We start from the raw sequence: 72,089 nt of genomic DNA, 5'->3' as shown, positions 1-72,089 counted from the left end.
GAGTCTCTTTATTAAAATTAAAATTTTGTCTTGACGGTATTATACGGGCACATATACGGTCCGTAGAAGTGACTGTATAATGCTTCCAGTGGAGACCCTTTCTGTGGACAGGTTATACGGTCCCTTCTACGGACCGTATAAATTATACCGGCCGTGTAATTTGGCCGTATAACTCCCAATTTTCTGAAGTTGCTCTCATCATTTCGTTTGATCTCCAATCCCTATGGAACCTTCTTAACACTTGTTTAATACTTCATTAACAATCTAAGGGGCGTTATAACTCTTCTTTAAGACATCATTAAGTCAACATTAACTCGGTACGTTGCAAATCCTTTCCGAAACACAATGTATACTTTGCCTTTCTTAACGAACTTTCTTTTCTTGCTTCAAACGTCTTTGGAATCTCAATTAGAACCATTGAATACTACTTTTTGCTTGTGGAAACATCATATACTTCTCACCCTGCATTAGTCTATTCACTGTGCAATGACATGAAATTTTTCTGAGGTGTAACAATAGTAGCAAGCTAATGATAGTTTATGGATAAATAACAGTAAAGGAAACTTAAGAAACCAAGTTGTGAACTTTGAGAACTGGTTCGATTTTGGTGATTGCTTTCCTTAACCGAGCCAACTTTTTAAGAAAATTCCAATGCCTCCTTATCAGATTACAAATACCAAGAATAATGAAAAGTTAACCTAAAAAAGAAAGGGGTACACCCCTATTTATAGCTAAAAATAGATGGGCCTTAGTACAACCTAAAAAGGCCTTTCTATAAAAACCCTAAAATGGATAAGGCAGCGTCCGTACTGTCTGACACCCGTACGGTTGTCAATGCAAATGGGGGAACGGTTTGATGATGCATGGACTGTTCCACAATGGATTCTCTGAGCCTATATTGAGTGTGTTCGCTTCAGGCTCGGGTTTTCTGTGCCCAAAAAGATACCCTCGGTTTCAACGCTGAGTTGAATGAAATAATGACCCCTTCGGTCCTCGTTCCCTCGGATGGCCAACAACCTCAGTCTTCTTCGATCTCATATCGGGCAGCTGTGACTTTTACTTCGGTTCTTACCAAATATGAATTGCTTCGATTTTTACCGTATACATATAGTCCCCACACTTCTCGGATCGAAATTTCACCGAAGTAACGGGAAGTGGAATGATTGCCGCGGTGACTTCTCCAGTAAGCTTTACTTTGAAAACAGGCGTGAAATAAAATGTCCTTTCATGTCACGTTCCTCTGACTTTGGACATGTCTCTCCTTTCAGTTGGATGGCTTCGGCAACCGCTCTAGGTTCACGTCCCTTCATGTCATGTCTCTCTTACTTCGGACATGTGTCCCCTCTTTGTTGGATGACTTTGGTAACTGCCTCAAAATTTTCTCTATATAAAGAGTCACTTTGATTTAAATTTTTATTTTTCACCATTCACTCTTCATCTTTTGATTATCTTGTTACCCTCATTTTGTTCTTGCTCCCTTTTGAATTTTTGTACCGAAAAGTTGTTGAGAAAATCCATTCGTGGTCCCAAGATTTTCCGTTTTTTGGAAATCCTTCTTAACTTCATTTGTTCACCTCCAAATCTCCATATCTTAATATTTTTGGCTTTCAAATCTTCATCCCTAGATCTTCAAATCGTCATATCCTTATACCTCGATCTTCATACCTTGATCATTCAAACTCGAGAAATGGCAACGAATACCGAATCTACTTCCCAAGAGGTTCCTTCAGCTCCTTCTTCGGTTGCCAAGCCTGTCGCCAGCATCGGAGATCAAGCACCAACTAGCCTTTTCGAACCTACGGCCAAAGACTTCCTTCAAGACACAATTTCAATCACGAGTTTGCCGTGAAAACAGCTGTAAAGAAATCGGATCGGGGTTATTACGTGAGAAGCTACCTATCCTCGATCAAAGAGAAGCACCTTCCCCGAGTCCGGACTGAATGTGGCTGGGATAACCTGTTATGTCCCGTGTTTCGTATAAGTGGAAATCGAGAAATAATTACGACTTGTGTGTTATAAGGAAATATTTATGATTTTGGTGAATATGACTATGTTGGTTATGGAATCATTAATGTCAAGACCTCGGGGAAGGCCGAGGGTAAATTTGGAATTTCGAAAATTAGTTTCGGGAATTACAAAACGGGACTTTTAATGGATTGGGCCAAGAATTGGACAACAAAAAAATTGAGGCCCAAATTTTGTGGGGTGGCCGGCCACTTGGTTGGCCCAAACCCATTTTTAAATGTCATGTGCTATGCACATGACACTTAGTAATGGATATATATCAATGTGCTTTGGTAATTATCAAGAAAATAAATCACATTTCAACTTTGAGCACAAACAAGGCTCTCGGCCGAATGGGAATAAGAGAAAGAAAACAATTTGGCAAGCTTGATTCTAGCCTTAAAAATCTTAGTTTCTACATAATTGTGAAGTGCTCAAGACGCTCTCCGTTGTAGTACAATTAGTTTGACGAAAGGGCGACGTTTGCGGCAAATCGGGATTTCAAGAAAAAGGTGAGATTTCTATGCTTTTATGTTATGGAATGGACATATATGTGTTAGTAATTGGAGTAACGTGAGGATTATGGAATTGTGTTGTGGGTGAAGTAGCCGTGCATGTGTGAAAAGTTGTGTGTGGCCCTGTTCAATATAAGGTGGGGAAAGAGTCGTCTAAAGTTTATTTAAATTGGTTAGTTGTATTGTAGTGATCCCTTGTGATGCAAATGAATGTTTGATGAATTGATTTGGTGTTAGAAAATGATTTCGGATATTATCGGAAAGCGTATACCTTCGGTATCATTGTATATTTAGGGTGCTAGAGACTTTAAATATGAATTTCTAATGATGTTAACGAATTCGGAATGAAACGACGCAAGTTAGAATGTTCGTCGTGACTTTTGATGTTTTGAATGAAATATGGAAAATAATGAATCTCGGGAACTTTCGTATATGGTTTGGAGTATATTTGGGATGTGATTGAAAGGATCTTGAATGAGTAAATGAATATAAGGATGTGGATATAGATTTGGAATTTTGGAAGTATGAATGAAAGTTGCCAACTTAAGTAATAAAGTTGAACTTTGAACCTAGAGTGGTTTGGTCATTGTTTGTGTTGTTTGTTGATGTGTGGGATGTTGTTATTGATATATTTTGAGCCGAGCTAAGTCTCGGGGATGTTAGATTTATAGGGGAAATGCTGCCGAAATTTCGGTAGGCAAAAATGGAGTTAAAGGCATTTTTAAGCCTAAGAATCTCAATTGGTAACTTTGACCATTTGCAGATTTTAGACGAAACGGGACTGGACTTTTGGGAGAGCATGCGACGTCTGAAAGGTATGTAAAGTCCCCTACTCCTTCATTTGGCATGTCTTAGTATCCTAGGCGAATATTGGAACTTCCGGAGCATTCCTGCTCCTCGAAACCCGATCCATAGAAAAGTTACTATTCATTCAATTCAATTGAAGCCTAAGGGCTCTATTTTGGCTAGAATGCCACCATTCGTTCGAAACCTATTGAAATGTGGTCGGGGAACTTAGAAATGATTATGTATGACCCTTTGGCCTATAAATGTTCGAAAAATATGTTCGCCGCCTCAATTTGCCTCGAGGTGGGCCCGTTAACCCCGAGACGCCCTATTTGACTTATTGGGCTGTCCTTTTGAATAAAGTTTGAAATGATGCTTTCGATTTTGGAACTTCCTCCTACGGGATATATTTTGAATATTACGATGCGCTAAGTTACGTTTTGAGCCATATGCACTATTTTGGAAACGTTTTGTGAAAGGAAACCTTATATCGACTAAGTATTCGATTATTTTGTACTAAAGAACGATTTGTGAAACTATTATGTTTTGAAAGACTATTTTGAAGTATGATTTGCATTTGTTTGCTCACGACTCCGCTCGTGCCTTATTATGATTTCGTTCACCGGTTCCCGGGCCGGTTTTGATTCGTGCGCCTTATGACAAATTCGGCCGTATGCTGTGTTACGGTTCCCGAGGCTTCGCCATAGGGCCGGGTTCCGTTGGAGTTATGCTGTGATATGGCTCGTGATGCGATATGCTCACCTATGATTATGTTTGTGTTCGGGGATGTACGGAGATTTGAAACCTTCTGGTGTTATGCCGTGTGTGGCGCCAGCGTCGGAGTGGCGACCACGTTCTTGAGCTTTGCATGATTTTCGCCTGCATTAGGTATATGTATATGACTTGATACGGATTTTGACACTCCGGTTTGTTCTCTACTTTGTCTTTTGATTTGCTTTCAGTTTGGTCCATATATCTGTACTCCGTGCTTTACATACTCAGTATATATTTCGTACTGACCCCCTCTCTTCGGGGGGCTGCGTTTCATGCCCGCAGGTACAGAAGCTCGTTTGGGAGATCCTCCGGTTTAGGCTACTCATTCTGCTGTGTTAAAGAGCTCCCCTTGATCTGGAGCCTAACTTTTGGTACATACCCCCTGTTGTGTGTGCATTCTGTACATTTGACTATTTGGGTACGGCGGGGCCCTGTCTCGCCATCTGTCGTTGTTTTGAGTTCGTAGAGGCCTGTAGTCATATATGTGGGGCGAGGGTCCTATGTATGTTTGTTCGATTTTGTTTTCTGGTCTTAAAGCGGTCCGTTTGTTATGATGGCCCTAAATGGCCCTTATGCTTATTTTTGCACTTTTGACCGGCGATGGCTACTCCGCCGCTCAGTTTGTATTTGATATGACACTCTGATTTGTGCGACCGCTTAAGACATATCTTGATATAACCTGTGTTTGATATGATTTTGTAAAATTCTGAAATAAGTTTGGATGTGCTATCGAATATGCGATTTGGTCTGGGTACCCAGGTAGGGTGCCAGTCGCGGCCCACGGGGCTGGGTCGTGACAAAAGTGGTATCAGAGCAGTTTGTCCTCGGAATGTCTACAGGCCGTGTCTCGTAGAGTCTTGTTTATCGATGTGTTGTGCACCACATCTATAAACAGGAAGCTACAGGGCATTTAGGATGTTACTCTTCTTTGGAATCTTAGATTGTGCGATAGAGCCAGCTGTAGGAAGTGAATTCCCCTTTTTTCTCTAACCCTTGATTGCAGCTGGAGAGTGGTGTCGATGTATGACAATGACTGCTGATATTGGAAGCTATACAAAATCTGGTAAGAAATGTTACGAAAGACGTATGCTGGGTAAGGTATTCTGAAGTACGATTAAAACATAAAGTCGAGCAGCGAAAAGAGAAATAAATATGAAAAGTGTAGCTGGCGCAGTCGAGTTGGGCATGTGAGGTAAGCCTCGGCATATTTATATTTTTGTTTGAAATTGTTAGCCCGTGTGGCTATGAGGTGATATGATGTGATATGTATGTATGTATATGTGGTGGCCCTGTGAGGCCCGGTTGGTATTTCCTGTGTACAGGTTTTGGGATAGTAAGAAATATAGAGGAACCTCTGCCCAAATTTTTCTAGAAATACGAAAAGGGAAATGGGATATAAATTCTTAACCTTTCTTGAAGATCGATACCATTATGATAAACCTATTATGGTGGATTAAAAGATACCCTTCGTGTTATTTGTAAGGAGCATTACCTTTAGCGGGAAAATTTTATCTCAAGTAAATATATACGAGTAGTAGATTCGCAATTCATTTGGAGAGACCAGAAATATGTTTTAACCCCATTTTGTTTTAGCACAACCCATGTGAAGGGCAAAAAGTCTGACGATCAAGGTTTCTCAAACTGGGAGAATACAAAACGTATGATAAGCAGTTGAGAATTTAGCGGTTCGCTCTCGGCATAAGTATACAGATATGTATAACCGTGGGGATAATTATGTGAATTAGGCATTTGATGATTTCGCGAAGTTCGTCGGACTCTAGTCTTCTTGTGCTGATGGTTGGAAGATACCTTACAGTAACATTCTGTCAGTTTCCCTCGACTATTTGGAGACGGAATTTGTAGAATACGAATTTAGACTTGTGGGCTGTCTGAAAGTACATATGTATGCATGGAGGTATATGTTGAGAATTTATAAGTGACGACACGGTAAGCACCAAATCAGAAAAAAAAATAATAGAATTCTCGTAGGCCGGGGTGGGACCCGCTACGGGGACGTTTTGAAAAGTTGTTAAGACCCCGAATTGTCTTAAATTACGTGACAAAGGTCGTGAGTGGCGATCGACGAAAGTATATTAGCCCTAACGCGTCAAGATGCGTGAAAGTTTCAGGGTTAAGCGTGCTCAAGCCAGAGCAATTCTGGGATGGGTGACCCCCTGGGAAGTGATGTAACATTTTTGCACAAGTGTAAGCATGCTAGTTATAAACGAAAGTTTGGGGTAATTTAAAGGAAAAGAGAACGTGTGGAGTAATTAGTGCCCTTGCAGGAGTCGCGCAGAACGAGGCGGACTAAATGGGCAAAAAGAAAAGGTACAACACCGCTTGGGAAATTGAGCGAATTCGAATAACAGTCAGAGACGTTCGTCAGTAAAGTATGAGTAAATATATCCATATGTGTGTATGTGTATGTGTATGTGTACATGTGTGGGTGTAGGATTTTCGTTTGGTGCCCATGTGGGACGACGATCCGAATGTTGTCAAGGGATAGAAAAAATCCCCAAATTACATTATAACTTAGTTTGGAATGATGATGTCTGAAAGAGAAAATGAGTATGGAGGGTAGAAAAGGTGAAAGATAAGCAGTGTGAATAAGTAGTATCTCTGAAAGGGTCGATACGCGACATGCAAACCAATTCGTGTGACAGCTTGGTTAATAAGTTTTCAAATAAAGGGAAATTTTTCATGAATCACTGGAGCCTTAATAAGAGTGATCTGATTCTAATCCGGATTCTATCTTCTATACCTCTGCACTCCCGATTTTGATAAGGCTCTGTCTATTACGCCTCCATGCTTCTGGCCTCGATTGTGTTCCCATTTGATAAACCTGGGTACATCTGGTTCTGAATCTGTTTTTGGTTGAAATACCTCTGTATGATTAGCTCTGATTGTGAATCTGTCTAACACATCTCTGGGTATCTGACTTTGGACACGATTATGATTCTATTAGTACATCTCGGTCTGTCTGATAAGATTATGGCTCTGCCCGCTATCCTTCTGTCTGTCCGACTAAGTTACGTTGCTGCCTGTCATACTTCTGGTAATCTGATCCGGACCACGACTCAGTCTGTTCCACTCTGTACTTCTATCTCTGACTATGATGGTATAAGTTACATCTGTGCCCCGGCTCTATGCCATGATCTGATACGATATGTTTGTGTGTGGAGTGACCACTGTACTGGGGCTGTGCTCGAGGTGGCACAATCTTTGTAGACATCATATGATTCACGGGTGACAACATCTGATCTGATACGCTACAGCGTTCTGATTTGGGCTTATGACTCTTTATGACTCTGAAATATGATTCTGTCTATCCGTCGGGAATCTGATTCTGTCTGTTCGCCTACAATATGATATTGTCTGCCCGTCTGGAGTATGATTTTGTCTGTCCGTCTGGGTTCGATTTTGTTCGATATGATTCCGTACGTCTGACCTCGATTATGAATCTGTCTGGTATATCTCCGGTGTGTTTGTAAGTGGATTTGTTTTGCGTTCTTAAGCGGCCCGTATGCTACTATGGCCAAGATGGCCCATGAGTACGTGTGTGTGCATTTGGGCGATGTATATACCGCCACCTTTAGGATTTTGATATGACTGTTCTGCACGGGCGACCGCTTAAGATACGTGTTCGATAAGTGTTTGTGTGACGTCTGTTGTTAATTTTCAGCTCGAGCAACGTATGTTGAGTCTGAATGAGTCCGAATACGATGATCTGGTTGTGAGTTCGTTTGGGGTGACAGAATATTTCCGTGTGTTTGATTCTGATTACGAATTCGTCTGATACGCCTTGGTACGTCTGACTCCGACCTCAGATTTGTCTGACATACTTCTGTACCTCTGATTTTGACTATGAGCCGTCTGCCATAGTCTAGTATGTCTGCCTCCGATTACGAGTTCGTTCGATATGCTGCTAGGCGTCCGGTCCTAGTTCTGAATCCGTTGATGTGAAGTGTTTGGTATGATTCCGAATTCGTTGATGTGAACTGTCTGGTATGAAGTGATTCTGAATCCGTTGGTGTGGAGTGTCTGGTATGAATTGAGATTTCGATGATGTGATAGGGAAATCTGCAAGTAAGATCGAGCATCAGAAGCCCGATGGATTACTTCAGGAGATGGATTCCAGCCTGGGAATGGGAGATGATCAGTATGGACTTCGGTGTGGGGTTGCCGCGTACTCTACGCAGGTATGACTCTATTTGGGTTATTGTGGACAGGCTGACGAAATCAGCCTATTTCTTTCCGGTCCGGACTACTTATTCGGCTGAGGACTACGCCAGATTATATATCAGAGAGATAGTCAGACTTCACGGAGTCCCTGTATCTATTATTACTGACCGAGGTGCCAAGTTTACAGCAAATTTCTGGAGGTCATTTCAGGAGGGATTAGGGACTCAGGTGAGCCTTAGTACAGCTTTTCATCCTCAGGCCGATGGGCAGGCCGAGCGCGCTATTCAGACGCTCGAGGATATGTTGCGGGCCTGCGTTATTGATTTCAGGGGCAGCTAGGATGATCATTTGCCGCTTATAGAGTTTGCCTATAATAACAGTTATCACTCCAACATTCAGATGGCCCCGTACGAGGCCCTTTATGGCAGGAGATGCAGATCTCCTATTGGCTGGTTTGACGTGGGCGAGACTAAGTTGATTGGGCCAGAGGTGATCCAGGAAGCTGTAGATAAGGTGAAGCTTATTCGGGAGCGACTATTGGCTGCTCAGAGTCGACAGAAAGCTTATGCTGATAGACGACGTCGACCGTTGGAGTTCCAGATTGGCGACTGGGTATTCCTGAAGGTGTCGCCCATGAAGGGCGTTATGAGTTTGGCAAGAAGGGTAAGTTGAGTTCGCGGTACATCGGGCTATACCAGGTTGTTCGGAGGGTAGGCGCAGTCGCCTACGAGCTAGACTTGCCATCCGATTTGGAGTCCATGCACCCGGTGTTTCATGTGTCTATGCTGCGGAAGTGTATTGGTGACCCTTCCGGGATATTCCCCGTAGATGATCTTCAGGTAATGGAGCAGTTTTCTTTTGACGAGCAACCTGTATCTATTCTGGACCGACAGGTAAGGAGATTGCGCACTAAGGAAGTGCCTTCTGTCAAAGTTCTGTGGCGCAACAGTAACCGGGAAGAGATGACTTGGGAGGCGGAGGATGAGATGAAGAAGAGATTCCCCCATTTATTCCCTACGCCTCTTGTAATCTAAACTTTTGAATTTGTTGTATTAATGAACGGATGGACCATGTGTGCTATGAATAAAAATGGTTTTCCCGTTACGTTTGTGAACCTTCATAAGATTTATTTAACATTCGGGGACGAATGTTCTTAAGGGGGGGAGAATGTTATGTCCCGTGTTTCGTATAAGTGGAAATCAAGAAATAATTACGACTTGTGTGTTATAAGGAAATATTTATGATTTTGGTGAATATGACTATGTTGGTTATGGAATCATTAATGTCAAGACCTCGGGGAAGGCCGAGGGTAAATTTGGAATTTCGAAAATTAGTTTCGGGAATTACAAAACGGGACTTTTAATGGATTGGGCCAAGAATTGGACAACAAAAAAATTGAGGCCCAAATTTTGTGGGGTGGCCGGCCACTTGGTTGGCCCAAACCCATTTTTAAATGTCATGTGCTATGCACATGACACTTAGTAATGGATATATATCAATGTGCTTTGGTAATTATCAAGAAAATAAATCACATTTCAACTTTGAGCACAAACAAGGCTCTCGGCCGAATGGGAATAAGAGAAAGAAAACAATTTGGCAAGCTTGATTCTAGCCTTAAAAATCTTAGTTTCTACATAATTGTGAAGTGCTCAAGACGCTCTCCGTTGTAGTACAATTAGTTTGACGAAAGGGCGACGTTTGCGGTAAATCGGGATTTCAAGAAAAAGGTGAGATTTCTATGCTTTTATGTTATGGAATGGACATATATGTGTTAGTAATTGGAGTAACGTGAGGATTATGGAATTGTGTTGTGGGTGAAGTAGCCGTGCATGTGTGAAAAGTTGTGTGTGGCCCTGTTCAATATAAGGTGGGGAAAGAGTCGTCTAAAGTTTATTTAAATTGGTTAGTTGTATTGTAGTGATCCCTTGTGATGCAAATGAATGTTTGATGAATTGATTTGGTGTTAGAAAATGATTTCGGATATTATCGGAAAGCGTATACCTTCGGTATCATTGTATATTTAGGGTGCTAGAGACTTTAAATATGAATTTCTAATGATGTTAACGAATTCGGAATGAAACGACGCAAGTTAGAATGTTCGTCGTGACTTTTGATGTTTTGAATGAAATATGGAAAATAATGAATCTCGGGAACTTTCGTATATGGTTTGGAGTATATTTGGGATGTGATTGAAAGGATCTTCAATGAGTAAATGAATATAAGGATGTGGATATAGATTTGGAATTTTGGAAGTATGAATGAAAGTTGCCAACTTAAGTAATAAAGTTGAACTTTGAACCTAGAGTGGTTTGGTCATTGTTTGTGTTGTTTGTTGATGTGTGGGCTATTGTTATTGATATAATTTGAGCCGAGCTAAGTCTCGGGGATGTTAGATTTATAGGGGAAATGCTGCCGAAATTTCGGTAGGCAAAAATGGAGTTAAAGGCATTTTTAAGCCTAAGAATCTCAATTGGTAACTTTGACCATTTGCAGATTTTAGACGAAACGGGACTGGACTTTTGGGAGAGCATGCGACGTCTGAAAGGTATGTAAAGTCCCCTACTCCTTCATTTGGCATGTCTTAGTATCCTAGGCGAATATTGGAACTTCCGGAGCATTCCTGCTCCTCGAAACCCGATCCACAGAAAAGTTACTATTCATTCAATTCAATTAAAGCCTAAGGGCTCTATTTTGGCTAGAATGCCACCATTCATTCGAAACCTATTGAAATGTGGTCGGGGAACTTAGAAATGATTATGTATGACCCTTTGGCCTATAAATGTTCGAAAAATATGTTCGCCGCCTCAATTTGCCTCGAGGTGGGCCCGTTAACCCCGAGACGCCCTATTTGACTTATTGGGCTGTCCTTTTGAATAAAGTTTGAAATGATGCTTTCGATTTTGGAACTTCCTCCTACGGGATATATTTTGAATATTACGATGCGCTAAGTTACGTTTTGAGCCATATGCACTATTTTGGAAACGTTTTGTGAAAGGAAACCTTATATCGACTAAGTATTCGATTATTTTGTACTAAAGAACGATTTGTGAAACTATTATGTTTTGAAAGACTATTTTGAAGTATGATTTGCATTTGTTTGCTCACGACTCCGCTCGTGCCTTATTATGATTTCGTTCATCGGTTCCCGGGCCGGTTTTGATTCGTGCGCCTTATGACAAATTCGGCCGTATGCTATGTTACGGTTCCCGAGGCTTCGCCATAGGGCCGGGTTCCGTTGGAGTTATGCTGTGATATGGCTCGTGATGTGATACGCTCACCTATGATTATGTTTGTGTTCGGGGATGTACGGAGATTTGAAACCTTCTGGTGTTATGCTGTGTGTGGCGCCAGCGTCGGAGTGGCGACCACGTTCTTGAGCTTTGCATGATTTTCGCCTGCATTAGGTATATGTATATGACTTGATACGGATTTTGACACTCCGGTTTGTTCTCTACTTTGTCTTTTGATTTGCTTTCAGTTTGGTCCATATATCTGTACTCCGTGCTTTACATACTCAGTACATATTTCGTACTGACCCCCTCTCTTCGGGGGGCTGCGTTTCATGCCCGAAGGTACAGAAGCTCGTTTGGGAGATCCTCCGGTTTAGGCTACTCATTCTGCTGTGTTAAAGAGCTCCCCTTGATCTGGAGCCTAACTTTTGGTACATACCCCCTGTTGTGTGTGCATTCTGTACATTTGACTATTTGGGTACGGCGGGGCCCTGTCTCGCCATCTGTCGTTGTTTTGAGTTCGTAGAGGCCTGTAGTCATATATGTGGGGCGAGGGTCCTATGTATGTTTGTTCGATTTTGTTTTCTGGTCTTAAAGCGGTCCGTTTGTTATGATGGCCCTAAATGGCCCTTATGCTTATATTTGCACTTTTGACCGGCGATGGCTACTCCGCCGCTCAGTTTGTATTTGATATGACACTCTGATTTGTGCGACCGCTTAAGACATATCTTGGTATAACCTGTGTTTGATATGATTTTGTAAAATTCTGAAATAAGTTTGGATGTGCTATCGAATATGCGATTTGGTCTGGGTACCCAGGTAGGGTGCCAGTCGCGGCCCACGGGGCTGGGTCATGACATAACCCCCGCATAGAGATTTTGGTTCCTGGTGATGATTAGTTAATCACCGACTTTAAGGAGGGGTTTTCAGATGTTTACACATACCGCTTCACCTTAAAGCTTAACCCTCCAATAGATCTGGTTATCTTTAAAATTTGGCGGATATATAAAATATGCCTTGCTCAAATAGTGTTACATCCCGTGTTTTCATGCAATGGAAAGCGTGCGAGTTAAATGAAATTAGTAACAAAAACGAGGTTATCCCCCAAGCTTATAGGTGGTTAGAGTAATGGTACAGATGTGTTGTAAATATTATAAGTTAAAAAAATCGAAGAAAATAAGCTTCGTCGAGGTTTGAAATTTATTTGAATGAAATACGGTCCAAGCTATAATACCCCGTATTTTTGGAATAGGAAATTGAACCGTCTAGCATGAGCAAATTTACCCAAGCTTGGAGAATTTAGTCATATTGAAGCATGAAAATCAAGAACTTGGTGTATATGAGGAATGAAGTCCAAAAATAATTTAGGCCTTAACAAGTGTGACGACGGTGATTGAGAATAATATTTGGTGTACGTATAAAGAGGCTATGGACTAAAATTCTACCACATGATTATGATAATGAGTATATGTAGTGTGTTAAAAGTGATCCATGTTTAAGTGAATTGAGACCAAGAAATTAATTTTGTGTGTAACTTGTTAAATGTTGGATTATAACGGAAGATAGGGAATTAATTAAGTGGGTAGTGGTTATTCGGACAAATGCCCACACGTGTCCATAGTATGAGATAAATTTGATGAAATATACATTTTATCAAAATCATCACCTTTATGTAATTTAACAATATTAACGTTTTACATATATATATGGCTAACCTTAATATGTATATGTGTTGTAATTAGGCTTATGTGGCACAAGAATAGTACTCCCACCTTGAGATGTTGCCAAGTAGGAGTATAGCATTCATTGCTCAACTACATGTGTTAGGATGACTGAGTTGAAGGGGCAAAACATGCCAGCACTCTTTTCTTCATCTTAAATCTCATATCACCTTTGGGAAATTATATTGGAAGCAGCTAAGGTTACAACAACTACGCCTTACATGAAAAGCATCAGTTTTGGAGACATTTTTGAGAGATAATTATGTTCAACAAACCTCCACTTGAGGGAAATTATTCCTTTTCACTTTGGGATGAAGCAGCAACACATTCTCAACTTATAAGGTTCGTCAAGGAAGCAAATCAAATATTGGGAATCACGTGATGCTATTGAGATTCTAGTTCTTCTTGTTGTTGTGGATTTGTAGGCTACTCTAGGTCGTGTCGGGTGCTATATTATGTGGTTTAAGGTACGATTATACTCCTCCTTTATGTATTTTATCTTGTAGAAGTTGTAGCTAGCTTGTACGGTTGGAAACCCGTGAAATATGAGTCAAAAATCATAGTCGTGTTGTTGTTGCGTGTCGAACTGTTGGAGGATGCTCTTGTAGTATTTTATGGCTGGTAATTGATGACAGAACTTGAGTATGTTGTTGTTGATGATGATGTTGGGTATATTGTGGGCTATTTTGGAGTTGGATTGGAGTAAGAATTATAGGTGAAGTGTTGCCTGAATTTAGTTAAGTTTCATTCGTACATGAATTTTATAGTATGAGATGTATATGGTCTAATTGTAACCTATATTATCATGGTTGTAGACTTGCAAGCTCAGGAAGTAAACGTCGAACATTTAGACAGACTTCGAGGTATGCTAAGGCTATCCCTTCCTTCTTTTTGGCATGAATTACATAACATGAGCGGACGATGAACGTACATAATTCCAATGAATTCTAGTTCTCAGTGGTACTTGACTTGATAGGTTTCTTTGATTCTCAAGTGTTGGTTCATTCCAATTATTCTATTGAGTCTCAGATCACTACAAAAAAAATAGCGTTTAGTGACGGACGTATTCCGTCGCGAATCAGCATATATCTGTTGCTAAACATGTGTTGCAACGGATTAGCGACGGAATGTCGTCTGTTACGATTTTGCGCGTTGCTAACCCATTAGCGACGGAAAAATGAAATCCGTAGAAAACTTAGCGACAGAGTAGCGACGTATGAGATCCGTTCCACATTATAGCAACGAAATATTTTGTTGCTATTGTTATGAATTCCGTGACTAATTTCATATTTCATTTCGTCGTTTTAGTAAATTAGTGACGAAAACCATTGTCGCTAATCCGTCGCAAAATATTTGAATTATTTGTGTCTGCATTTAGCGACAATACAATGTTTGCCGCAGTCTGTAGCCTACTGTTTTCCCTCTAGCAACGACCAAAATCCGTCGCAAATCTGTCACAAATATTTTTCTTCCGATTATTTTTAAATACACCTGTTGAAACATACTAAATACAAATTAATAAATACCCTTAAAAATAACTGACATTCACATAAAATAATATTTATAAAAAATATTCAAAATAGATAGCGGAATCCTAATCGTTAAGTCCAAAACACCGACAACACCAAGCTATCAACTACCAAAAGAACCCACACATCCATCAAGTATTGTTAGTGCATAATTTTGTTCTTTACAGCAAAAAGCAGATAACATAAAAAACTAATGCATGGGTGAAGGACTACGATCATCATCAGAAACTAAATGATCAACATCATCAACGTTAGCAATAGAAGGAGGAGGCACTATGGGTGTCACAACTGATGGTTTGTCGATAGGAGTATTTGGATGATGTGATGGTGAAGAAATCACTCCGCGTGCCTTCTCAATAAATAAAGGAAGCAAGCGATCAGTAAGTGTAGGAATCAATCGCATCACTAACTCCTCCATATTTTTTGTCGGTGCTGATTAAGAAGTTGAAGGTGTTGCTGATGCTGAAGCATTAAAGCCAGAATTGACGCAAAGATTCGGCCCATAATAACTTTGTGCTTGAGATCCAAGACCATATATTCTTCTCTTCCTTGTTCCCCCAGCAGCTTCGTAATATGCTTCACATTGATCAATATCAGACTGAGACTGTGATTTTTCCCGTAATATTTCTTGATATCTTTCCTGTAATAAGTAGTGAAATTAAAACATCAAGAATACTAACCATTCAATTTTACCAAATAAAAAGAGAAATGAATTCCAAAGATAAGGGAGCAGATATTTATCCATTTTTCGTTGGAATTGAAGTCTCATGATGACCAACAAAAAAGAGTTTCATACAACTTGGATATAAATGATCATATACACTGTCTCATAGTCAAGTAACATAACATGAAAACAAAGACAATTAGAGTTCCTAAACAACAAATAGAAGGACAATTTCAGGCTATTTCCTACTGATTTAAGTCATTACTGATACTACTTTTCAGTTCTTCCTGTCTAGTAGACTGTTTATATCAAGCAAAAGTAAATTGACCAACATCAATAGGATATGCAGCTTAGGAGTTGGTTGTTGCTGTAGTGACGGTAGGAGAACAGCAGTGTTATGTGCAGCAGTTGGAAAGCAATAGTAGGGCTCAAAGGATTCAATTTCAGCATTATTACATAAGGAGTAACAGCTATGGGAGTTTGAATAGGGCAACTAGCAGCTGGTTCCACTGCATCACAGGAACAGGCTAGTGTTGTCACTTTGCGGACTTGGTTTGGTTGATGTTGGTGTACAAGCTATAGAGACTAACAAGCACAAGGTTGCATAAATGCAACACTTGTCGTTGCTGCTGTGAGTCAGGAGGGGAACACAAGGATTAAAAAAAAAAAAGACTGTGCAGACAAGGCTGGAGGTGTTTGCTGATCTGCAGGTTCACAAAGTTACAGATGATTTCACATGTTGCTACTTGAAGCAGCTGGAGGGAATTAGTGTATCATTTGTGCAGATCAGATGAAGCATGGGCAGTACAGCTTAGGCAAAACACTGTTGTTTACAGCAGCTAGGTAAAAGCAGTGCAATGCATAGATTATACTATCACAAAGATAATCAGTTGTGTCAATGATCAAACTATAAAGTGAAGTGCAATTGGTATTGCTAAGGATTTCCTTGCAATAAGTTGCTAGAGTGTTATCTCAAGCTGAGGGCATAGTACCAGAAAATACTATCTCAATATTTGCAGCCGGGCTATTTACTAAAGTCATCATATAAGGCTTAAGTTTTTCATTAGTTTAATTCTGAAATTATAAAATTTTGAACTTACATGGACAGCTCGGGCACACTCATCAACAAAAGATTCTCCATCATGATCATGTGTATGGACGTGCAAATGTACCTCGCCTGGTGTTGGATCTCGACCCTTTCCAACAGTCTATGCAAAAGTTACTCATTTCAAAAAATTACACCAAGAACAATAGCAGTATAACCAACAATAGACAAACCTAAATAATTCAAGAAAGACAACAACATAGTAATCAAGAAAATAGCAATATATATACCTAGGTAAACCAGAATCAAGAACTGCAAAAAACAACTTGAAAAACCAATTTTCAAGTAGTATTTTTGAAGTAGTAAATATAAAAAATTTAAGAGGGTATGAAAAAATATTTACTTACAAGTCTCTTGCGATGCTCCCCAATGCAGATAGAGCCACCTGGGTGAGTCCCGGCAGCAACTTCTTTCCCTCCACAATGATTCTTTGCATTTATTTCTGACTTTTCAACACACTTAGGATCCGCCCAAAGTTGCAACCAACGTTCCCACACATTATCAGACACATAATCCGGCTCAATCCTTTTTTGTTTAATTTTGCTAATGAAATTCCTATACTTTGTTGCTGCGTTAGTATTCCAATGTTTTCTGATTACACTCTCAGGAATCGAAGAGTCCCAACGGTATGTCTTCTGAAAACAGTTTGTAAACTAATATTATTAGTATCCTAACTATAAAAGCTAATACACTTATAAAACGAATTATGATGAAAGTTATACCTTGAACTCCCCAAAATAAAAATCTCTAGTATCTTCTGAGACACCTTTCCAATTGATTCCATTGGGATCAAGTTGATTTTTGAAAGATGCGGATATGGTATTGGAGCATTCTTTTGAAAGTTCCAACCTGCATAAATTTGAAAATGTTATTTCAAGGCCTACCACAAATTATATATATAAAAAAAAATACAAGCATGGACTAACCCTGCAGGAGTAAGAGTAACAAGTGTAAGTGTCCACTGCCTACGACGACTACTGGACTCTTCTTCGCTGATAGTGTTGCTCTGGTTTGATGTACCCTCGTCTATTGGGCTGCTCAGATCAGGTGTAATGGGAGATAATTCAGGGATGGTTGGGTTACTACCGTGATCTGACGCTTGAACCGATGGCGTACCTAAAGTTTGAACATGGTTTATAGGATCTGGCCCACCTATGGAACTCGTACCACCTTGTTGAGGACTAACTGTGGTGGGAATACGAATGGTAGGCATGTTTGCATGACGAGAAAAATCACCCCTAAGTGAGGACTTTCCTACACGACCTTCGCTACCTCGGCCTTTTCCTCGAGCGATATCTACAAAAAAATGTGGACGTGAGGAAATTAAAGCAACCATCAGTAAAAAAAGTAACCAGTAAAATGCAAGTAGGCTGCTAGTAAAGAGGTTTTTAATAGACATTATGTGGCTAGTCTCACGACCCAGCCCCGTGGACCATGACTAGTGCCCGAGCTAGACACCCATATGTACCTGTTAAACATAGTCGGACTGATACTATAGGTCCTCAATCAATCACAACGAAATAACATACGCAAGTCGACGAGGCTGCCACTATATATATATCATTATGCTACGCAAGCCGACAAGGCTGCCACTACATATCATTATATTACGCAAGCCGACAAGGCTGCCACTACGAAACGATAACATATGCAAGCCGGAAAGGCTACTACAATAACAGAACTTCAACAATAACTACATAGACACAGCTGATCATAATCTGTACACAACCCACACACATTTCTACAGACCGCTAAGAGTACTAATAGTGAAATATGACGGGACAGGGACCCGCCGTACCCCTGGATAAGCATATACATATACATTAGAAGATCTGTACCAAAAGTCTAGACTCCGGAACAACGGAGCTCTCCAAGACAGCTGAGTAGAAGTCCTATGCTAAAGGATCACCAAACCGACTATCTGTACCTGCGGGCATGAAACGCAGCCCCCCGAAGAAAGGGGGTCAGTACGGAATATGTACTGAGTATATAAAGCATGAAATACAGTAAAAAGGATCATAACTGAAATAGGGAGTACAGAAGACAAGTACAATGTTCAGAATACCAAAACACTTGCCCTTTTGAAACATAAATCATGCATGTCAATATCATATATCATACCCGGCCCATTATGGGACTCGGTGAACATAGTCGCCACACCATCCTTGGCGCCATAACACAGCATAACTCCATAAACACATCATAACGCCATAACACATCATAACTCCATAAACACATCGTAACGCCATAACACAATATAACTCCATCATATATATATATATATATATATATATATATATATATATATATATATCATATTCCGGCCCTGTAGTGAGGGACTCGGTGAACAATGCAGTGAGACTGTGCACGATAACATACCCGGCCTGGGACTCGGTGAAAGACATATTGAGGCATGCACGAGCAGAGTAGTGAGCAACCATATGCAATTTAAATCATTATCAAGACTCAACAGAATAAGAAGAAGAGATTAACACCGAAGAAAGGGGGTCAGTACGGAATATGTACTGAGTATATAAAGCATGAAATACAGTAAAAAGAATCATAACTGAAATAGGGAGTACAGAAGACAAGTACAATGTTCAGAATACCAAAACACTTGCCCTTTTGAAACATAAATCATGCATGTCAATATCATATATCATACCCGGCCCATTATGGGACTCGGTGAACATGGTCGCCACACCATCCTTGATGCCATAACACAGCATAACTCCATAAACACATCATAACGCCATAACACAACATAACTCCATAAACACATCGTAACGCCATAACACAGCATAACTCCATAAACACATCATAACGCCATAACACAACATAACTCCATCATATATATATATATATATATATATATATATATATATATATATCATATTCTGGCCCTCTAGTGAGGGACTCGGTGAACAATGCAGTGAGACTGTGTACGATAACATACCCGGCCCGAGACTCGGTGAAAGACATATTGAGGCATGCACGAGCAGAGTAGTGAGCAACCATATGCAATTTAAATCATTATCAAGACTCAACAGAATAAGAAGAAGAGATTAACACCTGAGTAGCAATAGCGACAATCATATCAAGTATCCCTCGAATGTCATTATAGATCATATCAAAAGAGCCTTAGGAATCATAGACATGTATCAAGATAATATGAAATGGCTTATAGAAGTCAAGGACATTAGTTATGGTAGAGTCTCTAAGAATAGGAGCTTATATATATCGACTACTATCCAACGTATAGAAAACTTTGGGAAGCTCAATCATTTCAAGAGTTATAACATCAAGAAGTGAATAGGAATCATGAATCACACTCGAAACTTATGAATGGAATTACCCCAAAGCTCATATCATTCGTCACTTATATCTAAGACATGCCAAAATAAAGAAGGGAAAACTTTACATACCTGTTAACGATTAATCGTAATCTCGTTCGTTTCGTCGCCCCTTAGCCTATTTAATATAAAAGTAACACTATCGTTAGTAACTATACTTTCTTGTTCGTAAATCTGTAGCCCATCACTTATAGAACTCATTCTTTAACTTATGCTTTTTCGATTAGGGCTTTTCATTAGTTAAGGACTTAACAGAAATCGGGCAGCATTTCCCCTATATATTCGCCTAACCCGAATTTCCAATTATCCTCCTGTCATCACAGAAATACCAATAATAACAGCAATAGAGATATACATACAAAATTCTTACAATTCAGCCCACAAACAATTCTAACAATCTAACAACCCTTCTGAATCCTTTTCAACCCACAATTTCATATAACAACGATTTCGTGCATTTTCTTACTTCCAATTTCGTCCAATCCAATTTTTATAATTCCATTTCCACACTATTAACACAATTATACCACAAAATAAGAAAATCTTACCTAAATTTTCTCGGAGTAATTTCTACACTCAATTGCTCTAATTTTACAATTTCTTCTTCCTCAATTCAATATCCAATGTTGCTATCACCTCCTTGAACTTGTAATTCACTTGGAACTTGATCAAATATGCAACAAATCCTTTTTTTCCTCAATCACCATGGCTGGCTGAGAGCAGCCATGGAAATGTTCTTTCCTTTTTTTTTTTCTTGAACTAGTTTTTTTATAAAATGAATATGAATTGCTAATTTGGTCCTTGACATCACTATATACATAGTGTCCCTCCCTTGGACACGTGCTACCCCCCTATGACTCACCAATTATTTTCTTGAATTGTTATTTTCCTTTTGTTTTTATATATTCGGGTGGGGCCCACTATAGTAATTAGGTTAATTAATTTTAATTAATCCCAAATCCCTACTTAATAATCTAATCATAATTAATTAGTTCCTAATCTCCAATAATATTTCTAAACTAAATAAAATTTATAAACAATTTGTGTACTAATTAAAATTGAAAATTAAAAGTTCCTATTTCATGTCCGAAAATAATCCCGTCTTTAACTTGAGTCGATTTTCTTGCGAATAATTCGACGTATAAAAATACGGGGTATAATATCCTTCCCCCCTTTAGAACATTCGTCCTCGAATGTTAAACTGGTCCTGAACTCCCAATACTTTCTCAGGTGTTCTCTTATTTAATTATGCCCTTCACATACCTCTTCCATTTGTCGATTCACTATAATTCACTATAACGCATTCCAGATCTCTACATAGTCATTCCTGTAATATTTCCTCTTTCTGTTGCTTCTCGAGGTAATAATTCCACGTCATTGTCTTTACTCTCTTATTTATTTCGCAGTCGGTTGTCAGTTGTGTACCGGGCTCTTCTGCTGAAATGTTATTGTCACTAATTGATTCGGACTTGTACTCATGGTGCACGTAGTCATAACTCAACTCCTTCTTCTCCTATAGTTACTCCCTTAAGATATCGTTCCCTTCATCTTACCTCTTAATCTTTAAACAAGATTTTTATGACGCGCAGACGTCCCTCGTCGGTTCATTAGACTTTACAATTCTTGGAGTATTTCATACTTCTGGTAACTTGTAGACCCTTGACAGACTCTACGAATAAAATGTCAATTCCCAGGGTGTGACATTATTTTACTCCAATAACCTTGCTTTGCTCTGCTGTTACAGTCCGTATTCTGGAATCTTCAGCATCATGTGTCACTTTTTGACTTTCGTTTAAAGGTTTTTAACTATCACTTGCTTTTAGTTCTTGATCTCGATCTTTAGGGTTGGCTATCAAATAGCACTAGAGTTCCTTCATATTATAACTTCACTGTCATCCCGTAACTCGCTTGTTCTGATTGTCTCGGTTAAATCATTTCGTAATTTCCCTTAACCTAACTGGCAATACTTTAAGCATATTATCTCGTGTCGTTTCTTTATTTTTGACTCAAACTCTTCTATTGCCCCTTTACTCAAATTTGCTCTTAGTTCTCCTATCACACATCGGAATATGCGTAAGTGCTCAAGTTAGCCCGGGAAATACCTTAGCGTCGTTTCACTAGTTTTTATGCTTTACCTTGCATTCTTCTCTCGTACATTTCAATGGTGTCGGGGCTCGACTATGGCCATGTCCTATTGTCCTCAGTACAAATTTTATCCCGGTAATTTGGCTCAAACCATTTTTCATCTTTCCTTAATGTGTCCAGAATGTCACACCCACATTGTTGTTACTGAATCCTTACTCTTGTTATCTAGTACACACTTGGTGTCATTCTTAGCATACAAATATTCGTAGACTGCATAACTATTCTTGTACAACTTGTATGAAGTATATCCAATCTTAGTCATAGTTTTCCCCTCTCCTGGTTCATTCTGTTTTGCATATCTTATTTGTACTAAAACTCACTTGCGGTCTATCTTGTCATGCTCCTTCCCCTTTCTTTATTCACCATTTGATTTTCTCATACCCTACTATAGGAGATTTCCTGTCCTTCCTCCTTTGCCACTTTAAACTTACAAAGCAACCCCATTGCCAACGCCTTAACCTCTAATCCAGTATAGCGTTGCTATCCTTTGTAATATCTCTTAAGCTACTCGTTACCATTTTCTTGTCATATTCTTTCTTTTTATACGCATTAACTTTCTAATGTCATATTATACAGAATCTTTACAAATAATCCTTAGTCTTGTCTCAAATACCATCCTGTCTTCTATCCATTCATTGCTGGCTATCAAAGCTTATTAACTTGTTTTAGCAGGGGATCTCAATTGAAATTTAAGCATCTATATCAAATATATCTCAGTGTCAATTGTTTCCATTTATACTTACTTTGCTTTCACCCGCTTCCCCCCTTTGGGGTTGTACTTATACCATATCCATGTCTTTTCTTTATCATTTATAACTTTGATTCCCCACGTACGAAACCTTTAACCAAATCACGAAGCGACGAGAACTCTCGATATATAGTACAAAATCTTATCTGATGGTTGGTACTCGAGTAATATAATAAATGTAATGATTTATCCAAAGCCACATTCCATTTATTCCGATCAGTAATTAGCTAGTTCTTATAGTCGTTTCAAATTCTCAATTAGGTAGCACTTATATTCTAATGATAAATGTCCCAAGCTTTCCTATAACACTATCTTTATCCCAACATCAGTTGCTTCTAATAAATCCACAATACATCAGTTGTTTCGCAAATCCGCAATCCCTGTCTTTTAAGGATTTCACTATTTTCGAGGTGAAGTCACATACACACAGTATTACTTTATGCCTCACGCTCTTTCACCCTTGTTGTATACCCAACACTAACTTCTAACTTACTCAAAATCATATCAAATTCGTTTTAATAGTGTTCTTGTCTTATCACCTTCTCGTCGTACTACACCTTAAGTTTGTAGCTATATATTTCCCTTTTATCCTATACTCATACTCAATTAATTACGTCTGTCTTGAGTGCTTCCTTTAGTATTCCTTTCATTTCTCCAGTCTATGTCCATCTTTTATTTTGTGCACGAGGAATCTCATGCTACTCCCGTATCCTCCGGAAAACACTACTTCTACATAACCCCTTTCTCATTTTCAAAGTATGTTCTGTTCATCCCCATTTGTTCTTATCATACCAATCATTTCTGGCATTCATTCTATCCCGTTGCTCATCTTCCTTTATTCCGGTCTTTCACAATTCTGTCGCCTATATTACTCATTTTCTTAGCTATACACGTCATAACACATTGCTCCACTGCAATCCCACTCGCTTTCTTCTTATCTTATTCCTTCTATTAACTCCTTCTCTCCCTATGCTCTCTTTCACTTTCGTTACCACTCGATCTCTATTCTGAACTTTCCTTATAGGACTTTGTAAATCCTTTTTTTTTTGTTCTATATTTGCTTTTCCGTTTCACGCTGATCACATCATATCCTTTAGTTATTTCCTTGCTAGGATTTACTCATTTCTATAACAATCCTTATGGTATTCACATTACATCCTGTTCGTAATCCATCCTATAACGTAACACTTCCTAACCTTATTCACGATTCTTACTATGTTTTAATTGCACTCTGTGGAGTAGGCGTATTTAACCCTTCACCCTTTTTGATCAATCTTATCTTTAACATCTCACAAGATGTCTTATTAATACTTTCGTAATTTGTCATAATTCTTCCTCCTCCGTACTTTTATCTCAATCATACTATTACTCCTTTTAACTGTAAACTCGTCGTGATTTATCCCTGCTTATTAGTTCAGTCGATACCTCAATGTAACCCTCTGTTAAGATTTTCCACCTTTTCTAAACCATCTCTTAGTGTCGCTAGCCCTTCCAAATTATCCTAGCCTTTCATCAACAACACGTGAAACACATGATCCTAGACAGCCCACAAGTTTGAGTTTTTCTTCCCACAAATTCCATCTCCAATTAGCTGATTAAAACTAATAAAAATGTCACCATGAAGCATTCTCCAACCAACACCAGAAGAAAAACTAGAATCCGACAAGCACCACAGGACTTCTAGTGCCTGATTCACATGGTTTACCTCTAGGTTTATTCTTGAGTCGTGAACGAATTATTTAGTTCATAACCTACTTGTTGTATGCTCTGTATTCTTCCAATGAAGTGAAACTTAATTGCTGGACGTTTTTGCCCTTTAATATGAGCTTTTCTGAGGTAAAAATGTGGCTGGAAAGTACTCTGGTCCGTTCAAATGAATTCCAAACTTTGCTGCTCATATATGCTTCTTCGAAATAAAATTTCCCAAGTAAGAATGGTGCCTCTTATGGATGGCATGGAGGGTATCTCTTAAAGCTTTAATCCAACATAATAAATTTACCCTACGATTTTCAAGACATATTATGAACCTATATCTCATTCCTTTTTTTTCTAGGAAACTTTTGGCAGGGTCTCCTCTGTACTTCTTACTATCCCAAAACCTGCACGCAGGAAATGCCAACAATGCCTCACAGGGCCAACATATATACGTATATATCATATCATATCATAGCCACACAGGGCTCCCAATATCAACAACAGTATGAAAATGATGGACTTACCTCGTATGTCCAACTCAAACTGCACCTGTTACACTTTCCTGTTTACTTTCCCTTTCAATCTTCAACTTTACATTTCAATCGTACTTCAAATACCTTACCCGACATACATCTTTCGTACCATTGCTTACCTGCATACTCTGTAACTTCCAATATCATAAGTCACTTTCTTCTGTCGATGCCATTCTTCTGCTAAAAACAAGGGTTAGTATAAGGAATCTCATTTCCTATAGCTTGGCTCTATCGCACGATCTTAGATATGAAAGAAAGGTAACATCCTAAATGTCCTGTAGCTTCCTGTTTATAAATGTGGTGCACAACACACCGATAAACAAGACTCTACTAGACACGGTCTGTAGACACTCCGAGGATGAACTGCCCTGATACCACTTTTGTCACGACCCAGCCCCGTGGGCCATGACTAGTGCCCGAGCTGGACACCCATATGTACCTGTTAAACATAGTCGGACTGATACTATAGGTCCTCAATCAATCATAACGAAATAACATATGCAAGCCGACGAGGCTGCCACTATATATATTTATATATATCATTATGCTACGCAAGCCGACAAGGCTGCCACTACGAACCGATAACATATGCAAGCCGGCAAGGCTGCTACAACAACAGAACTTCCACAATACCTATATAGACACAGCTGATCATAATCTGTACACAACCCACACACATGTCTACAGACCTCTAACAGTACCAATAGTGAAATATGACGGGATAGGGCCCCGCCATACCCCTGGATAAGCATATACATATACATTAGCAGATCTGTATCAAAAGTCTAGACTCCGAAAAAACGGAGTTCTCCAAGACAGCTGAGTAGAAGTCCTATGCTGAAGGTTCACCAAACCGACTATCTGTACCTGCAGGCATGAAACGCAGCCCCCCAAAGAAAGGGGGTCAGTACGGAATATGTACTTAGTATATAAAGCATGAAATACAGTAAAAAGGATCATAACTGAAATAGGGAGTACAGAAGACAAGTACAATGTTCAGAATACCAAAACACTTGCCCTTTTGAAACATAAATCATGCATGTCAATATCATATATCATACCCGGCCCATTATAGAACTTGGTGAACATGGTCGCCACACCATCCTTGGCGCCATAACACAGCATAACTCCATAAACACATCATAACGCCATAACACAGCATAACTCCATAAACACATCATAACGCCATAACACAATATAACTCCATCATATATATATATATATCATTTTCCGGCCCTGTAGTGAGGGACTCGGTGAACAATGCAGTGAGACTGTGCACGATAACATACCCAGCCTGGGACTCGGTGAAAGACATATTGAGGCATGCACGAGCAGAGTAGTGAGCAACCATATGCAATTTAAATCATTATCAAGACTCAACAGAATAAGAAGAAGAGATTAACACCTGAGTAGCAATAGCGACAATCATATCAAGTATCCCTCGAATATCATTATAGATCATATCAAAAGAGCCTTAGGAATCATAGACATGTATCAAGATAATATGAAATGGCTTATAGAAGTCAAGGACATTAGTTATGGTAGAGTCTCTAAGAATAGGAGCTTATATATATCGACTACTATCCAACGTATAGAAAACTTTGAGAGGGAAGCTCAATCATTTCAAGAGTTATAACATCAAGAAGTGAATAGGAATCATGAATCACACTCGAAACTTATGAATGGAATTACCCCAAAGCTCATATCATTCGTCACTTATATCTAAGACATGCCAAAATAAAGAAGGGAAAGCTTTACGTACCTGTTAACGATTAATCGTAATCTCGTTCGCTTCGTCGCCCCTTTAGCCTATTTAATATAAAAGTAACACTATCGTTAGTAACTATACTTTCTTGTTCGTAAATCTGTAGCCCATGGCTTATAGAACTCATGCTTTAACTTATGCTTTCTCGATTAGGGCTTTTCATTAGTTAAGGACTTAACGGAAATCGGGCAGCATTTCCCCTATATATTCGCCTAACCCGAATTTTCAATTATCCTCCTGTCATCACAGAAATATCAATAATAACAGCAATAGAGATATACATACAAAATTCTTACAATTCAGCCCACAAACAATTCTAACAATCTAACAACCCTTCTGAATCCTTTTCAACCCACAATTTCATATAACAACGATTTCGTGCATTTTCTTACTTCCAATTTCGTCCAATACAATTTTTATAATTCCATTTCAACACTATTAAAACAATTATACCACAAAATAAGAAAATCTTACCTAAATTTTCTCGGAGGAATTTCTACACTCAATTGCTCCAATTTTACAATTTCTTCTTCCTCAATTTAATATCCAATGTTGCTATCACCTCCTTGAACTTGTAATTCACTTGGAACTTGATCAAATATGCAACAAATCCTTTTTTTCCTCAATCACCATGGCTGGCCGAGAGCAGCCATGGAAATGTTCTTTCCTTTCTTTTTCTTGAACTAGTTTTTTTGCAAAATGAATATGAATTGCTAATTTGGTCCTTGACATCACTATATATATAGTGTCCCTCCCTTGGACACGTGCTACCCCCCTATGACTCACTAATTATTTTCTTGAATTGTTATTTTCCTTTTTTTATATATATTCGGGTGGGGCCCACTATAGTAATTAGGTTAATTAATCCCTAATCCCTACTTAATAATCTAATCATAATTAGTTAGTTCCTAATCTCCAATAATATTTCTACACTAAATAAAATTTATAAACAATTTGTGTACTAATTAAAATTGAAAATTAAAAGTTCCTATTTCATGTCCGAAAATAATCCCGTCTTTAACTTGAGTCGATTTGCTTGCGAATAATTCGACGTATAAAAATACGGGGTATAACAGCTAGTAAGTAGTAGGGATTATGGGAAAGAAAAAAAGCTCTATAGAAAACCATAATGCTATGCCAAATGCAGCATTTGTTGCTGCTGGTGTGCACCAGGAGGGGAACACACACATAGAAAAAAAAAAGCCTAAGCCCAAGGAGTGTTTTCAGGAAACTTTACACAAAGCATGCACTGTTCTTGGGCAGAAGAACCTTATGCAGAGGGTTCATGTGCTGGTTGTTGTGATGACACTAGGGCCTGGTAGGTAATATGTTTTACTGATCCACTCCATGTTGGAAATAATTTAATACATATTTAGTGGATGAGGACAACTAGTGAAATGGAGGTGCTGAGATCAGAACTGGTGGTGTAATAGTACTGGTATGCTGGTGTGAAGAAGAGGAATATGGGAAGGGAGTTGGTAATTGCTAACTGCTGGAGGAGGACATAATGATAAACTGACACTACAGGCTAGAAATACTAGAAAACAGCACAAATTCACAGTGTCTTGTATTGTATAGTTGCAAAATGACCAGGGGTAATTTTGGAAACTTTGGTAGAATGGTTGATGCTGGTTGCTGTGTTGATAACTCCAAATGGTGATGAGAGTAATGTCAAGTGCATCAGTGTAGCAACACCAGGTGTTGTTGATTGTTGCAGCATGAGATCCCTGATGCTATCAAGAGGATAATGCCTTGTTGCCATCATGCTCAAATCCTTTGGGAAGAGAGGATGATGATAGTTTTTTGCTAACCATGTGTTCCTTTTTGCAGGTATTGGAAAATATGGTGCAACAAGACTCAAATATTTGTTCTAATGGCTACTCATGGATTCATATGCATTAAGATGGGAACAGATACAGTAATCCATGGGCAGATACACAAAGAAAGAATTCACAGGACCTATTACAAGCTCAGAGGCTTCAGATGTACAGTTCTGTTGAAGAACTACTGTCCTGGTGTCACGACCCAGCTAGGGGCCGCGACGGGTACCCGGGGCTAACCACCGAGCACCACTCGTCCTACTACTCACCTTACTCATTTACTGCTCTTTTATCAATTTATATTCAAATCGTAGGAAAAGTCATCCTTCATTCAAGAACATAAAAATACTTTTATATGCATAAGCCTCTCGGCTATCAAAATAATATATACATACATAGAAATAAATCGTGAAAACATCTAACCCACACTGCGCATCTACGAGCCTCTACTAGAGTGCTATACATAAGGATAGGACAAGACCCCGTCATGCCCAAGAATACATATACATGAATATACACAAAAGGATCATCATAAGCACCTCCGAACAAAGGAGTGCTTTCAATCAGCTGACAGATACTGCTGGTCTGGATCGAGTTCTCCTCCCTGTCTACCTGTGGGCATGATCACAACATCCAAAGAAAATGGACGTCATTACGAATATTGTACTGAGTATGAGAGGCATAAAAAAGGAAATAAGGCAATGATGTACAAGAAGTATCAATATGGAATAACTGTATCTGACTATCAAGTGTAAAAGAAATAATGCATGCTGGCTTACTCATAGTCATCATCAGGGTATGTGTGCATAAATATATAAGCTGCCCGCCCATATAGGTACGGTGTAATAATGTATAAGCTTCCCCTCCATATTGGATTGGTATGATAATAATAACATTAGCCTGCGTCCAGGCCTCCCGCGTCCGGGATATCATCTCATGCCGCCCACTAGTGGTGTCTGCCCATGCCATTTGGCCATGGTGTATCGTATAGCAGCCCGCCTTGGCGGTGACTGCCCGGCCAACTAGGCGCGGTGTTACATCATCATCATACATGCTCATCATAATATGCTTATCGTAACATACTTATCATAATACATACATAAGGCTTATGAACAACTTTACTTTATCGGGTTGACGTATGGTCGTGATCCCCCGATTTCATTATGGAGCAATTATTGACATTCTGCCTCACCTTGTAGGACCTAACATATAAGGTGAGTGTGAGTAATAAATAACATCATGCTATTTTAGGATCATCATATCATATCTCTTATCTTATAGTACCATTCATAGATATAGGCTTTTAGCTTTCCGGAATATAGGAACTCATGAAGAGGAAGAAAAATTATGCTATGAGATTCATGCCATTAGAAAGAAAGTACTAGCCTCACATACCTTTGACGTTTAACTAAGCTATCGCTTGCTTTCTCCCCTTCGATATCACGTTTCAACCTTCAAAAGAGAGTTCGCACTATCTTTAGTTAATTCGGCTATAAGAACGCGTTACTAATTCTAGGGAAAATTTGGGCAGTACTTCCTTTGTTTATACTACTTTTCCCATTTGCTATATCAACTCCCACACACTCACAACAACATTCACAACATCGCAATCAATAATCATCATTTATATACATTGACCACAATCCACCGTTTTTCTCCAATTTCTCCACATTTATGGGTTTTAGCTCATCATCACATTTTCTCATGCATCACACCTATTCCATGGTCTACACGTCATTTATAGCACATTTATACTCCCAACTCGTCAACATTCATAATTCAATCCAACTATCATTCAACTATGGCACTATTTACATTTTATGACCCATTTACTACACTCTTCTATAATCCAAGTATTTCAACGTATAAATACTTCAATCATCATGAGGAAGTCATAAAACTTACCTTAGATGTGGTAGGAACGAGCCTTGAGTAGCAATACTCTTCTATACCAAAAACCCTACTTCACTTCTTTTACAATTTCTTCGTGTAGATGAACTTTGATGAGTTTCACAGTCTTGATTTCATGGATCTAGTGTTGTTGATCATGATTTTTCCTTTTCTTCTCTTGTGGATGAATATTGGAGAGTATTCTAGATGTTTCTTGAAGTGTGGAGTGAAAATTAAATGAATGGAATGAAAAAGGGTCCCTTATACTTAACTTAAAATCTGATTTTTATGAATAGTAGTCGAAGTGCACAGTGGCCGTAAACCCAGTTTACAGTCCGTATTCTAGTTTACGGTCCATCTTGCACGACCGTATTTAAGCATAATAGAACTAGAAAGGTTTGCTGGAGGTCATGGTGGTTTACGGTCACAGTTTACGGGTCGTATTTTGATTTACGGTCCGTATTCTGAGTCGTATTTAACCATTTAGACGTTTGGCAGAAAGTTGAAGTTTTGGAATGTTGAAAGACGATAGCATTTTATGGTCCGTAAACCACTTTACGGGCCGTATTCTATTTTTACGACCAACTGGGCCGAAGTGCAAATCTGAAACTTTCGCATTTTCAAAACTCATAAGTAGTCATCCCCTTCTTAGTAAAACATCGTACACTCATACTCTTCGTTGGTCTATTCATTGTACGTTCACAGAGAAATTTCTGAGGTGTAACATTCTTCCCCCTTTTTGGAACATTCGTCCTCGAATGTTAAGTCAGCGAGGATTCTTGGAAAATTTTGCCAGAGTTTCGTTTATAATATGGCACTACTATCCTGTCACAACAACCCATAATATCATTGCCTCACAGGGCTACATCACAATAGCAACATATCTATGGCCTCACACACAACCAAAAGCATGAAAAGTAAGCATATATATACCTTATATCATTGGCGCTTCATCTTGAATTTCCTCTGGGGGTTGGAATAAGTGCGGGTACTTGGACTTCATCTTCTCTTCTGCCTCCCAAGTCATTTCTTCCCGATTGTTGTTTCGCCATAAGACTTTGACTTAAGCTACCTCTTTATTTCGGAGTCTTCGCACTTGCCTGTCTAAAATAGCAATAGGTACCTCTTCATAGGTTAGCCTTTCTGTCACTTGCACATCATCTATCGGGACAATCTTTGTGGGATCTCCAATACACTTGCGGAGCATCAAAACGTGGAAGACTGGATGGACTGATTCAAGCTCCGAAGGCAAATCCATTTCATAGGCTACATGACCCACCTTGCGGATAATTTTATAGGGTCCAACGTATCTAGGACTTAGCTTCCCTTTCTTACCAAATCTCATCACCCCTTTCATTGGCGATACTTTCAAAAATACCCAATCACTAACTTGAAATTCCAAGTCTCGCCGGCGATTGTCTGCATAAGACTTTTGGCGACTTTGGGCTATTAACAATCGATCTCGGATCACCTTAACTTTTTTCGCCGCTTGTTGAATTAATTCAGGGCCTACTAGTTGTGCTTCTCCTATTTCAAACCATCCGATTGGGGATCTACATTTCCTTCCATATAAAGCTTCATATGGAGCCATTTGAATGCTGGAATGATAACTATTATTGTATGAAAATTCGATTAGCGGTAAATGATCGTCCCAACTTCCACCGAAATTAGCACACATGCTCGTAGCATATCTTCCAAGGTTTGAACAGTACGCTCGGCTTGTCCATCGGTCTGCGGATGAAATGCCGTGCTAAGATTCACTTGAGTGCCTAGACCTTCTTGGAAGGACTTCTAGAACTTAGCTGTAAACTATGCTCCTCTGTCTGTGATAATAGATAATGGAATACCATGAAGGCGCACAATTTCCTTGAAATACAACCTTGCATAATCTTCGGCTGAGTATGTAGTCTTAACTAGGAGAAAATGGGCTGCTTTCGTCAATCTATTCACAATCACCCATATAGAATCATACCTGCCGCGGGAATGAGGTAATCCCACGATGAAATCCATGTTGATCACTTCCCATTTCCAAGTAGGGATTTCTATTGCTTGCAATAAGCCTCCTGGCTTCTGATGTTCAACTTTTACTTGTTGGCAATTTGGGCACTGTGCTTCAAATTTGGCTATGTTTCTCTTCATGCCATCCCACCAATACATCATATTGAGATCACGATACATTTTAGTTGCACCCGGGTGGATAGAAGACCGGGACCAATGTGCTTCTTCTAGAATTCGTCGGCGCAATACTGCTACATTCGGCACACATAGCCTGCCTCGGTATCTAAGAATTCCATCCATAGGAACTTCAAATGAAGACTTTTCTTTTCCATGAGATGTGTCTTTGTAACGACACAATTTAGGATCTTCATATTGCCATTCTTTCACTTCCATATCCAAGGATGAAATTGTGGGATCATTGATACTAATCCCCACATTACCCGAATCGATTACGCGCACTCCAAGATTTGCTAGTTGGCGCAGCTCATGAACCATTTCTTTCTTTTTCGGAGAGACTTCACATAAACTGCCCATTGATCGGCGGCTAAGCGTGTCGGCTACTACATTCGCTTTTCCGGGGTGGTACAAAATGTTCACATCATAATCTTTTAACAATTCTAACCACCGCCTCTTTCGCAGGTTCAACTCCCTTTTCTTGAAAATGTACTGAAGACTTTTGTGATCTGTATAAATATCAACATGCACACCATACAAATAATGCCTCCATATTTTTAAGGTGTGAATAACCGCAGCCAATTCGAGATCATGAGTTGGATAATTCTTTTCATGTTTCCATAATTGTCTTGAAGCATATGCAATAACCTTTCCATGCTGCATCAATACGCACCCTAATCCGACACCGGAAGCATCACAATATACCACGTAGCCATCTGACCCTTCTGGAAGTGTTAATATCGGAGCTGAGGTCAACCTGTCTTTCAACTCTTGGAAGCTGCGCTCACAAGCAACATTCCACTGAAATTTGGCTGACTTCTGGGTTAGCTTTGTCAATGGGGCTGAAACAGATGAAAAGCCCTCTACGAATCTTCTATAGTATCCTGCCAAACCCAGAAAACTACGAACTTCTGTAGGCGTCGTAGGCCTTGGCCAAGTCTTCACAGCTTCAATTTTCTGAGTGTCGACTCGAATTCCATCATCTGAGATAACATGGCCCAAAAATGTCACAGAGTTTAGCCAGAACTCGCACTTTGAAAATTTCGCATACAATTCTCGGGCTCGAAGAATGCCAAGAACAATTCGCAAATGATCTGCATGTTCCAATCCGTGCGAGAATACACCATAATGTCATCAATAAATACTGTCACAAATAAGTCCAAGATAGGCCTGAATACATTGTTCATCAAATTCATAAACACGGCCAGAGCATTAGTCAACCCAAACTGTCACGACCCAACCCCGTGGGCCGCGACTGGTACCCTAACTGGGTACCCGAACATACCTACCCGACCGACTTTCGAATCATACGAATTTTCTTTTTTTTAGAAGTTAAAGAAGTAGGTCGATACAAATACGGCACGCGCGCAAACATACATATATATATACATACATACCTGAACATACAGACATTTACATATAAGCCGATAAGGCTAACATACCGACGAAACCCGTAACCCACACATCTATCTACAGGCCTCTACAGACATACAGAATCATATGACGAGACAGGGCCCCGCCTTACCCAGAATTTCCATACATACAGAACATACGGAAGAACAGAAGATATATACCAAAAGCATATGCTCCGGATCGAAGGAGCTCTTCAAATAGCAGAGTCAGAAACCTACGCTGGCAGCGTATCACCTGGTGCGTCTGTACCTGCGGGCATGTAGCGCAGCCCCCGAAGAGCGGGGGTCAGTACGAAAAATGTACCGAGTATGTAAAGCAGAACATAGCAGATATAACCATAGTCCGAACCGGAGTCACAGAAATATAACGGACAGACCCATAAATCAGACGGACGGACAGAGCCATGATCCAGACAGACATACAGAGTCGTGGTTCATACAGATAAACAGAATCATGGTTCGGACAGACAGACGGAATCATAATACGGACAGACGAGCAGAATCAGTATCCATACAGACGTATAAAATCGGAGTCCATACGGGCGTACCGAATAAAAATCCATACGGACATACAAAATCAGAATCCCTACGGACATACAGGATCAGAATCCATACGGACATACAGACATAGTCGTAATTCAGACGGACAGACAGAAGTATGTCGGACAGAATTATGCATGCAGAGTAGTACAGAGTCATACAGAATCATACAGAGGCATGTGCTTAAATAAATACAGATGGCACACGCATACATTCATACAGATCCCGGCCCTGTCTGGAGGAGCGGTAACAGAACCCGACCCTCTTAGTACGGGACGCGGTGGACAGACAGAATTAAATCAGATCATATGCCATCCTGGCCGCCATCCCCATACACAGATCATAATATCATACAAACATACAGATCCCGGCCCGCACGCCGAGAGACGCGGTGAACAATGCAGAGAAATATGCACGATAACAGAACCTAGCCCGGGACGCAGTGAAGGAATGCATTGAGACAGACACGAACCGATAAATGAGAAACTACTTACATACAGACTCAACATACAGACTCAATCAAACTGAAGGGTGCCAAACGGCGAGTCAAAATCAGAGTATACGGATAGTATGCATAGTACGCGCCTATATCCTACTTGGGAAGGCACGACAGATTATTATCAGAATCAGATTCTCAGATGTTCAGAAATCATTTTGTAAGAATTTCATAAAAATAGTTGTATCATAATCAAAATAATGGTTCAGATGGCTTCTGAGAAAATCGGACAAAACAGAAGTATTTAAAGTATTACAGAAGATATCGGGCCTTGCGGGCCCGCCTCGGACCAACTCGAGGCAACATATGTAAATTATCGCTAATAGACCTTATGAGGTCATCCATAATCGTTTGGAAGTGTTCCGACTCCGTTTAGGGAAGTTTTGTACAAAAACTCACTTTAAAGGCAATTTGTAAGAAAATAGCTTCAATTGAATTGAAGGAATTGGAGCGGTTTTCCGTCTCGAATTCCGGGGAACGGAGTCGTACTTAAGGCTCGCGGCCGAGCCTATCACATCCAGAACATGCCTAGGAACAAAGGGAAATGCTTCACATACCTCGATAGCGCCTTACGCTCGCTTGGCGTCGACTTCAATTTCGTCCAAAATCTAGAAATGGTCAAGTTTACCATTTCTTAGTTTCAAACTTTCAATATTCCAACTTTACACATACTTGCCTACCGAAATTTCGGCAGCATTTCCTCTGTATATAAGACATCCCCGAGACTTAGCTCGGCTCAATTCATCAACACAACAACCCAGAAATGACATCAAAACATCAATAGACATTAAAACATACACTATGGCATCATTAGCCATCTTTCGATATAACGGAACGTCTTTCGTTTCAAACTTACATTTCCAAACCAAACTCATTATTTTCATATTCATCATCCATCAAATTCATTACGACATACATCGGAGGCATCCATACCATTTTCACACAATATTCATAAGATACGCAAACATTCAAACTTTCCGTTAAGTCACTACTTTTCCAATTTTTCCTAACCTTCCACATACAAGTTCATTATACAATTCCATCTTCCGAATTCATCAACAATTATCATAATTTTCCTCTTGATACTTTCATTTCCATTTTTACATAAATCCTAACAAAGTTGCATATTCTCCTACAACAACTTAATAACCATTTTTTCCAAGATAATAAAGATTGTCATCTTTCCATTCACTTCACCATAACACACTTAGCATGAAAACAAGATCAAATTCATATTCCATACTCAACATAGCACCACACGGCCACCTCCTATATTTCCTAATTTTCACTAATCCGTTCCACTTTCATTTCTAACACAATTTCCATCATGCTACAACTAAATTACAACATGAATTCAAGCCATCTTAAACATACAATTCATGCATAAATTCGGCCAACATGCATGATTTTCAACTCACAAAATTTCCATGTTTTTCACTCATTCACACATACTACAACATACATATACCATTCATAACATAGCAAAAGCATGAAATCCTTACCTTTCTTCAAGTTCTTCACTTGGACGTTGAAATTGTTTTCTTGCCACAATACTTATATTAACTTGTAGAGGACCTTGAGCTTAGTACTAATCTCACAAGACTTGGATTTTTAAATCAAAGATTTGGCTCCCAAAATTTTTCTTTCTTTTCTCTTTTCTTTTCTCCTCAAACCCGAACTCTCCCTTATTCTTTTTTTTTTCTTTTGTTCTTGATTCCTTTTTCTTGAAGCTTTCTTATACTTATCCATTATATGGATTTGTCACATGAGAAAATTAATAATTCCATGGGCTTTGGGCCCTTCCCTTGGCCGGTTGGGCCTCTCCCCTTTGGGCCTTATTTTATTAATTCTTGTTGAGCCCAAATTGGTGGCTACATATTGTAATTCATGGGGCAAGTTTCCAAAATTCTAATTTTGCCCTTGGCCACCTTTCGTAATTCCACACCATTGTATTCACAACCTACACCTTCATACCAAGTAAGGGTCAATTGTGGCCTTATTCATCACAAGTCAATTTATCTTGAATTTTTCGAATAAGCGAAAATGTCGGATGTAACACAAACGACATCACTCGGAATTCATAGTGACCATATCTCGTTCTGAAGGCCGTCTTGGGAATATCCGCTTCTATAACTCTCACTTGATGATAACCCGATCTCAAATCTATTTTTGAAAACCATTTGGCACCCTGTAGCTGATCAAATAAATCATCAATCCTCGGAAGAGGATATCTGTTCTTTATCGTCACCTTGCTCAACTGTCTATAGTCGATACACATTTGTAGAGATTCGTCTTTCTTCCTTACAAACAAGACGGGTGCTCCCCACGGTGATGAACTGGGTCTAATAAACCCCTTTTCAAGCAAATCTTTCAGCTGTGCCTTCAGCCCTTTTAATTCCGCCGGAGCCATTCGATAAGGAGGAATAGAAATAGGCTTGGTGTCTGGCAACACATCAATGGAGAAATCAATCTCTCTTTCTGGAGGAAGACCTGGAAGTTCGTCTGGAAACACATCTAGAAATTCATTCACAACCGGAACCGATTGGAAAGTTGGTGGCTTTGACTCAGTGTCATGAACCCGAACTAAGTGATAAATATAACCCTTGGCTATCATCTTCCTTGCCTTAAGGTAGGAAATAAACCTACCCTTTGGAGATGCTGCATTACCCTTCCATTCAAGCACGGGCTCTCCAGAAAATTAAAATCGAACCACTTTCGTTCGGCAATCAACATTAGCGTAGCACGAGGCCAATCAATCCATACCCATAATTATATCAAAATCTAACATCTCCAACTCAATCAAATCAGCTATGGTCTGGCGATCACATATCACAACTACACAATTTTTATACATTTGTCTTGCTATCACGGGATCACCAACCGGAGTAGATACCTCAAAAGGTTTGATTGGCTCAGGTTTTACCCCAATACGACCAGCAACATATGGAGTAATATAATAAAAAGTAGAACCCGGATCTATCAATGCATACACATCACGGGAAAATATAGACAATGTACCTGTAACCACATCCGGGGAGGACTCAAGATCCTGTCGCCCGGCTAAAGCATATACACGGGGCTTAGTGGCACCTGAAGTACATGCTGCCCCTCTACCTCTACCTCAGCCTGCGACATCTGGGGAATCTGTCCTGCCGGGCATGCTGAGGAAGAACCAGTTGCTGAACCTGTGGGCTGAACTCCAACTCTACCACTCATCGACGGGCAATCTCCCATCATGTGGCCAACTTGGCTGCAAGTATAGCAAGCGTCCGAACCCTGGCGACACTATCCAGAATGCAATCTACCGCACTGGCTGCATCGCGGTACTGGGGGTCTCCTCTGGCTATAATCTTCCCTGATCTGGGAATCCGGAGTCCTCGAACTCTGGCCCTGTCCTGAGCGGAAGGAGCGATCAAATCTCCTACCTGTAAATCGAGGAGGTGCACTGGTCACCGACTGGCCTGAGTAACCAGAATATGTCTGCCTTGATCCCCCTCTATAACCCCTGCCTGCTCTCATAAATCTAGCCTTCTTGCCTTGCCTTCTTTCATTATCGCAGTCACTTCTTGGTGGTTGTTGTCGCCCCTCTAAATTCTGAGCATGGGCCTGTATTCTGGAAATATCCATCCCGTCTTACAAGGAAGCCGTCAAACAATCTCTTAATAAATGTGGCCCTAGGCCACTTACAAATCTATGTACCCGATCTCCCATGTCGGCCACAATAGCCGGGGCATATCTAGCCAAAGAATTAAATTGCATGTTATACTCCCGGGCACTCATATTTCCTTGCCTCAGATTTAGAAATCTATCCGCTCTAGCTCGGCAGACCTCGGGTGGCAAATAGTGACGAATAAAAGCATCCATGAATTCCTGCCAAACCGGAGGAGGCGCATTCTCTCCTCTTGATAATACCCAATTGTTATACCATAAAACTGCCACATCCCGGAGTCTATAAAGATGCAAACTCCACGGATTCAGTTTCAAAGGCATGGACAATCTTCAATGTCCTCAGCACCTCATCTATGAAACCTTGCAGGTCTTCATCCGGCTTAGACCCGAAGAACTCCGGAGGATTTAGACTCATGAAATCACGAGCTTTGGTACTTGCTGCCCGATCACTTGAACTCACATTTTACCGTTGTGCCTGAGCGGCAACAAATTGCGTCAATAAATGAATGGCCTCGGTCATTTGTTGACCCAAAGCGACCGGTGGAGGAATTGGAGCTGGAGCTCCTCCTTGTTCTTCAACATTAGGCGGGGTACAAGAAGTATTAGACAAGGCCTCATTATGTGATTCGCCTTCTTCTATATCCATCGGAGGCTCTCTTTCTACCCGCCTCTTTGCCGTAGTCTTGCCCTTCTAGGCGACTGTAGCCTTTCCTTTGGATGGCATTATGAAATCATAACACACTATTAGGGATGATAAAATCTTATACACGGCTCTATCGTACGATCTCATAAGAAGCAAGATGGACATTTTTCCTAAATGCGTTGTAGCCTCTTGTTTATTGATGTGGCGCGCAACACACCATAAACAAGACTCTACTAGACACGGCTCGTAGACACTTCCTAGGACTGAACCGCTCTGATACCACTTTTGTCACGACCCAGCTAGGGGCCGCGATGGGTACCCGGGGCTAACCACCGAGCACCATTCGTCCTACTACTCACCTTACTCATTTACTGCTCTTTTATCAATTTATATTCAAATCGTAGGAAAAGTCATCCTTCATTCAAGAACATAAAAATACTTTTATATGCATAAGCCTCTCGGCTATCAAAATAATATATACATACATAGAAATAAATCGTGAAAACATCTAACCCACACTGCGCATCTACGAGCCTCTACTGGAGTGCTATACATAAGGACGGGAAATGACCCCGTCATGCCCAAGAATACATATACATGAATATACACAAAAGGATCATCATAAGCACCTCCGAACAAAGGAGTGCTTTCAATCAGCTGACAGCTACTTCTGGTCTGGATCGAGTTCTCCTCCCTGTCTACCTGTGGGCATGATCACAGCGTGCAAAGAAAATGGACGTCAGTACGAATATTGTACTGAGTATGAGAGGCATAAACAAGGAAATAAGGCAATGATGTACAAGAAGTATCAATATGGAATAACTGTATCTGACTATCAAGTGTAAAAGAAATAATGCATGCTGGCTTACTCATAGTCAACATCAGGGTATGTGTGCATAAATATATAAGTTGCCCGCCCATATAGGTACGGTGTAATAATGTATAAGATGCCCGTCCATATCGGATCGGTGTGATAATCATAATATTAGCCTGCGTCCAGGCCTCCCGCGTCCGGGATATCATCTCATGCCGCCCACTAGTGGTGTCTGCCCATGCCATTTTGCCATAGTGTATCGTGTAGCTGCCCGCCTTGGCGGTGACTGCCCGGCCAACTAGGCGCGGTGTTACATCATCATCATACATGCTCATCATAATATGCTTATCGTAACATACTTATCATAATACATGCATAAGACTTATGAACAAGTTTACTTTATCGGGGTGACGTAAGGTCGTGATCCCCCGATTTCATTGTGGAGCAAATATTGACATTTTGCCTCAACTTGAAGGAACTAACATATAAGGTGAGCGTGAGCAATAAATTACATCATGCAATTTTAGGATCATCATATCATATCTCTTATCTTATAGTACCATTCATAGATATAGGGTTTTAGCTTTTCGGAATATAGGAACTCATCAAGAGGAAGAAAATTTATGCTATGAGATTCATGCCATTAGAAAGAATGGACTAGCCTCACATACCTTTGACGTTTAACTAAGATATCGCTTGCTTGCTCTCCTTCGATATCACGTTTCTACCTTCAAAAGAGAGTTCGCACTATCGTTAGTTAATTGGGCTATAAGAACGCGTTACTAATTCTATGGAAAATTTGGGCAGTACTTCCTTTGTTTATACTGCTTTTCCCATATGCTATATCAACTCCCACACACTCACAACAACATTCACAACATCGCAATCAATAATCATCATATATATACATTGACCACAATCCACCGTTTTTCTCCAATTTCTCCACATTTATGGGTTTTAGCTCATCATCACATTTTCTCATGCATCACACCCATTCCATGGTCTACATGTCATTTATATCACCTTTATACTCCCAAATCGTCAACATTCATAATTCAATCCAACTATCATTCAACTATGGCACTATTCACATTTTATGACCCATTTACTACACTCTTCTATAATCCAAGTGTTTCAACGTATAAATACTTCAATCATCATGAGGAAGTCATAAAACTTACCTTATATGTGGTAGGAACGAGCCTTGAGTAGCAATACTCTTCTATACCAAAAACCCTACTTCACTTCTTTTACAATTTCTTGGTGTAGATGAACTTTGATGAGTTTCACAGTCTTGATTTCGTGGATCTAGTGTTGTTGATCTTGATTTTTCCTTTGCTTCTCTTGTGGATGAATATTGGAGAGTATTATAGATGTTTCTTGTAGTGTGGAGTGAAAATGAAATGAATGGAATGAAAAAGGGTCCCTTATACTTAACTTAAAATCTGATTTTTATGAACAGTAGTCGAAGTGCACAGTGGCCGTATTCTAGTTTACGGTCCGTCTTTCACGACCGTATTTAAGCATAACAGAACCAGAAAGGTTTTCTGGAGGTCATGGTGGTTTGCGGTCACAGTTTACGGGCCGTATTTCGATTTACGGTCCGTATTCTGAGTCATATTTAACCATTTAGACGTTTGGCAGAAAGTTGAAGTTTTTGAATGTTGAAAGACGATAGCAGTTTACGGTCCGTAAACCACTTTATGGGCCGTATTCTATTTTTACGACCAACTGGGCCGAAGTGCAAATCTGCAACTTTCGCATTTTCAAAACTCATAAGTAGTCATCCCCTTCTTAGTAAAACATCGTACACTCATACTCTTCGTTGGTCTATTCATTGTACGTTCACGGCGAAATTTCCGAGGTGTAACACCTGGTTTTACTGATCTTGTTTTCTGCAGGTGACAAGCTTAAAATGATGCAAGTCTGGTGCTAAGTCATAACCTATTTCCTATTGATTCTAATTTCTTAGAAAATGATATGGGAAGTAATGAAAGAAGAAAGGCAGTATAGGCTGCAGAGACACGGGAACTTTACTGATATAATGTGCAGCTGAAGCATTATAGCTGAAAACAACAGGAAGTGAGAGATGCATCAGCTTCTACTGATCATCACAAGATGCAGCAGAGAAATAAGTGAAGAAATCCAAGAGGTATGCACCAGTAGAGACATCAGAAGCGACAGAAGCAGTTTCTTGCTATGCAGGAGGGACTAACAGAAAGCTATTAAATTTTTATAATCCTGCACTGTTGTAATTTGCAGGAACTATTTATATCGCAATATCTATCATAGAAATTGTAGTATAACATCTATAAATTGCAACTGGTTGGAGGCACAATTGACAACTATGGGACATGAAGTGGAATTGTTGCTCATAATGATTGAGCAAATGGAACACTACAGACCTTTGAGTACACATGGGCATACAATTTCTATTTAGTGGTAGGGTCTTAGTTAGTGGTATTAGCACCCCGGGATGCTCATCCTACTGAGAACTGGTCAATAGGTAGAGAATGTAATGCCTTGGTACATATTGAGGGCCACATATAGAGCATGTGAGATACATAAATAGAAGTTCTTTATGGAGCAGGTGTTTGGTTTTATTTGATTATCAGCTGCTCAGGATCAAGTTATTCATTACATTTTTTCAATTTCATTATATTAGTTAATTTTTTAACAATTTGTAATATCAAATTAAGACAAGTTATACGTCTTAATTTGATCATTAGTTTAAATTTTGCATCTTCCATTAGCCTTTTTGGTTACATTTGTATAGACTTCTGGATTTTTTGATAAAAAATTATAAAATCAGCCCTAGGCCATAAGCCTAGTGGACTTTATTAAAAATAATGTTATGCCAAATGCCAAATTAACTAGAAAAACTACCCCTTCCCCACCCATCGTGCAGGAACACTTTTGTCACCACAGCCAAGAAGAAAGAAAAAGTCACGAGGATCAATAAACAGACCTGAGGCTTGAACCGGTGGCGTACCTAAAGTTTGAACTTGGTTTATAGGATCTGGCCCACCTATGAAACTCGTACCACCTTGTTGAGGACTAACTGTGGTGGGAATGGGAATGGTAGACATGTTTGCACGACCAGTAGAATCACACCTTAATGAGGACTTTCCTACACGACCTCCGCTACCTCGACCTCTGCCTCGAGCCATATCTACAAAAAAATGTGGACATGAGGAAATTAAAGCAACCATCAGTAAAAAAGTAACCAGTAAAATGCAAGCAGGCTGCTAGTAAAGAGCTTTTTAAACCCATGAAACATATGAATAACTTATAGTTGGAATCAAACCCATGAAACAATGTCAAACTGGTTGTACATGGTTTGTTTATAGTATCCGAGCAAATGATGGTTCTCTCAAACTACACATATTAACAATGACTGTAGATGTAAATTAAAAATAGATCATGAAAACCATGTTTTTACAGAAAATGAACAACTGTTTATATAAATTAGCTCTCTTGAGCTTGATTTTAGAGTTTGTTTCTACCAAGGACCGACACTTTTTGTTTCAGGCAGCAACGTGATGCTATTTTTTCTTACCCTTCGAAATATGTAGAATTTGAATAGTTTGTAGAAGCTTCACATGGACAATGATTTTTACATGTACAAAGTTATACAAACATACAAAGAGAGTTACACTTCAAAGTATGTACAAGAGATGGAAACATTCAGTTTAGTGACCTGTAAGAAGATGTAACATCATGACTGGACTGTAAAAAGTCAAGGATCTTGACATGTATATTTAACTAATGTAAGTTTCCTTGCTTTTAAGAATGAGAGATAGAGAGAGAGAGCACCTTCTAGCGTGGAAAATGCCCTGATCACAAATGTAAAGGTTGAAGGGAAACGGAATGGTTGATCAGTTGCTATAGCAAACAAATCCTGCATTATCGTCCTCTTGTTACATTGTGAAACATGCAAAGATAGTTTGAAGTGAAACTAACACTTTATTCTTAAAATTTCAGTATTGTAGCTACAACGGTTAATTGTTTGAGTACAAGTTTTTGCAAGTCAGCTGAAAAGTATAGTGAACGTGGTTTCGACACACCAGTGAGAAGCTAATTTAGCAGACTACGACACTTCCTCTACTAACTGGAATAGTCATAACATTATTAAAATCCAACAAATTAAAGAGAACAACTGACTCTTTTTCTTATTCGTTGCTTTGTTTAGTTTGTTTGCTGCTAACAGTTGGTAAACTAGATTCCATTTTTTTAGCCACCTCTTTAAGTTCTCTAATCCTTGATAGTTATTAACAACCTCTCAAGCTCTTTATATGTAATACACTGTTATACTAACTATTAAGGGTGGACGAAGAAAAATGCAAGCAAGTATGCATGGGGCACATTAAGAATTTCTTCAGCCATGAACAAGCGGTAATTAACCAAAATAAAGAAAAATAACTGCTCATAATACAAGCTGTAAACTGATTCATGTATGATATCGACCATTGTTTCTTACTCAATTCTGATCAAAGGAACACATACTAAAGCCTTCCTGTGATTGTTGAAGAAGCAACGAAACATAAGGTGTCTTTACTAGTGTTAGGACAGAGGAAAAGATCGATAATGTGGCGCCTGCTAATGATATGGTCAAGGAAAAAGTCAAGTAGAGTTGTGGAATATTGTATTCAAAAAGCAAACTGCATGACAATTGCTGTGAGAAGGAAGAGCAGCAAGTATGGGTATCTGATTACAACTGAGCGTCATAAGAATAAGAATAAGAATAAGAAATGCAAGGCTGAAGTGGCATTGACAAAGAAGGAAAAAGCTAGTAAGAATTCTGGAGCTCCAAAGCGTCCTCCTACTGCATTCTTCATTTTCATGTGAGATATTTTTGCTCTTGTTTTTCCATATTTTCTCCTTTAGTGATGAAATTTCAAGTTTTATTTCAGTACGTTCACTTTTTTTGAACTATGAAACAGGGCTGATTTTAGGAAGAGCTATAAGGAGAATTTTCCTGAAAATAAATCTGTTGCTGTGGTATGATGACACAACTTATTATACTTTCTTATTTCTAAATCTATGTTTCCGTTGTTATTTAGTTCCTATTTCTTGATTAAGAACGTACTTTTTCTTCAATTTCTGTGAAGAAGTCATTAGAACAGTTTGTTTGCTAATTTGTATTCATTTAAGGTCGGGAAAGCTGGTGGTGAGAAATGGAAGGCGATGTCTGAATTTGTAAGACCACACAAGGTACATTATATGTTTCGAAAAATATCATCTAATTTTTCTTTTGAAGAATTGCGGTGTCTAATCTATCTGTTATTGCTCTGTAGGAGAAAGCTCTCTATGTTGAAAAAGCTGCTAAGCTGAAGGAGGAGTATGAGAAGATTAACAATAAGGCTGTGTTCATATTCATTTAAAACAATTATCTCTGTTTCTGTGTTAGTTGATCAATCAAGTATTCACTTAATTTTGAACTTAAACTTTATGACATTACTTGGCAGACTGCTAATGGAGGAGCAACAAAATCTGAGGATTCTGAGAGGTCCTCTGAGGTGAATGATAATGCTGAGCAGCAAGCTAGCTCTTAGGTATTATGAATCATGCACATTTCACTGCATATATATGTATTATATTGGATTTATTTCTCAATTTTTGCAGATAAAATATGCTAGTTACCTAATCTGTTTTCCAATGATTGAACCAATTTTTGTGGTTTGACCTGTCTCCAAGCTATTTTTAAAACTGAACATTTTGTTCTTACTATTGTAAGAAAGGAGCAATAACAAAGACAAATCCAAAAGTAAAGCAAGAATGTATGGTTGAGAAACAATTCAAGTAGACAATCTGATAATCTCATTATAGCAAGGTCAGAACTCAGAAGAACAAAAGCAACCACTAAGCAAGAACAAATCAAACTTCAGCTGGAGCTAGTATCACGAAAGTGAAGATATTAACACCACAACAGAATCACATCATGCCAACGAAAACAATGTATTTATACAAGTGAATTGATCTAATATTTGCACTTTCAACATAATTGTCTAAAGAAAAAGAAAGCCTACAGTACCAATGGTTAATTTCACCGGGAGTTGGGGGTGAAAAAAAAAAGAAAGAAAGAAACAAAGTTTAGAATGGACTGTACAGAAAATGGATCCATTGCTACTATGGGAAGAATAGAAACATGTTTCAAGACATACCAAAACAATCATCTGGTAGTTCAGAGGATTTTGAAAGCTCAGAAGTACATCTTGGAAGCAGGTTATACATTGGGTGATATTGAACAGATGTCCAGTTTCTCAACCAAGCTGTTCTACCAAAGGCTCCAAGGTGATTTTTCAGAAACTGGAGTGGAGACTTGTATGCAACAACCTACGACTGCCAAGGTGGAGTTTCACATTATGGCTAGCACTGAATGAAAAACTGTACACCAATGATAAACTGTTGAAATGAGGCATTGCACAGAACCAGGTTTGTCCTTTATGTACTCAGGAGGATGAAAGCATATCACATTTGCTTTTTACTTGGAAAACTACCCTTTTCAAACTAACTGGAAAAAGAAAAGACGTTCAACACCAACGAACTGCAGAAACTTGCGAAAGATTATAAGTACAAAGAAGAATAAGAGAATTGAAATTATAGCGGAAAAGGACCCAATAATTGTGCAGAAATTAAAGGTTACAGATTGCTCATCACCTCAGATGAAGAAGCTCAGAAATCAACCAACCAAAGGTAGATGATCAGGAAATAGCAGAGCAGAAAACGAAAGGAGAGTTAAAGCACACAAATTACACACAATTTGAAGCGGCCACTTCATTGTCAACATAGCTGAAGGGCAATTTAGGACTGAAAATAGAAAATAGTTCATGGACCATTAATTATACGGAACATGAGAATATACGCTATGAAATTATATGAACCATCGACGTGAAGCGATGCTCGATCATATTGGTAAGGAATTCACACCGGAGAGCCAATAAGGAATAACGATGGACGAAACGAGCGCCAATACGAAGAAAGCAAAGACAAGTATACTTGTGTCGAGAAATGTGAGGGAAGGAAGTAAATAAAAAGTGTAGCAAGAACTCAAAATGTTGCAGACTAAGAAGATAAGTGAACTCGGATCATAAGTTACCATAAGAGTAACTGGACTGCAATACTGTAGATAAATGAGAGCAAGGAACAGCCTGTGGCCATATTGGATCGTTAAGTGAAGATTGCATACCAAAGACATGGCTTCTGTTAAGGTGTGGTGACGAAACAATAACAGAGAAAAGGTGACCTGGGAAGGACAAGGATAATAAGTTGGTGCAGTGGATTAGAAAACCTGTGACACGGAATGAGAACTCATGTAAACACCGAGAAGTTCGATTATAAGGAATGGGCGTGAAGAAGAAGACAACTATAAGAGGGACCCTCCCGAAGTATTATAACACCCCATGAGGTCAGTTGAACATTCGAGGACGAATTTTCTAAAGGGGGGGAGGATGTTATAGCCCGTATTTTGTACGTTCGAATAATTCGAGATAATTGCGAAAAGTTAAGGGCAAGACTATTTTCCAAAATTATTTTAGTGAACAAGTTGTTTATTAGTATGGAAATATTGAGAAAGGATAAGCGTAAAAAGGGAAATTCACAAGGTAGGCCATGGTAATATTGTGGAAGGCTAGGGGCAAAACGGGAATTTCACAAAATGTCGTATGACTGTATGCCCTGTGAGGCATTGTCGATGTTTGCTGCGTACAGATTTTGAATAGTAATAATTGTAAAGAAGATTCTGCCAGAAATCTTTCAAAATCAGGTCATTTAACTAGGTACACCTAGCAGGAAGAAGCGTGGGAAGGAAATATCGTAAATAGACAATAAGTGAGATGCGCTGTTTAGAGGAGTTATGGATTTGGGTATGGCGTGAAAAAATGATTGTGTGAAAGACGGTTAGCAGTCTGAAGGATTAAAATGGATGACATTCGAGGCTTAGTAGGAGCAAGATCTGTTTAAGGAATCAGAGAAAGTCGACAATCAGTTTTGCTGTGGATTATTAGGTAAGGGTGGTGAATGGAAGTCCGAACTGGCTGATAATCGAGTATGCATAAGTAACGGCGACGAAGGTATGTTCGCTACCATTAGGAATCTGGACGTCCAGGACAGGAAGTAGTCATACACACAGGTGGAAGGTGAACATTGGGAATTGAAAAGGGTAAAATAGTAATTGCAAAGGGAAGGACGTGTTACGAGAATGTCTCGGAATCTGTAAGACTTCGACTTGCTCCAGATTATGTAATAAAGGTCATGCGAGGAAGTGAACGCGATTATATTAGCATCAAGGCACCGGATTCCATCGAAGTTTTGAGGTTAAGCGTGCTAAGGTGAGAGAAATCTTAGGATGGGTGACCCCCTGGGAAGGGTGCAAGAAATTCTATATATCCAGACATAAGAGACAAATGAGAAGCTAGAGTGTCCTAAGGGAAACTAGAGTATACGGGATGGTTGGAGACCATAAGAGGCCACATAGGACGAGACAAACTAGACCGGTGAAGAGAAAGAAAGTGCATCACAGCTTTGGAATTAGGATAGGCTTGAATAGCGTTTAGAGGTATTTTGTGGGCAAGGTAGTAGCAATTATACATATATATATATATATATATATATATATATATATATATATATATATATATATATATATATATATATATATATATATGAATGCATAGGATATCCCACATATGATCGTATCGGTGGGCATGTGTGCCCCAGCAACCCGAGCTACGGTAAAGAAGGGATTAATCAAGTAAGGGTACCGAAGTTCGAGTGACAGCAAAAATAAATGGTACAAGTGTTACAAGGTAAGTTGATGTCACTTTCACTACAGGTTAAGATTGGAAAATTCTAATACGACGATATTTGGAAAGGAAAGAAAGTGAGTAAATGGAAGGCAAAGAGACCAAAATGTCGGAAGAAGGTGAGAGGTAAGAAACCTCGGTGAGCGAAACCCCCAAGAGAAACTACCGGCAAAGCACGAGACTATTTGGGTAAGAATTCAAAGGTAGGTACGTAAAAAGGATAAAGTGTGGTAATATAGAACAAAAGAGGAATGTGTGAGGCTCGAGAACCGATTCCAATAAGTGGGGCTAAAGGAATAGTGACTATGACGAGGGATGTGAAGCGAGAAAAGAATGATTAGGCCTTGCGACGATGCTAGGAGATTTAGGACCTTAAAAGGTGTATAAAGGAATAAATGTGCCAGCCATATTAATGTGGTTGCCTCAGACACGGAAGTGCCTTTCTGAAAGGATGACTTGAGAATAAGACGGATTTGCGCGTTTAAGGTAAAATTTCACGAACTTCAAAGCCGATGCCACAAATGGCAAAAGAAGAAAAGTGCTCGAAAAGGAAGGAACCCAAGGAAGGTTAAGGATGAAAGTAGGAAAAGTATACTAATGGGTTGGTCGAAGGAAGAGGAGAGCATTTAGGCATAGGGAAATTGGAAATCTTTAACCGTAGGAGTAAGGAGAATACATTAACGAGTTAGCGATAGGAACCCGATTACGCATTGAGAAAAGAATAAGATGATGGGTCGACACTGTTGATTGGGAAATTAATGGTATGGAATGAGGATTTATGTGAGGTCTGGGAGATTTGATCTTAGCGGAAATAGAATGAAATGAATGGAACGTGCATGGGAGACCGCTCGGTCATAGCATTATAAATAACAGTTAAATATTCGATGAGTGAGGATAAAGGGAGTGTGAGCTGTAAGGATTCTGTGCTGCGAGCAAAAGTAGCGGGACGCTTAGGAAATATGGACGCACAGCTGCAACACAAACGCGTAATTAAAGTAGAACTACGAGTATGTGAGTTAAATGGGTGAAAGATTAATAGTGAATGAAAAAGTATGGAAATGTGAACAAAATGATGATATAGACAGAAAATGAAAGGAAAACTTATGATAAGAAGTTTTCTATATGATATGCACAGAGTTGGAAAGAAAGATGAGGAGTAAGATATAAATGAAGACTTCACAAAAGGACTGTTGGCGTATAAGGAGCCCCTTATAAAGGGGGGGAGAATATATTATATCAGACTCTAAAGGAATCACAACATTTTCAAGCGCCACAAAAGGAAATTTATTAGCTCAGGGCCGGAGTTCGAAACATATCGGTACACCAGAAGGATACCTGAAAGAGGTAGAAACGAATTGACAATGAGGGTACTATGAGGCCGACACGAAGGGAAAGGATGAAAGACACCTTAAGAAAATGCTTCATGACAACATGAATTATGATAAGATTCAAAGGATATTTCGGATAAGAACGACTATTATAACGAAAGTATCAACAATTGGTGGCCTTGGAATTTTTGAAAGAAAGAAAGAACGCAGTGCCTATGAATGAAACAAAAGAGTTCATCGGATACTAGAAAATAGTTCATGGACCATTAATTATACGAAACATGAGAATATACGCTATGAAATTATATGAACCATCGACGTGAAGCGATGCTCGATCATATTGGTAAGGAATTCACACCGGAGAGCCAATAAGGAATAACGATGGACGAAACGAGCGCCAATACGAAGAAAGCAAAGACAAGTATACTTGTGTCGAGAAATGTGAGGGAAGGAAGTAAATAAAAAGTGTAGCAAGAACTTAAAATGTTGCAGACTAAGAAGATAAGTGAACTCGGATCATAAGTTACCATAACAGTAACTGGACTGCAATACTGTAGATAAATGAGAGCAAGGAACAGCCTGTGACCATATTGGATCGTTAAGTGAAGATTGCGTACCAAATACATGGCTTCTGTTAAGGTGTGGTGACGAAACAATAACAGAGAAAAGGTGACCTGGGAAGGACAAGGATAATAAGTTGGTGCAGTGGATTAGAAAACCTGTGACACGGAATGAGAACTCATGTAAACACCGAGAAGTTCGATTATAAGGAATGGGCGTGAAGAAGAAGACAACTATAAGAGGGACCCTCCCGAAGTATTATAACACCCCATGAGGTCAGTTGAACATTCGAGGACGAATGTTCTAAAGGGGGGAGGATGTTATAGCCCGTATTTTGTACGTTCGGATAATTCGAGATAATTGCAAAAGTTAAGGGCAAGACTATTTTCCAAAATTATTTTAGTGAAAAAGTTGTTTATTAGTATGGAAATATTGAGAAAGGCTAAGCGTAAAAAGGGAAATTCACAAGGTGGCCCATGGTAATATTGTGGAAGGCTAGGGGCAAAATGGGAATTTCATAAAATGTTCAAGAAAATTCTTGAAAGGGCCACTTTGGCCGTGTGACATAAGGTGTGGGCCTCACCCATGGCCATGTGTCCATATTTTTATTTGTAGGACCTAAGTATATATATAGAGAAGTAGTGGCAAATTAAAGCATAATTGTCTTCATGAAAATTCAAGAAGCTTGAGGAAAGAAAAAAAAAATGGAGAGCATTCGGCCAAGCCATGGCCGAATCTTGGGCCATGGAAATTGATCACAAAAAAATTATTTCTTCTAGTATTCCAAGCAATTGGAAGGTCCTCTTTAACATGGAATGGTTGTTGAAGCAATAAAACCATTTAATTGTGGAAGTTCACAACTTAGCCAAGCCAAGAAGTTGAGTGAGAAAGGTATGTGTTCAATCCTCCTTTACATATGTTATGGATGGTTTATGCATGTTGTTGTATGTAGAAATGGATGAAATTCATGAAATATGTATGTGTATGGTGTGGCCGAATGGAGGTGGTGATTGTGTAGTTATGATGAATTGATTTTATTTAGTATTTTGATTGTTATAGATGTGGATTCCATGATGAAAATGAAGGTTTGATGAATTGAAGTGAATTTGGAATCATTGTGGGGTTGTTGAAGAAGTTAGTGTGACATTAGTATGGTTTCTTATATTTGTAGGAATGTTATTGCTAATGTGTAGATTGTAAATATAATTCATGAATTTGGAAGTGAGACATGTGTTTGGAAGATTGTAAGTTGGGTTGTTGTGATTTAATTTGAAAGAAGGAAATAGGTTGTTATTGTTCTTGTTGAATTTGCATGGTTTCGGGTGAAGTAGTATGTTGATTGGGTTGTTTTGAATATTATGTGAATTGAATTGAATATAAATGAAATGTCGTTGAATTGTATGACAAAGGTTGTTAATAGTAGAATGCGTCTTGAATTGATTGTTGATGTTGTTGGCATGATTGTTGGTATTGTTGTTGATAATTTGGCCGAGTTGTATACTTGTCCATCGAGTCTTATAATTGATTTATGTGCATATGGTTTCTCACTACTCTGCTCGTGCATACTATTGTTATATCGTTCGCCGAGTCCCGGGACGGTTATGTCATTGTGCACACTATGTTATACTCGGCACTAATATATTATATTTATGGATCGGGCCGTACGTTCCTCGGCACTAATATAATATATAAATGGATCGGGCTGCACGTTTCGCAGCAATATAATATATGTATATATATGGAGCGGGCTGCACGTTCCGCAGCAATATAATATATAAATGGATCGGGCTGCACGTTCCGCAGCAATATAATATATGTATCTATGGATCGGGCTGCACGTTCCGCAACAATATAATATATAAATGGATCGAGCTTCACGTTCCGCAGCAATATAATATATAAATGGATCGGGCTGCACGTTCCGCAGCAATATAATATATGTATATATGGATCGGGTTGTATGTTCCGCAGCACTAAGCATGCATGGTACCCGCCAAAATGCACTCATATGTACAGGTTGCTCTTTTATCTCACAATATGCTCTACATTTCCTTCGTGTCTTTATTCATGCTATGTATCCCTCGTATGTTACTATTCATGCCTTACATACTCGGTACATTACTCGTACTGACGTCCCTTCTTGTGGACGCTGCGTTTCATGCCACGCAGGTACACCCAGATGAGTAAAGGACATTGCTAGAAGATATTTCAGCTGGATTGGCGAGCTCCACTTCCTTTCGGAGTATTGCCGAGTCGGAGTATATATGTTATGATTTCTGATTGAAGTTAGAGACTTTACAGACAGAGTCGTGGGTATAGAATGTCAGTTTTGTATGCGGCTCCATCAGCCGATGTGTCATTCTGTGTTATGTGATAAATTCCATATGATTACAGATTTTGTTTGATTTGGAAAACAACGAAAAAGAATATTTCTGAAAGCTCTCATTATGTATTTAATTTAATTTAAGTTAGAAGCCAAGCGGGTATGTGTGTAATAAGAGTTAGCGGGTTCGCTCGGCTCCGAATATGGGGTCGGGTGCCCATCACACCCTGCTAAGATTAGGATGTGACATATACATACAAGCCGTTAAGGCTGTCATAGCAAATAGGATCGCTTAGACGCAAACCACAGGCATAACCGGATAATATCGACCCATGACCCACATATATGTCTACAAGACTCTAACAAACATAACAGAATCATATGACGGGACAGGGCCTCGCCGTACCCCTGAATGTACACATACATATATATAACGAAAGAGTTTGTACCAAAATATGGGCTCCAGAACAAGGGAGCACTCCAAGGCAGCAGAACAGATAGCCTAAGCTGTCGGGTCACTCACACGAACGTCTGTACCTGCGGGCATGAAACGCAACCCCCGAAGAAAGGGGGTCAGTACGGAATATGTACTGAGTATGTAAGGCATGAAATACAACTGAAAGGATCATAACTGAAATAGAGATTCAAGGAGTCAAGTAGCATAATCAAGAAACTACTGTACCTGTGTAGTACGGAACATAATCAAACATTTCCATATCACATACCGTACCAGGTCTATCCTGGGACTCGGTGATTGAAATCATATCATTATGTCATCATGAATACATGTATACACATACCGTACCCAGCCCTCTAGTGAGGGACTCCGTGAGTAGAGTCATGCATATCAATATCATATATCACATATATACCGTACCCGGCCCTCTAGTGAGGGCCTCGGTAAGTGAAGTCATATTATCATGTCTGTATGCCATCAGATCATCATGCATATACATATACATATACCGTACCCGGCCCTCTAGTGAGGGACTCGGTGAATGAATCTTACCATACCCGGCCCATTAAGGGATTCGGTAAATGAAATCATGTGCACATCTACCGTACCCGGCCCATCATGGGACTCGGTGCTATAATCATATCATCATTTACATATACCATACCCGGCCCTCTAATGAGGGACTCGGTGAACAATGCAGAGGAATACGCACGATAACATATCCTGGCCCGGGCTCAGTGAAGGACATACTGCGGTTGCACGAATAGAGTAGTGCGAAACCATATGCACGTAAATCAAGACCCGATAGACAAGTATACTTATCGACATCTGAAGGCTCAGAAACAAGTTTCGGGTCAATCGGAATTAGTATACGAAAGTTACGAACTTTTGAAGTACAAAACGTTCTATAAGCGTTTCAGAAGCCATTTTTGGAAAATCAAAACCATAATCATATCAAAATCTTTTGGATATCGTTATGGATCAAATCAAATGGAACTTTTGGAATCTTATGTACATATCAAGACATATCAAAGGCTCGATGGAACAATCGAATATATTAACATTTGGAAGGTCAAAACCATAGTCATATCATTTGTTTCTCAAATACTATCCGGAAACATGTTAGCCAAACTTCGGACATCGTACATACACATCATCGGACATCTAGGATACATATCAAAATCATATGAAACGGCTTATGGAAATCAAGGATATTAGCCATCCTAGTGGCTCTAAGAATAGGAATTTCTTTGCAATCATACATATACGTCATTTGTTCATTCCATAAAGATCATGCCAAAAGAAAGAAAGGTAAGCCTTACATACCTTGCCTGCTTTCTACGCTAATCCGAATTTGAGTATTTGGCTCGCAAGATCTACAATAATATTCGTACATACCAAACATTAGCCATAAACACTCAAGAGTCCAATTCTAAACCAACACTTTTTCTACCGAAATTTCGGCAGCATTTCCCTGTAAATACCACAACCCCGAGAATTCAACTCGGCCAAACACACAACAAACAATCCGAGAATTTAACTTGGCCAACTTAGCAACAATGCCAACAGCTATTCCAACAATATCCACAATAAGTTCGAAAAGCATACTAACATTAACAACTTCTTTCCACAACTTTGACGATTTTCCATTTACATTCAATTCATAATTGTTTACATACTCAAAAACTAATCCAAGATCATTCAAACACAATTCAAGAACATTTCAAGCAATCTACACAATATTCAAACAATTCCACCAACACCATACTCCACCCGAAACCTCTACAAATGCAACAAAACTACAACGATGCATTTTCTTCTTTCAAATTCATAAACTACAACAACAATGGACACTTTAGCAACTCCATTTCCACAATTACATAAAACCATATTAAAATCACATTAATTTTCCTACAACAACCCACAACAAATTTCAATGCCGACTTGAGCCATTAAACCTTCATTTACATCATAAAGGCCACAACAACACAACTAACATGCTAAATAAAATTAACTCATCTTCCCTTCACCATACAACATGACACGGCCACACACACTCACACACACCCACACGGCCACACCCACAACACACTATTTTCATGCTTTTCATTCATTTCTACACACTATAACATACATAAACCTTCTATAATATATGAAAGAAAAGAAATTCTTACCTTTTCTTCAATTTCCCACTTGCCACCAAGAGTGGTTTTCTTGCTTAAATAATTATACCACGTTGAAGAGGACCTTTGAATTAGTAGGAATTCAAGAAGAAATGAATTTTTGGATCAAAGATGGAAGGCTTCAATTTTTTTTTCTCTTTCCTTGTGTTGGCCGAAACCCCCTCTCTCTCTCTCTTGCTCTAAATTCTTATTTTATTGAATGTTCTTGAATGGTGGCCCTTTGTCTATTTATTTACTTGGATTTAATTTTTCATATGGGCTTGGGCCACTTTTGTTGGGCCTTTTTCTTTTTTCTTTCTTCTATTTTTTTCCAAGCCCAACTTACTTATGTCTAATATTTGTAATTCATGAACCCATTTTTCAAATTTCCAATTTTGCCCTTAGCCTTCCTCCATATTTCCATGAGTCATCTTGCGTATTTCCCTTTTTACCCCTAGCCTTTCGTAATATTTCCACTTCAAAAATTTTGCGAACAACTTATGTGCCAAACAATATCAAAAATATAGGCTTGCTCTTAAATTCATGCCATTATCTTAAATTACCCGAATACACAAAATGCGGGATATAACATCCTCCCCCCCTTTAGAACATTCGTCCTCGAATGTTGAACTGGCCTCATGGCGTGTTATCATACTTCGGGGAGGTCTTCTCTTTATTATTGTTTGGCCGCAATACTTTAACCGGAACCATGTCGTTGGTATATAACTTTCTTACCTAACCATAGCGTATACCTTCACATTTAGTATGATTAATGGTTCATGAGCTATTCTCTAATACCCGGTAGCTTCTTTTATCTTCTATCCATATAAGCAATGTGCTTCCTTTCTTCAGGAAGTCATCAACTACCAACTGTTGTCACTTCATTATAACTGTTGTCACCCGAGGCGTCTTTTGGATCTGTTATCCTCTTCATTGACCTTGTGGATTTAGCCTGTATACCTTTCTTGCTCTCTTTATCACTTTCTTCCGGAACTCAGATCATCATAATTCATTTTAAATCTAGTATGTTCTCCCCCCCCCCCCCCTTTTATTAAGGGGCCACATACGTCTATGCCCTTTAAGTAACCATTGCTTTCCGCGATCCTCTTACAATTGCAGTCCTTTCATTATGGAGTCTATCCTGTCTATCTCCTTGTTAACTACGTTCTCGTATTTAATCGGAATACTCATAAGGGCATCCATTTCTGACACTCACCCCCTTGTCATACCTCTATCCTTTATGCCTAACAGTGTCATTAATCTTCCGGTTCGCATCCTTTCCATTTATTATTGTTTGTAGTATCGACTCTGAAGTTCGTAAGATATTACTTTTATTCATGCGAATCGGTTCCATTCTTAAGCCATCATTCAGGAAGCTTCTCTATGTTCAAAACAACTATATTGATATGGTTACACATTTATCCTTTGGTAGTCATATCCTTCCACGATGGAAGATCCAACCAAATGATCCTTCCCTTCATACCCGTTCCTTATCTTTCATTCTGTTTTTCTCGATAATCGAATTCCTCGGTCTTCACATGATTCATCATTCCATGTCATAGGTTTTCTTATCAATTGAATCAACTCACTATCCTTGTCCTTTCCTTGGAAAGTAGTCGATTCGCTATCACCAACTTATTAAAGTATCCTCCGTACTCCCATATGCTTGTACTACTTCCACTGTTAACCTTTTTTAGGTTTATCTCTCTTTTTGTCCTATACTATTACACTCTAATTCTTTTACAGATCAGTCCCTTAAATTTCGACGCAAACAGTTTCATGCTTTGCCAGTCAGCTCTTTTGGAGACTTTGCTCAACCATTTTTCTTACTTTTCACTTTTTCTGACATTTTGAACTCCTTACCTTCCATTTACTCACTCCCTTTTCTTTCCAAATATCATTGTATTAGAATTTTCCAACCTTACTTGTAGTGAAGTCAGTACTAGTTTATTTCATAACCTCTATACCATACCTCTTACTTTGTCTCGTGAATTTCGCTCAGTTAGTGTCTTCTGTACATCGCAACACTGGTTGCTATGATTCACCGGTCGATCGATATGGTCATAAATAGGATGTCATATGCATACACATACATTTACTACCATTTCGCTTACAAAACATTTGTCAAACGCTTATTCAAACTTATTCTCATTCCAAAGCTGCGTTGCATTTTTTTTTTCTTCACCGGCCTATTCTACCTTAACCTACCCGACCTCTTTAAGGTTTCTAATCACTCCGCATACTCTAATTTCCTTTAGGTTACCCCAAATTTCCTATTTGTCTCTCACATCTACATTTGTGGAATTTTTATTTTTTTTTGTTCACTTCCTAGGGGGTCACCCATCCCAAAATTGCTCTGGTCCTAGCACGCTTAACCTCAAAACTTCAATGCATTTCGATACGTTAATGCTGGTATAATTTCACCCATTTCCCCGCACGACCTTTTTCACATGATCTAGGGTAAATCGGGATCTTAACGATTTCCGGAAGGTTCTCGTAGTGGGTCCCACTCCGACCTATAGAGGATCCTTTATTTTTCTGACTATGCAATTACCGAGTTAGCCTCTTAAATTCTCAACATTCACTTTTCATCTGTATGTATAACTACCTCAGACGGTCCTATCAATTTCGGTTTTTATCCCAATTCTTCTAGCAATCAGGGGGGAAATATATAATAAAATGGAGTCTGAATCTATCAATGCATATACATTTCAGTAGAAAATCAACAGTATACCTGTAACCACGTCTAGTGATGCCTCCTGGTCCTGTCGGCTGGCCAAAGCATATAAGCGGTTCGAAGGACCGCTAGAACCGGGAACTCCGCCTCGACCTCTACCGCGACCTGCCGGTGTCGGCCGCATAGCTACAGAAGGGGAAGATGAGCCAGCAACTGATCCGGTGGGCTGAGCTGAACCACCTGGACCACCCCTAAACGGGCACTCCCTCATAACATGGCCCGGACGGCCGCAAGCAAAGCAAGCATCAGGACCAAAACGACATTCCCCGAAATGGGGCCTACCACAGTGAGAACACCGAGGAAAAGGTGGCCTCGTCTGACCGGAATCTCTGTCCTACTCCTGTGTGCCCAGTACTATCGAATCGCCTACCCGTGAACTGTGGAGGCGTATTGCGGGCTGGCCGAGAAAAATGTCCGTTGTGCTGCTGCTGAGGCTGGCCGCCTCGAGACTCCCCAAAATATCCAGGTGATCTAGCCCTCTTGGGCTGCCTCCTATCACGATCTCTATCGGGCTGACGCCCTCTATGTCGATCCTCCATTCCTTGTGCGTATGCCTGCAACCGTGCAATATCCATTTCGGACTGGGATGTCACCGCCATACAACTATCCACCAAATAATGATCCAGTCCCATCACGTACCGGTGCATCCTGTCAGTCATATCGGCTACGATGGTAGGTGCATATCTGGCCAGGGAGTCAAACTCTAGGCTGTACTCCCGAACACTCCGGCCCCTCTGTCTCAGCTGTAAAAATCTGTCAACCCTTGCTCGCCGCATCTCGGGAGGCAGAAAATGGCCGAGAAAGGCGGCTGTAAACTCGTCCCACACAGTTGGAGGGGCATCCTCGCCTCTGGACAGCTCCCAGGACTCATACCAATTAACCACTACATCACGCAGTCTATATGAAGCCAGCTCAACAGACTTAGTCTCAGAAGCTCTGACTAATCTCAGCGTACGCTTCATCTGTCGGATAAAGTCCTGGGGATCCTCCTCGGGCTTTGACCCGTAGAACTCCGGAGGATTACAAGTCAAAAAGTGGCGAACTCTTAAGCTGTCGTGTCTATCCACATAATCACCTCCTGGCCTAAGCCTGCGAGTCTGCGCTGCGACTAATCTCGTCAGCAACTGTACGACATCTCTCATCGCCCTATCCTCCGCCCCTGGCTGAGGGGCTGGAGGCTCGGCGCTGGAGCCTCTGGAGCTACTGGTGGAGCCGCCTCCGGATCCACAGCGACAGCGGCTGCTACTCCAGGCTCTTTTGATGATGATAGCGTAACAGAGCCCGCTGACTGGGGCATAATCTCGGGCATAGTCTGAGCACGGGCCCGAGTAACTCTGTGAGCCTGCCTAGTCTCTCCAACTGCTGCTGACTTGCCCTTCTGGGCAGCAGTCGCTTTTCTCGGAGGCATCGCTGAAAACATAACATTTCGTCAGAAAGGAACCATCCTAATAATACAGCTCTATTGCACGATCTAAGATTGAAAGAAGGGCAACATCCTAAATGTCCTGTAGCTTCCTGTTTATAGATGTGGTGCACAACACACCGATAAACAAGACTCTACTAGACACGGCCTGTAGACATTCCGAGGACAAACCGCTCTGATACCACTTTTGTCACGACCCAGCCCCGTGGGCCGTGACTAGTGCCCAAGATGGACACCCATACACACTTCCTTACCAAATCGGCATATCAACGACTTATCCATATCCAACATATATTAAGTTAGACAAATATTAATCAGAAGCGGTCGCATATAACATACATATCATACAGAACCCGCTAAGGCTGTCGGGGAACATATCATCCGAAGCGTATACATAAGCATATATACATACAAGCCGTTAAGGCTGTCATAGCAAATAGGATCGCTTAGACGCAAACCACAGGCATAACCGGACAATATTTACCCATGACCCACATATATATCTACAGGCCTCTAACGAACATAACAAAATCATATGACGGGACAGGGCCCCGCCGTACCCTGAATGTACACATACATATATATAACGGAAGAGTCTGTACCAAAATATGGGTTCCAGAACAAGGGAGCACTCCAAGGCAGCAGAACAGGTAGCCTAAGCTGTCGGGTCACTCACACGAACGTCTGTACCTGCGGGCATGAAACGCAGCCCCCGAATAAAGGGGGTCAGTATGGAATATGTACTGAGTATGTAAGGCATGAAATACAACAGAAAAAATCATAACTGAAATAGGGATTCCAGGAGTCAAGTAGCATAATCAAGAAACTACTGTACCTGTGTAGTACGGAACAGAATCAAACATTTCCATATCACATACCGTACCCGGCCCATCCTGGGACTCGGTGAATGAAATCATATCATTATGTCATCATGAATACATGTATACACATACCGTACACGGCCCTCTAGTGAGGTACTCGGTGAGTAAAGTCATGCATATCAATATCATATATCACATATAGACCGTACCCGGCCCTCTAGTGAGGGGCTCGGTAAGTGAAGTCATATTATCATGTCCGTATGCCATCAGATCATCATGCATATACATATACACATACCGTACCCGGCCCTCTAGTGAGGGACTCGGTGAATGAATCATACCGTACCCGGCCCATTAAGGGACTCGGTAAATGAAATCATGTGCACATCTACCGTACCCGGCCCATCATGGGACTCGGTGCCATAATCATATCATCATTTACATATACCATACCCGGCCCTCTAACGAGGGACTCGGTGAACAATGCAGAGGAATACGCACGATAACATATCCTGGCTCGGGCTCAGTGAAGGACATACTGCGGCTTGCACGAACAGAGTAGTGCGAAACCATATGCACGTAAATCAAGACCCGATAGACAAGTATAATTATCGACATCTGAAGGCTCAGAAACAAGTTTCGGGTCAATCGGAATTAGAATACGAACGTTACGAACTTTTGAAGTACAAAACGTTCTATAAGCGTTTCAGAAGCCATTTTTGGAAAATCAAAACCATAATCATATCAAAATCTTTTGGATATCGTTATGGATCAAATCAAATGGAACTTTTGGAATCTTATGTACATATCAAGACATATCAAAGGCTCGATGGAACAATCGAATGTATTAACATTTGGAAGGTCAAAACCATAGTCATATCATTTGTTTCTCAAATGCTATCCGGAAACATGTTAGCCAAGCTTCAGACATCGTAGATACACATCATCGGACATCATGGATACATATCAAAATCATATGAAACGGCTTATGGAAATCAAGGATGTTAGCCATCCTAGTGGCTCTAAGAATAGGAATTTCTTTGCAATCATACATATACGTCATTTGTTCATTCCATAAAGATCATGCCAAAAGAAAGAAAGGTAAGCCTTACATACCTTGCCCGCTTTCTACGCTAATCCGAATTTGAGTCTTTGGCTCGCAAGATCTACAATAATATTCGTACATACCAAACATTAGCCATAAACACTCAAGAGTCCAATTCTAAACCAACACTTTTTCTACCGAACTTTCGGCAGCATTTCCCTGTAAATACCACAACCCCGAGAATTCAACTCGGCCAAACACACAACAACCAATCCGAGAATTTAACTTGGCCAACTTAGCAACAATGCCAATAGCTATTCCAACAATATCCACAATAAGTTCGAAAAGCATACTAACATTAACAACTTCTTTCCACAACTTTGACGATTTTCCATTTACATTCAATTCATAATTGTTTACATACTCAAAAACTAATCCAAGATCATTCAAACACAATTCAAGAACATTTCAAGCAATCTACACAATATTCAAACAATTCCACCAACACCATACTCCACCCGAAACCTCTACAAATGCAACGAAACTACAACGACGCATTTTCTTCTTTCAAATTCATAAACTACAACAACAATGCACACTTTAGCAACTCCATTTCCACAATTACATAAAACCATATTAAAATCACATTAATTTTCCTACAACAACCCACAACAAATTTCAATGCCGACTTGAGCCATTAAACCTTCATTTACATCATAAAGGCCACAACAACACAACTAACAATCTAAATAAAATTAACTCATCTTCCCTTCACCATACAACATGACACGACCACACACACTCACACACACCCACACGGCCACACCCACAACACACTATTTTTATGCTTTTCATTCATTTCTACACACTATAACATACATAAACCTTCTATAATATATGAAAGAAAAGAAATTCTTACCTTTTCTTCAATTTCCCACTTGCCACCAAGAGTGGTTTTCTTGCTTAAATAATTATACCACGTTGAAGAGGACCTTTGAATTAGTAGGAATTCAAGAAGAAATGAATTTTTGGATCAAAGATGGAAGGCTTCAATTTTTTTTTCTCTTTCCTTGTGTTGACCGAAACCCCCTCTCTCTCTCTCTTGCTCTAAATTCTTATTTTCTTGAATGGTAGCCCTTTGTCTATTTATTTACTTGGATTTAATTTTTCACATGGGCTTGGGCCACTTTTGTTGGGCCTTTTTCTTTTTTCTTTCTTCTCGTTTTTTTCCAAGCCCAACTTACTTATGTCTAATATTTGTAATTCATGAACCCATTTTTCAAATTTCCAATTTTGCCCTTAGCCTTGCTCCATATTTCCATGAGTCATCTTGCGTATTTCTCTTTTTACCCCTAGCCTTTCCTAATATTTCCACTTCAAAAATTTTGTGAACAACTTATGTGCCAAACAACATCAAAAATATAGGCTTGCTCTTAACGTCATGCAATTATCTTAAATTATCCGAATACACAAAATGCGGGATATAACAAGCCAGCTGCTTCCAAGCCTCTTCTATATATTAGTAATTGTAAGAAACATTGTTGAATTCAAATAAAAGGGAAAATTATACATGGTATGACACACATGATCAGTTAACAGTTTGCAGAATTTTAGAAAATGCAGAATACATGACAACACAAGCAGTAGTTTTCATCAAATTCAATTTTGGCCATACATGCTCATCAGTTGTAGAAAAAATGTAGCAGTTCTTTGTCATCAACAACTGCTATTTATCATTTTATACAAGTCAATAGTAAAGTTACTGTACAGAGAGAGAGAGTAGATAAATAAACTTAAGTGAGAAGAAGTTCAATAGCAGGCAACAATACCTCAACAACAACAGCTAAAATGCAGAACCTTCAATGAGTAGCACGTCAATGAATTCTGACCAGCTGTCCACTACGTATCTATAATATAAATAACATCATGAGGATTTTATCAAAGGTTGAACTAAAACTATAATGGAATATAAAAGTCTAATAGAGGATTTAATGGTTTTAGTTACATGTTACTTTATCTCAAACAAGTATTTTGGCTACCAACTTAAGCACGTAACCCCAAATAAGTAGCCAATGAATAAGAAGGCATATATCAAACAACATTGTCGCATAGTACACTACAAGATTCAGTAAGTAATGATAAAAGTGGTAAAATAGGTTAAAGAAAACAATAAAGAAAAACTGTGGTGCAAATCAAAACACTCAACCATACATCAGAAACTTTTACACCCAAATCTTAAGCAAAATACAATAAAGAAACAACAACACATGTTACTAAGCATTAGTCACTATCTGTTCCTTCTTCGAACTCTTCCTCATCCTCCGTAGTTTCTCTGTTTCATACTCTTCTTCAGTTTCATACTCTTCTTTAGTTTTATACTCTTCTTCTGTAGACTCATCTTGGATTTCATGATGCTCTGGCAATAACCTATCATCGATGGGTTCATCCATTTCAATTGCATTCCCATTTGGATCATATAAGAGTATATTTTCATCGATCGAAACATTCATATCTATCTCGTGGACTTCAACTTCTTCAACTTAGAATGGAACATTCAAATCTGGAGTTGTCACCATTACTTCCTCATCCGAGGTTTGACCTTCAACACAGCTGCCCAATCATCCTTATCCTTTTTCTTGCTAGGATACGACACATAACACACTTGAGTTGCTTGCATAGCAAGAATAAAAGGTTCATATTTTTTATATTGGCGACGATGATTAACATCAACCAATTCGTACTGATTATGCTTTTTAACACCAACATCCATAGTTGGATCAAACCATTCACAGTTGAATAACACAGTTTGCTTTAAAGGATTTTCACGAAATTCCACTTGTATAATCTCTTTTATCTGTCCATAGTAATCACCAAATTTTGGATCCGAGATACAAACTCCACTGTTCATTGTTGATCTTGCGCTACCATGACTGTCTGTGTGAAATTTGTATCCATTAGTAAAATACACTGAATTACATGTAGCGCTTATTAGTGGTCCATGAGCAAGACTACGCAAGAATTTATTCTCAATATGGTTACAGCGGACCTATTTGGAATAATGTAAGACTTAGTTAAATTTTGAGAATTTAATAACATCTTGTATAAAAATTAATGATTGTTGAAGCTTACATATTCCTTGAACCATGTAGAGAAATATGCTTCAAGGCTCTCATCTATTTGACCTTGAGATAGATTCGGGAATTCTCCTTGTAGACGTTGCACGTACATACTTCATTGCAACAAAATAAGTTCAATAGAAAGTTATGATATATATGGATACATTTATAATAATAAGAGATTTAACATTCAAATGCTACCTCACAAACGGTTCAACCTCTTTACAATTTAGTAAAATGTAAGTTTGGGCAGCCTTGATTTCTTCAAGGGATAAATTCCTCTTTTTTGCTTCTCCCCATAGTCGACCGGGATGGGTGAATATTGATAAATTTCCTTCAACATCTTCTACAGCACCACCATCATCATTACAGTCCACATCGTGATTACGTGTTATGACATGAGGTTCAAAATAATGAGAAAAAAAATGTGTTGACTCCTTCATCAAGTATGCTTCACAAGTGGAACCCTCAACACTAGCTTTATTCCCAATCATTCTTTTAAGAGTTCCGAGGTACCTAAATACATAAATGGATGGACCGTTATATTAGAAAAGTTATGTTTAGCATACTTGTCACAATTTGAACATAAAATTTCAAATTTAACTTTCAAAAGGATACATCCATCGATATTGTACAGGTCCAACAATCTTTGCTTCATATGGCAGGTGCACAGGCAGATGTTCCATTGAGTCAAAGAACCCAGGGGGAAATATACGATCTAACTTACACAAGATTTGCGGGATGTCTGCCTCTAATCTTTCTATGTCATCCACTCGTAGAGTGGTCCAAGAAAGATCTTTAAAAAATAAGCTCAATTTTGTAAGTGCTTGCCACACATTACTGGGAAGCAGTTCATGAAAAGCAATAGCCATTATTCGTTGCATGAACACATGGCAATCATGACTTTTCATGCCAAATAATCTTTTCGCGTTTGTGTCTGGACATCTACCCAAATTCGAAACATACCCATCTGGAAACTTCAAACCCTTCACCCAATTGAACAAGATAACTCTTTCTTCCTTATCTATTGTATATATAGCTTTTGGATATTTTCCACTAGTGTCCTTTGCCAACTGTGGTCGATCACAGTAATTTACCATATCTTGACGTGATTGTAGATTGTCTTTGGTTTTGTTATCAATATTAAGAACTATATTAAATACATTATCAAAGACATTTTTTTCAATATGCATGACGTCAAGATTATGTCGAATCATGTTAGAACTCCAATAAGGCAAATCCCAAAATATGCTTCGCTTTTTCCACCCACAAGACTTATATATTCTCTGATTAACTTCCTGTGCATCTAACTCTATTACTTTCCTTATCCCCAAGTCACAAATTTGGTTCAAAATTTCCTCTCCTGTTCTATAGAGTGGTGATAGTCTTTTGACAGTTTTACCTTTGAGAAGGTTTTTACGATCTCTCCTAAAAGGATTATGTTGGTCAAGGAACATTCTGTGACTATCAAACCAAGATGTTTTCCTGCCATGTTGTAATCTAAAGGATTGTGTTTCCTCCATACAATAAGGACATGCTAACTTGCCCGCAGTACTCCATCCTAATAACATAGAATATGCTGGGAAGTCACTGATTGTCCACATCAAAGCTGCCCCCAGTTGAAAGTTTTGCTTTTTCGAGATATCAAATGCTTCTACACCTGTCTCCCATAACAAAGTCAATTCCTTTATTAGAGGTTGCAGATAAACATCAATTTTATGTTTAGGATTGTTTGGCCCAGGAACAATGACAGTTAGGAACATATATGCCTCTTTCATACACATTCCTGGAGGCAAATTGTATAGGGTGACAATCACTGGCCACGAAGAGTATTTCCTCCCAGATTGACTAAACGGTTGGAAACCATCAGTATATAACCCCAACCTTACATTCCTTGGTTCAGCAGCAAAAAAATAATGAGTTTCATTGAAGTTCTTCCAAGCCTCAGAGTCTGATGGATGACGCATTACCCCATCCTCTTGTGTATGCTCATGGTGCCATCTCATGTCGGCAGCTGTAGCATGGGATGCATATAATCTTTTCAATCTTGGAATCAAAGGAAAATAATACATTTTCTTGTAAGGGACAAATTTCCTCTTACGAGAGCCGACACGACGCTTATACCTTTGGTTACCACAGAATTTACAAGATGTAAGGTGTTCATCATCACCCCAATACAACATACATCCTGAATCACAACAATCAATCTTTTCAACTGGCAAACCCAAACTACGCACTAGTTTCTTAGTCTGATAATACTTATCAAGCACTTTGTTATCTTCAGGTAAAGCCTCTTTCAACAATTGTATCATTTGGTTATAACCTCTCTGTGACAAAGTATTCTCCATTTTAATATTTAACATTCTGGAGACTACTGCAAGTTGAGAGAGAGAAGAACCGGGATATAATTTTTCATCAGCAGCTTGTAGCAAATTGTAAAATCTTTGGGACTCGGGATTAGGTTCCTCCTCCATTGAAGGATTAGGCTCCTCCTCCATTGAAGGTTCATAAGGATGAGAAGAATCAACTTCAATATTGCTATAAGATTGCGAACTCGAACCCTGACCAAAGTTGGGACCAGCTGCATCCAAGACCATTTGTCGGTATGGATTATCGAATCCCGATTCAGGTTGAGAACCACCGTACAAATCATTACCAGAAGCTATCTCACCGATCACATCTTTTTCCCCTTGATACTCCCAAACAAAATAGTCCTCAACAAATCCAAAATTAAAAAGGTGATATTCAATGATTTCAACATCCATGTATTTAATATTGTGACATTTTTTACATGGACATCTAACCTTGTTACCGCTCATGTAATTTCGTTGAGAAAGTGCAAATTGGATAAAATTATCTACACCGGTTACAAAGCTAGACTTTATACCCCCTCGGCCATCCAACCTATCGTACATCCAATCACGCTCTAGATTATCCATGTTCCTATTAATGTTGACATAAACAAAGCAATCAAATTAATGTTTTGTCGTCATATCATAATACAACCGAATGACCTCTAAATGGAAGAACAAGCAGAAATAACTTAGTGAAACAGAACATATCATTCACCTTTTAGTTAAAAAAAATGACAAACTGAAACTGAAACAAAAAAAATCGAGTAAGAAACCCAGTTCACTAACACTGATTTCAAATCGCAGAGTACAAAAAAATCGAGTAAGAAACCCAGTTCACTAACACTGATTTCAAATCACAGAATATAAAGAATGTTGAGTTCTTCAATCTTTTTCTCGACATGCAATGAATTAAAACAAGCTTTAACCACAAAATAATATTATCCTACAAGATTTAGCACAAACAAAGGTTTAATTTCCATTTTCATCAGATTTTGGCCCAAATAGAGATTCCCAATACTTAACCTTCAAATAAATTATAAACCCAACAGTTTTCAAGACACCCAACTTCGATTTTAGCCAAAAACAATACTTAAAGACACTCTGTCCTTTAGATAATAAGCAAAAAAACACAGATATCTTAATTTCTATTTTAGATTTAATGTCAGAAAACACAAAGAAGGAGATAAAGAAGAAAGAAACTGCACATAAAACATAGAAAAATCAAAACATTCCTTTAGATAAAAGATGCAGCAGAAGAAGAGAAAAACACAATAGAAACCCTAGATTCACATTATTTTGATCTATGTTGTGCTCTCTCTCTCTCTCTATGTTAGCAATTTCGCATACTCTCTCTCTATATCTGTGTTGGGTGTGTTTGAAGTGAAATGAAATAAATGTGTACCCTAGGAGATATCTTTTTTTTTTAACACTTAACTACGGAATAGCGACGGATTTTATATTCCGTCACTAAATAATACATTGATTCCTTTTAATGATTAATATTGCGACAAATTTTTTCGTTGCTGCAAATATATATTTTTTTCGAGAAAAATTAAAAGGCCTAGCGACGGATTTTTCGTTACTGAATCCGTCGCTAAATAAAAATAAAATATGTCGCGCCTCTTCTGTTGCTAAATCTGTAGTGAAATTTAAGGCACCAAAATTTCACGCTAATCATTAGTACGAAACTCAGTTTTCGTTGCTAATCCGTCACTATATAATGAGATAAAATTTTGGTTGCTTTTCTCGCGACAAAATGAGCAATCCGTAGCTAATCCGTCGTTAATTAGCGACAGAATATGGTTTGTCGCTAATATTCCATCACTAAAAGCTAATTTTTTAGTAGTGAATGATGATTTAATTTGTATATGGTTGCTCTTGATATTCTATTTGTGCATAATGTTATTACATCATTTCACCGAGTCCTGGGCCGGGTATGTATTCCTGCATAGTTTCATTGCATTATTCACCGAGTCCTTCACTAAAGGGTCGGGTACGGTATATATATGATTATTATATTATATATGGATCGGGCCGTACGTTACTCGGCATTATTATATTATATATTGATCGGGCCATTCGTTCCTCGGCATTATTATATTATATATGGATCGGGCTGTACGTTCCACAGCACTATCAGTATATTATAATCTATGCCTATCATACGCTATAGAGTTACACATATATTCTCAGATGTTAGCCGCAGATGCATTCAATTATTGATACTGGTTTTCATGATCCATCTGTACTTGATGTTCTTATGCCTTACATACTCGGTATATTGTTCGTACTGATGTCCCTTTGCCTGGGGCGCTGTGTTCATGCCACACAGTCCTAGATTGTTTTGCAGGTAAAAGTATTCAGCTAGGATGGTTGGCTATCAGCTGGGATTGGCAAACTCAATTTTCTTCCTGGAGCAGTGCCGAGCCATTATGGTTATCATATGTGTGTATGGGTATGGTGGGGCCCTATCCCGAATCATATGATTCAGGTGTTTACTCTTAGAAACTTTGCAGACAGTGTCCTGCAGTTAGTATGTTGAGATGTCATGTGTTGAGTAAAGCGACCATGTAGGCCGATATGTCAGTTTCACTTTCTCAATTTTTGATTAATTGAGTATCGTTCGCAAATTTATATGGTTTGACGGAAAGTACTTTATTATATTTCCAAATTTTTTCTATATGTCCAGTTTCATTATGTGAATGCCAGAGGGTTCGCTCAGCTCTAAGTAAGAGCTGGGTGCCTATCATGCCCTATCGGAATTGGGGTGTGACAAAGTGGTATCCGAGCAGTTCGTCCTAGGGTTTTCTGCAAAGTCGTGTCTAGTAGAGTCTTGTTTATGGTGTGTTGCGCGTCACATTTATAAACAGGAGGCTACAGGGCATTTAGGATGATTACTTTTCTTTCATATCTAAGATCGTGCGATAGAGCCAAGCTATAGGAAATGAGATTCTTTATAGTAACCCTTGGTTTCAGCAGAAGAACGGTATCGACAGAAAAAGTGATTGATGATATTGAAAGTTGTAGAGGTAAGTCACTCCGTTGAGGCTATGTTATCCGAATATGTATTTATATGGTAATGGATTGGTTGTCATAGAGGTAAGTCAGTATTCGTATAACAGAGGAATTGATTAAATGTATCTCTTGATGATAGGTTCAGTTATAAGTTTGTGAACTAAACAACTTGAACGAATCAGTACAAAGGTAAGCAAAGGCACGAAAAATGTATGTCGGGTAAGGTAAGAATATTGACGTGTGATTGAAATGCAAAGCCGAAGAATGAAAGGGAAAGTAAATAGGAAGGTATAACAGGGCAGATCGCCAAAGTATTAGGTACAGCTCGAGGTGTGTTATATGAGGTATGTTTCGACATCTTTGTAATAAATTGGGAGCCCTGTGTGGCTGAGATATGTCGTATATATACATTAGCCCTATGAGGCATTATTGGTATTTGCTGTGTGCAGGTTTTGGATAATAATAAATATAGAGGAAACCTTGCCGGAATTTTCCTAGAATTTAAAGGAGATAAGATATAAGCTTGTAATATGCCCTAACGGGAAAAGATATTGTGTAAAATGTAATGGCAGGACAGGATTAAGTTAGGAGTATCGTTGACAACTACAAGAGATGAGTTAAATGTTATGGAATTGATAGTAACGATAATTATAAGATTGACATTGATATGGTAAAGAGAAATACTAAGAGTAAATTAGGGAGACTGGTAGTACTAAAACATGACATAGAAGAGAAAGGGTAACTCCAATAGGGTATGATACTGAAGTATTGATTAGATGGATAAGCACAGGTAAAATATGACAAGTCTATTAGCAAAATAAAGTAACAGCATGACTGAGACAGGGGTACAAAGTACGAAGGGTTATAACGAATATGAATACATTGGTGAGACAACATATATGGTAAGCGTAATAGGGCTGATCAGAAAGAGTAACGGGTTAAGTATGCTTACTTCACGAGGCTTATTCTATTTTATAAGTAGGCTTGCGAGTGAGATCAAGTAGTGGCACTCTATAGAGTTGGTTATGATCAGGATATAATAAGAACGTAGAATGAACTGTAATATAAAGTAAGTAAAGTATAGCAAGGACACGACTAAAGAGGTGACATGCTCTATATGAATGAAGAGTGAAACTAATAAGCGAGCCATGGGGCAGTAGATAAGAAAGCTTATAAGACCTTGTTAGGGGAAAGTCCAACATAGAGGTTTCGCAATGACAGAAATGATAGCAAGCAAAAGAAAAAAGGAAGTCAACTCAAAAAAGAAATCAGAGAAAAGTGATATGGAAAAGTAGTAACAGTTTGTGATTTGTATAATCGAAATCACGAGTGATATCTTTGGTTGGATGTAAAAGACCAAAACTACGGAAAGATGAATAACGAAATTGAACAATTGTTAGGAAAAGGATCAGCATAATACGGATGAGAGGGGATGATCGGAATGAACGGAATAACTTTTGAAAGCGAAGAATGGATTGTATAGAAGTAATATATTCTAAAGGACAAAGCGGTATTGAGTTAAGAATAGGCTTCCTTGTGTAAGGAATAAGGGATTGATTATAAAACGGGAGGTAATAAGATAAATTGAGGAGGAAAGAATGTAATGAAATAAGTATGGGTACAAAAAAAAAAGGAAATATGCGAGGTATGCGGGCTTAAGAAGTAGTCGTATTATGAGAAAAGGAAGATGCATCTCCTACGAATATCCTATGCCAAGACAGAACGAGTAAATTTTATA

General features: G+C 39.1%; 2 protein-coding genes and 1 long non-coding RNA gene across 3 annotated transcripts; 1 reads left to right on the top strand and 2 right to left on the bottom strand.

The window, feature by feature from the left end:
* Positions 1 to 15,650: 15,650 nt before the first annotated feature.
* LOC132628619 (uncharacterized) lies at positions 15,651 to 17,723 on the bottom strand. The gene is made up of 7 exons (XM_060344387.1): positions 17,437 to 17,723; positions 17,233 to 17,359; positions 16,858 to 17,145; positions 16,751 to 16,762; positions 16,506 to 16,613; positions 15,862 to 15,981; positions 15,651 to 15,704 (listed from the first exon to the last, which is right to left on the bottom strand). The coding sequence occupies exons 1-7, from the start codon at positions 17,721 to 17,723 to the stop codon at positions 15,651 to 15,653; spliced, it is 996 nt and encodes a 331-aa protein (XP_060200370.1).
* Positions 17,724 to 44,951: 27,228 nt separating this feature from the next.
* On the top strand, positions 44,952 to 45,405 carry LOC132620425 (uncharacterized). Its single transcript, XR_009574897.1, has 3 exons — positions 44,952 to 45,049; positions 45,149 to 45,206; positions 45,360 to 45,405. It is a non-coding gene; the product is annotated as an uncharacterized LOC132620425 (long non-coding RNA).
* Positions 45,406 to 65,581: 20,176 nt separating this feature from the next.
* Positions 65,582 to 67,747, bottom strand: LOC132628618 (uncharacterized). Its single transcript, XM_060344386.1, has one exon. It carries the CDS (start codon positions 67,745 to 67,747, stop codon positions 65,582 to 65,584), a length of 2,166 nt encoding a protein of 721 aa, XP_060200369.1.
* Between the last annotated feature and the right edge of the window lie 4,342 nt (positions 67,748 to 72,089).

Source organism: Lycium barbarum, chromosome 2 (genome assembly GCF_019175385.1).
Source record: "Lycium barbarum isolate Lr01 chromosome 2, ASM1917538v2, whole genome shotgun sequence".
In the NCBI taxonomy this organism is placed as follows: domain Eukaryota; kingdom Viridiplantae; phylum Streptophyta; class Magnoliopsida; order Solanales; family Solanaceae; genus Lycium; species Lycium barbarum.
This window is presented reverse-complemented; position numbering and strand designations above follow the sequence as displayed.

Excerpts from the sequence above, each read along its gene's own strand:
- LOC132628619 (XM_060344387.1), bottom strand. The coding sequence starts at position 17,723 with ATGCCTACCATTCGTATTCCCACCACAGTTAGTCCTCAACAAGGTGGT. Across the intron at positions 15,982-16,505 it reads AGTGTGCCCGAGCTGTCCAT|CTTGTACACCAACATCAACC; the intron begins GTAAGTTCAAAA and ends TAGTCTCTATAG. Across the intron at positions 15,705-15,861 it reads CCATAGCTGTTACTCCTTAT|TCTACTAGACAGGAAGAACT; the intron begins GTAATAATGCTG and ends TGATATAAACAG.
- LOC132628618 (XM_060344386.1), bottom strand. The coding sequence starts at position 67,747 with ATGGATGTTGAAATCATTGAATATCACCTTTTTAATTTTGGATTTGTT.